General features: G+C 42.4%; 2 protein-coding genes and 1 long non-coding RNA gene across 4 annotated transcripts; 1 reads left to right on the forward strand and 2 right to left on the reverse strand.

Annotated features, from left to right (window-relative positions):
* Window positions 1-23,489: 23,489 nt before the first annotated feature.
* LOC106585588 (rho-related BTB domain-containing protein 2) lies at window positions 23,490-36,923 on the reverse strand. 2 transcript variants are annotated; one of them, XM_014171964.1, is made up of 11 exons: window positions 36,834-36,923; window positions 36,606-36,730; window positions 33,533-33,734; window positions 33,110-33,213; window positions 32,816-33,001; window positions 31,620-32,563; window positions 31,420-31,538; window positions 31,027-31,177; window positions 28,223-28,311; window positions 27,930-28,035; window positions 23,490-27,747 (listed from the first exon to the last, which is right to left on the reverse strand). In XM_014171964.1, the coding sequence occupies exons 2-11, from the start codon at window positions 36,668-36,670 to the stop codon at window positions 27,542-27,544; spliced, it is 2,172 nt and encodes a 723-aa protein (XP_014027439.1). In that variant the 5' UTR covers window positions 36,671-36,730; window positions 36,834-36,923; the 3' UTR covers window positions 23,490-27,541. The 2 variants fall into 2 exon arrangements, with proteins under 2 accessions (XP_014027439.1, XP_014027438.1); XM_014171963.1 differs by having other exon boundaries at window positions 36,606-36,917.
* A 1,663-nt stretch (window positions 36,924-38,586) lies between these two features.
* Window positions 38,587-48,200, forward strand: LOC106585586 (indoleamine 2,3-dioxygenase 2). The gene is made up of 10 exons (XM_014171962.3): window positions 38,587-38,759; window positions 39,316-39,411; window positions 39,813-39,932; window positions 45,437-45,555; window positions 45,669-45,683; window positions 45,867-45,966; window positions 46,205-46,322; window positions 46,420-46,471; window positions 47,130-47,278; window positions 47,559-48,200. Exons 1-10 carry the CDS (start codon window positions 38,667-38,669, stop codon window positions 47,921-47,923), a joined length of 1,227 nt encoding a protein of 408 aa, XP_014027437.1. The 5' UTR covers window positions 38,587-38,666; the 3' UTR covers window positions 47,924-48,200.
* On the reverse strand, window positions 39,633-47,297 carry LOC106585587 (uncharacterized). The gene is made up of 3 exons (XR_001323984.2): window positions 47,111-47,297; window positions 45,816-45,979; window positions 39,633-39,970 (listed from the first exon to the last, which is right to left on the reverse strand). It is a non-coding gene; the product is annotated as an uncharacterized LOC106585587 (long non-coding RNA).
* Window positions 48,201-72,089: the final 23,889 nt, after the last annotated feature.

Raw genomic sequence — 72,089 nt, forward strand, 5'->3', positions numbered from 1 at the left:
TCAGAGCGGCATTGGAGTAAGATACAGTGACATAGTATAGAATACAGTGAGATGAGAGATACAATATTTACACACAATTAAAGTGACCAGATACCGTAGAATAGTATAGAGTACAGTTAATACATATGAGATGAGTAATGCAAGATACGGCGACATTACTAGTGTTTCATTTCCTTAAAGTGGCCAGTGATTCCTAATCTATGTCTATAGGCAGCAACCTCTGATGTGCTGGAGGTGGCTGTTTAACAGTCAGTGGTGTAGTATAGAATACAATACAGTATATACATATGAAATGGGTGATGCAATATGTAAACACAATTTAAAAGTGACTAAGATACTGTAGAATAGTGTGGAGTGCAGTTTATACATATGAGAGGAGTAATGCTAGACACAGGAAATATTATTAAAGTGGCTAGTGATCCATTTCTAAAAGTGGCCAGTGATTCCTAATCTATGTCTATAGGCAGCCACATCTGATGTGCTAGTGATGGCTGTTTAGCAGTCTGATGGCCTTGAGACTGAAAAACAACTTCTGTCTCTCGGTCCCAGCTTTGATGCACCTGTACTGACCTCCCCTTCTGGATGATAGCAGGGTGAACAGACAGTGGCTCGGGTGGTTGATGTCATTGATGATCTTTTTGGCCTTTCTGTGGCATCGGGTGCTGTAGGTGTCCAGGAGGGCGGGAAGTTTGCCCCGGTAATGCGTTGGGCAGACCGCATCACCCCCTGGAAAGCTTTGCGGTTGTGGGCAGTGCAGTTGCCGTACCAGGCGGTGATACAGCCCGAGAGGATGCTCTCAATTGTGCATCTGTAAAAGTTTGTGAGGGTTTTAGGTGTTAAGACAAATTTCTTTAGCCTCCTGAGGTTGAAGAGGTGCTGTTGCGCCTTCTTCACCACAATGTCTGTGTGGGTGGACCATTTCAGTTTGTCAGTGATGTGTATGCCAAGGAACTTGAAGCTTTCCACCTTCTCCACTGCGGTTCCATCGTTGTGGATAAGGGGGTGCTCTCTCTGCCGTTTCCTGAAGTCCACGATCATCTCTTTAGTTTTGTTGACATTGAGTGAGAGGTTATTTTCCTGGCACCACACTCCCAGAGCCCTCACCTCCTCCCTGTAGGCTGTCTCATCGTTGTTGGTAATCAAGCCTACTACTGTTGTGTCGTCTGCAAACTTGATGATTGAGTTGGAGGCGTGTGGTCACACAGTCATGGGTGAACAGGGAGTACAGGAGGGGGCTGAATACACACCCTTGTGGGGCCCCAGTGTTGAGGATCAGCGAAGAGGTGTTGTTTCCTACATTCATCACCTGGGGGAGACCCGTCAGGAAGTCTAGGACCCAGTTGCACAGGGCGGGGTTTAAACCCATGACCTCGAGCTTGATGATGAGCTTGGAGGGTACTATGGTGTTGAACAGCATTCTTACATAGGGATGTCTCTTGTCCAGATGGGACAGGGCAGTGTGCAGTGTGTGGCGATTGCATAGTCTGTTGGTCTATTGGGGTGGTAAGCAAATTGATGTGGGTCTAGGGTGGCAGGTAAGGTGGAGGTGATATGATCATTGACTAGTATCCCAGAGCCGTTTGCTTTTCTAGTTAGAGCCTAATGTTAGCTAGCTAACATTGAACCTGGTTGGTTAGAAAACAGCATTGTTGGCGCTGTGTTCATTGTTTAACTAGCTAACGTTAGCTGCCTGGCTCATTAGCTAACGTTACATGTGTGATCTTACACTTTGTTTACCTATCTAGGTTCATTGTTTACCTTGCTAGCTACATGTCTTAAGCTAAAGTGTACTGTTAGCTAACTAACGTTAGCTGGCTGGCTCCCTAACTGACGTTATTATTCGTGTGTACAACACTCGTTGAATATGGCCGGAGTCAGTAAACATCTGCAAAAAAGCATAATGAAATTGTTGCCAGCAGAGCTGGTTAGGCTGTTTTCATGTTATCCATAGGTAAACAAATCATCGGCCAGAGCGTTAAGTGTGCGCTCCAAGAGCGGAACGAGATGGGTGGCTTAAGAGCTTAAGAGGGTGTGAATGATGCTGAATGGATGTAGACAAAGAAGAGCTCTTCACTAGATACCAAAACGTTCAAAGGCCATTTTCTCAAAAGTGAGTTTACAAGTTCATCAACTTTCAAAGCAGAATTACTTTCCAATTCTTCCACAAATGCAGTGTATGATATACCATTATTCAATTTAAAAAACACAATTTCAAATTTTGCTACATAAGACCGAATCCAGGTGGTGAGTCACATATGTAATAAAGGACCGATTTGTCTTGCGCATGCTGGGTAATGTATCATAAAGTGATATTTGGGTATTAAGTTTTTATGTGGGTACAACTGTTTGAAAAGTGTGTGATGTTCAAATATCAAACGCTTCATATATAGTCATGCCCTGGCTAAGAAAAGGGGGGAAGAAACAATGTTGATTATTTGCAGTAAGATTAGCAGGAAATTCCAGTTCTCATTTCCTGGTGGAACAACATCACCCAAAATAAAGGGAACGTTCTCACAAGAGTTTGAATAGAATTAAGTGCTATGCTATTTCCACTGTTCTCTAGGTTGACTTTAGTCTGCACTTCATGTACCCATAGTCAATCGAGTAGATTCTAGAGAGAAGTGCACGTTTCAAAATACAATTTTCAGAGACATTTTCAAACAATTTTAACTCAAACTGAGCCACCCCTTCAAGAATGTCATGCATTATGTCCACTGAAAAATGACATACACAGATGGGAGCTGTGGGTCTGATTGCAACTGATTCAAATGCATTTCAAATTGATATTTACCACACAAGACAATCTTAGGGTCATCCTCTCTGTAAACCATCTGAGCATTAGACTTTTCTGTCAAACAGAACCGGCAAAAGTAATGACCACTGAAGGACTCTGTGAAACCAACGACTGCATGCATTGCCCAAATGGTGTCTTGTTATTTGGCAGATAGAGTTTATGGTACTATCAGTTAAGTTGAAAAGGCAAATTTACACCATCACACTCCAGTTTTTTTAACATCATTAACCAAGGGCTCTAGAATGGCATCAAAGCCATATTTCTTTAGATCTTGATAATGAAATAATGATACACAATGAATATTCATCACAGCAGAGTTAAACTTGGGTGGCAAATAAATAGCGCCTATCTTGTGAACACCACGCTTGGATCCAAGCGGGTTGGCAGTTTCAAAGTCATCATAGAAATGCTTTTCAGATCCAATTGTACTATGTTTTGAGAACAAGGGATGAATCTTAAAGTCACTTCCATCACAAAAGTATTCATAAGTGTCTTCCACTGATGTATCCCTAGGTGCATTTTCCAATAATTTACAGATTTCAGAAATGCGACACCTGAATCTTAATGTTTCCAGTATAGGAATATATACAAAGTATCTTTCACTGGGACTTGACCATACATGCCTGTCTGTTTATTTCACCTGCTATCATTTTTTACAGCAGATGTAGAGGTGTTATCCATAGGCATAACTGACAGAACATCTTATTTAATTTGGGAGTGCAGCTCAGTAGTAAGCTCTTCTAAATCCCACACTGTTGTTGACAAAACTATTTGCAACACCACTAGCTTGCAACTTGGCAATGATGGAGGCACACATATCTTTAGCAAGACTGTCTATTCTTCTCAAAACAATCACTTTGAGTGTTATCAAGTGGGACACGAATGTCACCACCCATTTGTGGAGCTCCTGATTGGACTGGAGAATCAGCAACATGAGAGGGCCCTTCTAAGCTTAATGCATCAACTACTTGACCAATATCCTTATGAATACTATTCAAATGTTTTTTGATCCCTGAGTATGTTGAAAACTGCTGTCTACAACCATCTTGAGCACAGACAAATCTAAACTTGGTGGAGGGACAGAAGCTAGGTTCAATTCTAAAAATTAGCTATCAATGACTGGCTGTTTCTGTGCAACACTTGACAATAAAAGCACCGTGACATACATTTATTTAGTTAAGAAGTGTTGTCCTCAACTCTATCATGCTAGGGGCCTCTCTTGTTTTGCATACATCAATGTTGTAGATGGTTGTCTGCACAAATGTGTAAAAGTTGACAAGAGCATCATCATACGTCAGGATAAAGACAAAGTGGGCTTTGAACAGTTCATCAAACGCACACAGACCACTAGTTGCTTGGCAGGGAACAAGCCTCTTGTCCACCACGATGTAGTAGTTGTCAATCTTGCTCTGTCTTCTTCCGACGGCAAGGAGGAATGACTGTTGACCATGGCTCCCATCAAGATGGTCTTCAATGCTGCAGCATGACTGCAACACACAAAGGGTATTTTTAAGTCACTCTCCACATGTTAAGACAATGAAGAGATAACCCCAAAAAGAAATTACACAACAATTACTGAATAATCTTACCTTATGAAAGTGCACTAGTCAGCGTACGGGGAAACAGAGGATGAACAACAGAGGGGCTAATGATCTTGGAGCGGAGGGGAAAGGTCTTAGCTTCCGGGGGTGTAGCCGCGGCACTATAGCGGCGTGCCAGTGCCTCAGGCTTGACCTTCTTGGATACTGGTCGGTGCTGTGGAAACGAAGTGGCCCGGGCCTTACTGAACCCCTCCCGGAGGTCCTGGTACCCTGCAGAGCTAGCAGAGAGGACCGGGGCAATTTCCAAACCCCCAGGAAGACGACCCCGGTCAGGCAGAGCTGCGATGAGTGCAATGAGTGCGGCAGGACGGGCTCCAGCCCACGATGGCACCAGTAGCAGTCAATAGAGGGATTGTGGCACTGGAGCCAAGAGAATCCCAATACCATGGGAACCTGCGGAGACTCAACCAGCAGGAATTGGATAGTCTCACTGTGGTTCCCCGACACTCATAGTGTCGGGGAACCACAGTAACACCCATGGGCATGGAGAGGGGTTGAGTGGGATGCCCAGCTCGGACGCCAGGGTAGCGTCCATGAGACTCACATCGGTCCCCGAGTCGATGAGTACCTGGAGCGAGTAAGGGGAGAAGAACAATTCTCTTTGAGACCCACCAGTGTACTCACTCCAATGAATGAGCTGGGTCTCTTGAAGGGCCAGGTAAACACAAAATGAATGGCAGTACAGCAATACAGACAAATCTGGGTCTCAAGTCGGCGTACGCGTTCGGCTGGAGACAGCCTAGCCCTGCCGAGCTGCATTGGCTTGGGAAGACGTGAATCGGATACTCTCGGTGACGTAGACGCCGGGGACTTCTGGAGTTCCTAAGATGCATGGTGGGATCACTGAGTGAGCGATTGGGACCGCAATCAGACCTCTTCTCCCGCCTACATTCCCGTAGCCAACCATCAATTCGGATGGTTAAAGCAATGAGTGAGTCGAGATCCGTCGGTAGTTCTCGGGCTGCCAGCTCATCCTTTACCTCCCCCGATAATCCATGCAGGACCGTGTCAAACAGCGCTTCCGGGTTCCAGGTCCCCTCAGCTGCTAACGGGCGGAACTCCACCTCATAGTCTGCCACACTGAGGGTGTTCTGCCGAAGCTGGAGTATCTTCCTCTCCCGGACCTCTCTCCCGGACACCGGAGCCTCAAACTTTTCTCACCTCTGCCATTAATACCTCCAGAATGAGGCAGACAGCAGATTGTTGCTCCCACATCGCCATGGCCCAGGCGAGTGCCCTCCCGGACATCAGCATAATAATGTACACTATCTTCAAGTGGTCCGAGGGGAACGAAGAAGGCTGCAACTCGAAAACGAGGGAGCACTGGGAGAGAAAGGCCCAGCAGGTTCTGAAATCTCCATCGTAGCGCTCCAGGGGAGGTTAGTGGGGTTCCCGGGAAACCGGTGTGACAGCCGGGTTACTGAGGGGCTGGGAGGTTACCGTCGTGGTAGGCTGCCTAGTAGGCAACCCACGGAATTGCTCCCGCAATGCGTCCAAGGCTAGGTCGTGACATTTGGCCACGGCCTGGAACCCTTCCATCAGACCGCGAATAATCTCTTTGTGCCTACCAATGATGGCTCCTTGTGAGGAGATGGCGTTGCGGAGCTGATCCAAGTCTGCTGGGTCCATCATGGCCAGTTCATACTATCAGGAATCAAGTGCAGGCTGTGTGAAGTAACAATATTTATTGTAACAACAGGGGCAGGCAAACGACAGGTCAAGGCAGGCAGGGGTCGATAATCCAGAGTAGAGGCCAAGGTACAGGATGACATGCAAGCTCAGGGTCAGGTCAGGCAGAGGTCGGTAATCCAGAGGTGGAGGAAAGGTACAGGAAGGCAGGCAGGCTCAGGCAGAGTGCTCAGGTGGGCGGGTACAGGGTCAGGACAGGCAAGGGTCAAAAACCAGGAGGGCGAGAAAAAGAGAGACTGGAGAAAAACAGGAGCTGAGACAAAACGCTGGTAGGCTTGAACAAACAAGATGAACTGGCACAGACAGAAAACAAAGGTATAAATACCCAGAGGATAAGTGGGGAAGATGGGCGACACCTGTATAAGGACAGGTGAAACAGATCAGGGCGTGATAATATTAGCACAGAGAGTGTAAAAACAACTCTTAAATCAACAACTCTGAACACTAAAAATGTAACACCAAGAAAATGAACACTTGTTAACACTGGCCAATTTGCTGTGTGCCTTGCTCAGGGGCAGAACAGATTTTTACCTTGTCACCTCTGGGATTCAAATCCAGCAACCCTTCGGTTACTGGCCAAACGCTCTAACCACCAGGTACAGAACAGTAAATGGGTAAAACACAAAAGGAGAGTTAGATGTTCTCCCTGTTATTTAATCCCCTTCAATCTCAAAAAGAAACTGCAATAAAAACACTGAGTGAGGAACGGAAAACCTTAATTCGGAGGGCAGGTTCAAAATGATCCTCCCTGTGGCAGGACCCTGATTTAGTAAGTGTTGATATATAAAGCTCTGTCGAGAGGAAGACGCAGGGCAGAATGACAGATTTCACAATACTGAAAGTGTTATCAGACGAGCTGCAGGTTTATGGTTCAAGGGCTCGTCCATTCTTACAGAGCATGCTCTGCCTCTCCCCCTGCCTGACACACTGATAAAGACACAACAAATAAAGCTGCTCCACAAACAGCTCCATCCTGGCCTATCCCCACGGGGCCATATATCATCTGAACACTCTCCACCATTCATTTGAATAAAGCATATTTTACTAAATTCTAAGATAAGTAAATGAAAACGGAGAGATATGTGAGATCAGGCATAGCTGATAGATTAACGAACTGACACTGATCTAAAGGTCTGAACACCATTCAGAATACAATTAACCTCCAAAGCACCACAATCTTAACAGATGTGGCCTTTTCATCCTTGTTTGACTGTCATCAGTAACCTGTCTACCTCTGATGGACCCAGGCATGTTTGCCCCTGGGGAGTTGGTAGCTGCAGGCAGATAACATCTTATCCTGGATTTGCATAGATACATTTAAATAAATAATTCTGGGGCTAAGCAGAGGCCTGAGTCTTGACCTGATGTCTGCGCTGTTGCTATCTTATGGTCCACTCTGGCCATGAGCCATATTAACAATAGCTTTGTAAGCCCTTAGTTTTCTTATGTGGTTGATCCACAGCCAAGAGTCGACTACCTGAGAGCATATTGTACTAAACTGAAATTATGCCCAGTTTTCAGTCCCTACTCTGCACATGACAAACACCTGTCATTTTTTAAATGGTAGCAACCAAAAAAAGAAGTTTCAATGTGTTCACCACAAAGCTGCACAGATGCACAGGATCAGCCTAGCGGCAAATACAAGGAATCAGACGCTTGTGCACTGAAAGGGTTATATTCGCATCCAGCCTGAAAGACACTCCAACATACACAAATCCTGCTGAGCTGAGCAGAGATACCCTACATACTACCAGCCCTCCAAGGCACAATTAGGATTTCACGGGGGGAAAATCCACATTCCAACTCACAGAAAAAAGTCCTTTCTTCCTCTTCACTACAATATCAACTTTTTACTCAAGGAAGAACCTGAAGCACCACTCGATAGGATTTGGACAAAGAAATAAAAACAAAGCCAGAAATTTTGGGGGGGAATTTTCTAGCAAGGTATTCATGGTTGACTGAGGAAAAGAGGAAAGGCCTGTTTTCAAACCTTCCAGTTTCAATACATTTATCAAATTTGATACGATATGAAAAGAAGCAACGACTGGTGGTTTGTGTGAAGTGTCTGTGTGTAACTCAGCCATGTTGACAGAGATGAAGATCCTCTATGGATTGCTACAAACAGCAGTTCTTCAACCATCTCTCAGCCTCTTAGAGGAAGTACTAGAGTAAGAGGCAAACATTTTAACACTGCAAAGAGATGGCTGGCAATAGCTGTGGAGTAGTAGCTACAGTATGAACAGGAAAGCAATTGGAGGCAATAGGAAAACGTACAAAATTATTGAAAATAGGAACAGAGTTAAATGAAGAATGATATTTCTCATGATGTGAACACTGCATTATACTACGGTTATACGTTAATTAACTAAGGTTAGAACAAGTATTTTTCAGACACACTGGCAGTATCATCAGCTTAATTTTATATAGCCAATAAACCTAATGCAACCTAGAATATAAAAAGTAAATTGATGGAATTAAGAACGATCATTTCCTTTCAACAGCTTTACAAAAAAAGTATATGAAAACCACTGTAGGCATAATAGAAAGACAATTTATTTTTACAGATAAGAGCATGACACATAAAAAAAATCCTCATTACTATGAAGATCTCATTACTATGAAGATCTCAACATCTATTAGCTGTGAAGTGCAGGGGCGGACTGGCCATCTGGGAATTCGGGGCAAATACCAGATGGGCTGATCCATTTTTAGCCCAGTGGGCCTGTCTAACTTGTTTTAGTTTTTTTTGCGCAAAATTATCATTATCTGGTTAATAATCGGGGACTCAAGTAGCATGTTAGGGGACAAAGTGAAACTTTCATTCTGGTGTCATACTTTGTATAGAGAAGCTTCTCAGGAATACAGAACACTCAATTTAATGAGGATAAGACTTACCATTGCTGAGATGTCTCATTTTCTTAAAGTTCTTCAATTCAACATGTTTTGTCTCATATCTACACATAGAGTTGTCATATTGTTATGACATTTTCAGGCTGATGTAAAACAATGAGATGAATCAAATGAAAAATCTGATTATTAAATAAAAATGCGGTGTTATGCAAATTAAGTACTTCATATGCATATTGTTAACAAATCTTCATACTTTATGCAAAACTGAAAGTTTGTAACAATTGGTGAAATTAGAATACAACTTTATGCAAATGAGATACTCAATACATACACACCAAACACACACACACACACACACACACACACACACACACACACACACACACACACACACACAACCCCTGTCAAGTCCTGACCAGTAAAAGGGGTTATTTGTCATTGTAGTTTGGTCAGGGCGTGGCAGGGGGTGTTTGTTTTGTGTGTTTCTGTGTTTTTGGTTTATGTTTTATGTTATCTATTTCTATGTGTTTATCTAGTTTTCTATTTCTATGTTGGGTTTTTGGCAATGACCTCCAATTGGTTGTCGTTGTCTCTAATTGGAGGCCATATTTAGTTGGGTTTGTTTTCTCTTGTGTTTTTGTGGGTGGTTGTTTACAGTATAGTCTGTGCACCTTACTGGACTGTTTTCGTTGTCAGTTGATTTTGTTTAAGTGTTTTCTTTAATAAAGAAAGAAGATGAGCACTTTACCCGCTGCGTTTTGGTCCAATCCTTATGACGTCCTTGACAACCCCCACCAACACACACAGCACCCCCACCAACACACTGTGTGTGTCTGTGTTAGGATGTGTGTGTGTGTGTTAGCCTAACACAGACACACTCATTGCCTCAGCGAACAGCGTCAGGCACTCCCACACAGCTAGCAAGCTAGCACACGTCATGGAAATGGGGTGGCGAAACGTGAATATGGACCAACCCCTGACAACCCATACATGAAAACGTAGCCAAGGAGCTGCACTTTGTAACCTGCTATGTTTTTGTAGTGTCTCTGAAAATATCTGAATGACAGAAACTAAGGAAAAACTTTTTACCTTATATTTCAGTCAAAAGACATCCAGTGACTGTGAAACACCGTCAGGACATTCCCATATTTCTTGGCAATATAATGTCACATTGATCGTACCTTGATAGGTTGAGGAATACCCATGACAAAGAGCAAATATGAATCACATTTTATTTGTCACATGCGCCGAATACAACAGGTGTAGACTTTACAGTGAAATGCTTACAAGCCCTTAACCAACAATGCTTTAAGAAGTTACGAAAAAATAAGTGATAAGTAAAAAATAGAAAATAAAAGTAACAAATAATTAAACAGCAGCTGTAAAATAACAAGTTAGGCTATATACAGGGGGTACTGGTACAGAGTCAATGTGCGGGGGCACCGGTTAGTCGAGGTAATATGTACATGTACTGTAGGTAGAGTTAAAGTGACTATGCATAGATAATAAACAGAGAGAAGCAGCAGCGTAAAATAGGGATCTGTGTAGCCGTTTGATTAGCTGTTCAGGAGTCTTATAGCTTGGGGGTAGAAGCTGTGTAGAAGCCTTCTGGACTTAGACTTGGCGCTCTGGTACTGCTTGCCGTACAGTAGCAGAGAGAACAGTCTATGACTGGGGTGGCTAGAGTCTTTGACAATTTTTAGGGCCTTCCACTGACACCGCCTGGTATAGAGGTCTTGGATGGCAGGAGGCTTGGCTCCAGTGATGTACTGGGCCATTCGCACTACACTCTGTAGTGCCTTGCGGTCGGAGGCCAAGAAGTTGCCATACCAGGCAGTGATGCAACCAGTCAGGATGCTCTTGATGGTGCAGCTGTAGAACTTTTTTGAGGATCTGAGGACCCATGCCAAGTCTTTTCAGTCTCCTGAGGGGGAATGAGGGGGAATAGGCTTTGTCATGCTCTCTTCACGACTGTCTTAGTGTGTTTGGACCATGATAGTTTGTTGGTGATGTGGACACCAAGGAACTTGAAGCTCTCAACCTGCTCCACTTAAGCCCCATCGATGAGAATGGGGGCGTCCTCGATCCTCTTTTTTCTGGAGTCCACAATCATCTCCTTTGTCTTGATCATGTTGAGGGAAAGGTTGTCGTCCTGGCACCACAGGCCAGGTCTCTGACCTCCTCCCTATAGGCTGTCTCATCGTTGTCGGTGATCAGGCCTACCACCGTTGTGTCATCAGCAAACTTGATGATAGTGTTGGAGTTGTGCCTGGCCATGCAGTCCTGAGTGAACAGGGAGTACAGGAGGGGACTGGGCATGCACCCCTGAGGGGGCCCGGTGTTGAGGATCAGCGTGGCGGATATGTTGTTACCTACCCTTACCACCTGGGAGAGGCCCGTCAGGAAGTCCAGGATCCAGTTGCAGAGGGAGGTGTTTAGTCCCAGGGTCCTTAGCTTAGTGATGAGCTTTGAAGGGCACTATGGTGTTGAACGCTGAGCTGTAGTCAATGAATAGCATTCTCACATAGGTGTTCCTTTTGTCCAGGTGGGAAAGGGCAGTGTGGAGTGCAATAGAGATTGCATCATCTGTGGATCTGTTGGGGCGGTATGCAAATTGAAAATGGTGTTGATGTGAGGCGTGACCAGCCTTTCAAAGCACTTCATGGCTACAGATGTGAGTGCTACGGGTCGGTAGTCATTTAGGCAGGTTACCTTAGTGTTCTTGGGCACAGGGACTATGTTGGTCTGCTTGAAACATGTTGGTATTACAGACTCAGTCAGGGAGAGGATGAAAATGTCAGTGAAGACGATTGCCAGTTGGTCAGCGCATGCTCAGAGTACACATCCTGGCAATCCGTCTGGCCCCGCGGCCTTGTAAATGCTGACCTGTTTAAAGGTCTCACTCACATTGGCTACGGAGAGCGTTATCACACAGTCATCCGGAACAGCTGATGCTCTCATGCACGTTTCAGTTTTAGTTGCCTCAAAGCGAGAATAGTAGTAATTTAGCTAGTCTGGTAGGCTCGTGTCACTGGGCAGCTCGCGACTGTTCTTCCCTTAGTAGTCTGTAATAGTTTGCAAGAACACACTGATTTCACGTGTTTCACAAAAAAGGCTGTCCCACAGATTTGAACGTTCTTAGCATGGCACTTGTTTTACATTTGGGCTCATATCGCGCAAATATCATAACGTACAGTATTGGGATTTTTAGACCAACAAGCTCTCACTGCAGAACTAGACGTTTATCCACGTTTCTCAAAACATCAAATTTCAAAGTTACGGGTTAAGTTTAGGCACTCATTCCGAATGGTTAAGGTTTGGGATAGGGTTAATATCCACCACTGGGATCGGTCAAGTAACCTTGTATTCCAGAGTCATGGGATTGCGCCCATCGGCCATCACTGTACACAATGCCCCAGCAAAACCATGGTAATAGCGCTCACTGTTGCCCATAATGGCTGGTTTTTAAGGCATTTCCCGACGTCCTCAAGAAATGGATAGACGTCCAATGTGAGTGTGCTGTCATCAAGGCAAAGGGTGGCTACTTTGTTTAACACTTTTTTGGTTACTACATTATTCCATATGTGTTATTTCATAGTTTTGATGTCTTCACTATTATTCTACAATTTAGAAAATAGTAAAAATAAAGAAACATCCTTGAATGAGTAGGTGTTCTAAAACTTTTGACCGGTAGTGTATTTTATGGGAAAGCTCATTCAGTGCAGCTCAAAAGCTGAGTGCTTCAACCCTCCACCTCACAGTGTGGGTAGTTCTTGCAGAGCCACGTGCAGAAGCATACCGACTGAGTGCAATAGTTTGATTATCAACAAAGCAAGAAAAATGGACACACAGGAGTGACGGCCAAATCTCCACGGCTGAAAAAGTTGACTCCTGCCCACCTCTGTTTTATTTAAGAGCTGCATATGTCCACAATGCCTTCCAGGTCTCAATGCATTAAAGGGGATGATCTCGATACAGCTTTAGCCACTTCAGGGTAATGCAAATCACTTTAATATGTTAAGGAGATTAAACTGGATAAATGTCTAGATAATTTTTGGGGGAAAAGCCACATAAACCTCTAGTGTTTTAATTTAAGGAGGGGTGTGTGTGTGTGTGTGTGTGTGTGTGTCAGTTCAGACGATCAACAGAAACCCTCCAAAATCAAATGCGATTGGCTGAAGAAAATGAGGCTTATTCCAGATTTTGCATTTTAAGCTTCTTGGATATAAGACCATCCCACTTCTTTCTTATTATTTAAACACCAACCCTTAGGACAACAAAACACAGGTCACAATCTCATATCTCCGTTATGCTACTCTTGAATTAGATTTGGTTGTTTTGTCTTATTCTGCCTGTGCCAATACTGTATATGGTCTTAATTTTGATCATGAAATGTTGGTATTTTCTAAGGCTTCATAATCTATTGGTAAAAGTATGAGAGATAACTAAGTAGATATGGTGAAAATAATATGTAAATTATATCCCTAAGTAGTTCAAACTTTTAATAATACTATCAACAACCATTGTATTTCACACATTTTGTCATTGGTTGATTGGAATCCCTGGAAATTATTTTGGTTTATCAAAATCAAAATCATAATTTCCATTTATTTATTACTGAGATATATCAAATTACTTAATTCAATCAGGTATATTCCCAATGCAGGATTGCTTGTCAGTCCTTTTCTATCAGAGGAATTGTGAAACTGAGGGTGTCTGGCTGTCAGCTTGCCGTTCTGTTAAACACGAAAGCTGCACTAGAAATCATTGAGTGTGAAAATAAAAGGGAGAAATGGAACAAAATAATTTAAAGGGATTAACAAATCATTTGCATACCATTTTCACTGCTTCCAAACCACAGGATCAGAGGAATGACAAGGAAGTGATGGCTGCTCCGTCTTATCAGCAACTGCATTCTCTAGAGAGGAACAAAGCCAGCTCAGATCAATCAGAGTTTTCCTTTAAATCAGATATGGAATAGATATTTTTTTGATCAGTTTATTATCTATCAGAGCTACCTCTGATAGAAAGAGAAAGAGATGTTTTATTTCAATTAGGTAAATCGTCTTATTCTTCAAACTAAAATGTGCAGGTTGCCAAATTTGTGTTTACCCCATTTTCCTGACATCGTCTCCATCCAGAGTTAAGACAATAACACCACCAGGAGGGATGGAATGGGGACGGCATTATGGAGACTTTAGCATTAAGAGCAGCCCTGGAGCTATTCTTAAAGAAGGTGAATCAGAGGATTGGGACAGAACTGTAACTAAACCCAAAGCTGGACTATGGATGAGAAACATAATACAATTTGGGCAAAATACCACAGAGCCAAAGCTTCCTCGTAGGCTGTTAACTTTATAGTCTACGACTTCTTTAACTTTATCATCACTCAGAAACATTTGTGGCACACTAAAGTTTAAATCCAATAGTTCCGTCTCTATAGAGAAGAGATGAGGTGGCAAGACATAGGCAGGAACCTGCAGAGAAGAGTCTGAATAAAACAAGCATGATTTGAAATGCCAGTGTTGGATTTCATGGCACTGTTCAGTAAGGCCACAGACAACTAAACACAAAACACATTTCATGAGCCTACCTCCAGACTGAAAGTGAAAACATCCCACAGTACATCGTTAACATTATTGCTTATACTGAAGGTGGCTGAGGTTGCTCTTGTGGTCTATGCTACAGCATTAGTTGGTTTCTGTGCCCTCATATAAATAGAAATGTAATCTTGTATGTTTCTCCTAGCATCCACAGCAGCAAATGCACTTTCCTGCGCAGATGATGAATCTCTGGCTAAACTGGCAAGACGAAGCTGCCATTTGAATGATATTCCCAAAGACCACAGGTTGGGTAGTGACTGTCTTTTCATCTTCCTCTTGAGGTTGTCTTTGCTCTTGATTCTTTCTGTTTTACCCCACCAGAATGGAGCGAACTGGTCATTGTGAAACCGCATGACCAGGGTTCACTGATAGCAGCCGACAGACACATTTGGACAATAATCCAGGATTTACAACATGTTATGTATCAAGTATCACTTTCAGATGACTTTCCCCATAATACGTCTGTTTGCATACTAACCTGGCCTTAGCCATTCACACCACATTGGTACTCCCCTGCTCTGCCCTTACACACCACCCCCATAGGTGATAAAAACATCATTTCATGGTAATTGAAAGCATATTTTACTCATAGTCACTGTGTAATTCTACGCAAGAGAGGGAAGGAGAAAAAGAGAAAGAAAAAATAAGATAATGTCACGTCTACTCCTCTCTGGTGCTCGTTGTTGCCACCCCAGTTGTCTAATCATTACGCACACCTGCCACCATCGTTACGCATACCTGCGCCTCATGACACTCACCTGGACTCCATCACTTTCTTGATTACCTCCCCTATATCTGTCACTCCCCTTGGTTCTTTCCTCTGGTGTTATTGACTGTTTGGGTTTCATGTCTGTACGTTTTTCCTGTTTTGTACCATGGTCTATTTATTAAATTATTCACTCCCTGTACTTGCTTCCCGACTCCCAGTGTACACATTACAGAATAACACCTCCCCGAAGGGGAGCATCAGGGAGTGTGTTTTTGTTTCTGGTGACTTCGGGTCCAAATGCCGCAAATGCCGCTGCCAAATGCCGATGCCTCAGCTGGCTCGTAAAGTTTTCAGGACTCGGTTGGCTCGGTAGGCTCCCCATGCCTCAGGCGCCTCGTCAGGCTCCCATACCTCAGCCGGCTTTACAGGTTCCCGTGCCTTGGCCAAAGCAACCGTGGATGCCTCAGGTGGCTCATCAGGCTTCCATGCCTCAGCTGGCTTGACAGGTTCTCAAGACTCGGTGCCTCAGCGACCGGGCCGTTCATGGTCCTTGAGACAGTCTCTCTGATCGGCGTCCTGTGGCTGGAGCCGCGTGTCAAGGAGGGGGTACTGTCACGTCTATTCCCGCTCCTCTCTAGTGCTCGTTGTCGCCTGTTGTCTAATCATTACGTGCACCTGTGCCTCATGACACTCACTTTCTTGATTACCTCACCTATAATTATTTATTTATTTTTTACCTTTAACAAGGCAAGTCAGTTAAGAACTAATTCAAATATCTGTCACTCCTTTGGTTCTTTCCTCAGGTGTTATTGACTCTGTTTGGGTTTCATGTCTGTATGCTTTTCTTGTTTTGTACCATGTTCTATTTCTTTAAAATTATTCACTCCCTGTACTTGCTTCCAGACTCCCAGCGTACACGTTACAAATAAGGATAAGAATACTGCCAGTACTGTAGCAATAGGGAAAGTCATAATAATTGAGTGAGGGGTAGAGACAGAGGAATACAGAAACAGAGGTCAAGAGGGGTAAATGAGCAAGCTGGAACATCACCACAATGTGCACCTCAACCCAACACAGGGGTCCACTCAACCAGGGCAAACTTCATAGGTTAACACAGGCTGCTATGCTATCTGGGCTTTGCAGTATGGGGGTCTGTACAGCATTGTACACAACATGTAAATCATTCCTCTTTGTGTAAACGGAGAGGAACACCAACAGATTCGGGGATTCGACCCACTGGCCCAATGCTTTGGGTTACTGGTCCAATGCTCTTCACTAATCAGAGTCTAAGCTGGGGGGGGGGGGGTTCTACTAAGCTATATGAAATTGCTTTAAAAGGTCATACCAAGGATCATTTAGCTTTTGATTTTGAATTTTAAGACCCCTTGAAGTATCCCAAAAATATATATAAAAATGATTTTGGGTCTTACTGCTATTAGCCCATACAAGTGCATTGAATAACATATTCACTACATGGAACAAGAGTTTAAAAAAAATATCAAAAGTACATTTCTTCTGATGTGTCTCTCCTATATATGCTTTTTTTGAACGTGTATTTAACCCCATATTTTTTGGCAATAAACAGTCTCAATATATACTTCCATTCATTTTTTTCAACTGGTACCAGGGGACATTCAGACGAGTCTTGTGAGGCCTGTGGGTGTCCTAGAGCAAAACAACTGACATGTACATACATGTTCGTGAGAGTCACACCTTTGCACAGAGGGGTTACTGTGTAGCCCAAACGGTTCAGATGCTACAGACAGAAGTTGGCAGTTCGGCCGTACTGACTTCCGACAAGTCTCCTGACACTTGTGGAGGTAGTAGAGCAAAACGGAGATAATAGTAATAATAGTTTGCAAACCAAACCGTTCAGACGCTACAGACCATTTTGTGAGAAGACTGAATTTCGGGATGTCTCATGGTCTGACAAACATCTCTGTAGCTCTGTCACCTTTACGGAAGTGTGACATAGGCGGATGCGATGTATTGAGACGCATCCAATGCAAAACAAACTGATATCTCTAGTTTAAACTGACAGATTTTATGGGGATTTTTGTATTATGCTAATTCGATTTCAGAGGGGGCGCGGAAATCAACTACAGGTTTTTTTTTAACCTCTAGGCTATCTTGCCTCTCTCCATTTAACTGAATATGCATAATCAATCCATCGCTTCTAGTATCAGAGGTAATGCTTTACTCTTTAGAGCATTCCATGAATCATACAAGTTGTGTAAGAATGGGTGATGACTGAATAAAGTGGGTCACAGGTCAGCTTAACAGGGTTGTTATTATGACAACTGGAACATTAGCTACGGAAATAAACACCCTCAATCTTGGCTAAATGAGATGCTGTAATCCTACCAGCCAACTACACCCACTTGATGACACTAGACAGACATCACGTTTCATTTTCAGACCTTGGGTCTCATGTTATGATAACTAATGGTATTGTGAAGTATCCTCAGACATCTAAATATAAATTGCTGACTCTTCCACTGAATGAGGACGATCGCCTACAGAAATTCAAATCCACATCTCTGCGCTCTCACATCCCCAACAGGAAGACCTTTCAGGAATCCTGCATGGGTGGACGTGTAGGCTTTCCTGGGAATGACAGGGTCTGTTGGAGAGGAACCCCACCCTCGCGTTCTCCACCATGCCAAGGCTGGTGAGAGTGGGCAGCTAGCACTGAAACGGCAGCCTGCCGTGGGCACTGCCAGGCTTAATGCTGCCCTGTCGTCATCAGAGGCTTGCAGAAAAGAACACTGAAATTCACCAAAAAAAGAGGAGGGGGATCGTCAAATTTAAATCCTCTCTCAACGCCCCCACATGGTTTAGCAAAGCGTAAAAAATCATTCACACAGAGTGAGACAGAAAGAGAGAGAAAAAGATATTGAGAGAAATAGAGAGGAAACAGCTATTAGCAGCAGTAAGCAAGCTCAAGAGATCATAGTGAGGCAGTTCTAATCGCAGTAATGGTTTAAGCCCTCATACCCTCCACCAGATGTGGAAAAAAACATCTCCACAAAAACCAAAATCCCCATGCCTAAGACTGTGCCCTGTGGCTCTGGGCCCTTCTCAAAAGCCAAACTCCACAACTGACTTACATTTTAGAATACCAAGGAAGTGAAGAGTACTCCAGAGGCCAGATTTGCTTAGACAAAGCTGAAAAGATTGATTTACAATCTTACAGTTACTGTAAGTTGATGCACAACTGATACCGAAATGCAAAGCTCACAAGTTCAAGTAGTGTAGCTGCACAATAGACAACACACAGCCTAAACACTTCTTATTGATGGACGGTAGGTGAGCCAACAAATGTTTTCACTTTTTTTCACTTGAAATGTGATTTGCTTTGGTAGTGAAAAGTATGCAAATATTTACCATTAAAGCAGTAGATGGTGAATGTCATCCCCATAAATAACACTAAATGCAAAAAACATCTACATATTCTTGTGTGTGTTCAATGGCCCATGTTGTTATACAGACTATTCATGGAAGCATTCTGTTGAATAGATTTAAGCACACTATTCCCAAGGGGACCCTCTGTGATCCTAATATATTTCCCACGGGTTATCATTAAATGATAAACATAACTTCAATCACTCCCAAGGAGTTTGTCCATAGCCCACTCTTGACCCTCATTAACACTTCATGACATCAAAAAAGTTAAATATAAAGAAATGTGTAACAGCACGTAGGTTTTTAAATCTACCGCCAACTGAAACAAACTCCTAGTGCTATCAACAAGCATTTCACCTCATCATGTTATATCATTACCACTTCACATCCACATAATAGTTACTTATGGTGCTTTATGGCTCAATTAGTCATTTCAAAATGTATTGCAACAACATACGTACAGCCTCTCCAAATGGGAAACTAAATTCAAGTCATGTGGTGAATCATTACTTTGTAGTGTGGACAAAGAAATCTGTTGTTTCTGTGGGCCTTTGCTTTTGTTTTTGGTAATAAAAACCTATTTAGAGGCAGCGTTTGCTGGACTTCTGCCCATTCCGCTCCATTACAATTACTCAGCAGGCTAGCATCGGGGTAATGAAGAGGGTGTCACAGTGGGTGGACCTGACAGTGACTGACCGCTGCTCTGGAGCTCTGTTCTGTTCCTCAGCCACTGGCTCCTGCAGTGGGCCCTAATGGCACTGCTGGCAGCACTACAGTGACAGCAACAGACACGCTGTAGACTTACCTACCGCAGAACAAACACACGTGTACTGTACAGTAGTACACTACCTGTATGAAACCTCCTGCTCAAGCCTCACCTAGTACTGTATGTGTTTTTAAAAGTGTCAGGGAAAAAAGGAATTACATTTCAAAGCCCAGTAAATAAAGTTTGTATTGATTTGATCTAACATGTAATCTGTTTTGCTGTCTGCCACCGATTCTGGCAATAAAAGGGAATTATGTAAGACAGTATTATAGATAATACGACCATACATCAATTGGAGTTTGGCTGACATAAGGGCAATAGATCACTGCTTAGCTCTAGAATTTATAAACTACCTCCTAAATTGAGGTGGCTTTCAATTTTAGTTTTCGATTTAAAGACAGAATTTTGTGTGAGTTGATTTGTTTTCTCTTTAGTTTGTCTAAGGGGTGCTCTAGATCTCTCAAACTGAACCACACTTGCCATTGGGCCGATTCCAAAACGAATACATTGCTCAACAGTACACTTGCAGTGTTTCACACCTGTTCAGACCATTGTTTTTTATACAGTTACGGCAGGAAATCATCTGCCATACAGTTGGCTGTGACATTAGGAGCTATTGATACACTATATTTTGTTCCCTTTCACATCATATCTTCATCTTTGGTCATAATGCTGAATGCACGTGAATATGAGTAGAATAATGCATATCAAGGGATGTGCTGGTGGTGTCACCTTTTGCTAACATGATAAATGACAGTATGATTATTTCATAGTTTGCCACTATATCAAATTCAAAATAATTTAATTTCCACAGTGTATCTTGAAAATCTGCATTTTTGAACTGAGTCAAATTCATACTGATAATACAGTAATAAAATAATGTATACTGTTACATACAATGGTTTACAATTTGAAAGCATATTATACCGTATCTTAGTGATTTGGTGAAGCAGACTTTATATTCCACTGATTTTATTCCCAATAAAATAAAACATTCTTCTGTGATGTAATTACTGAATCATCTGCAGCTATCACAAAAAGATGAGTAATACAGTGATCATTTTCTTTACTTATGGTACTGTAGTGAGTAGAAACAACATATAACTGAAAACTGTGTTCAGTATAGTTCAACGATTTAGATTAAAACGTATTTAAAATCCTCCACATTTATTTGTCTGTATTTTAATTATGTACAGAACATGTCAAATCTATATAAAAATGTAAAAATTTGATTTCAAATCACAATGCAGGTCTGGCTAAGAAACATTTGGCTAAATTATAGGGTGCTTGCACCACCCTCTGGTAAACATTGGTTATAACAGCACTGACAACGGAGAAGAATGTGAAGGCTCAGAGAAGCACATAAACCAGAGTAAAAAACAGGTTATGGTGACAGAGGCTTAGTGCTGTGTCATTGATTGATTAGAGAGTTTGAATAATACATTTATTCTACACACTGAAGACACACAATTGCTCATAATCACTGCATTCAATGACTTAGGCGCAAACAATTATTTTAAATTGTTTTACTTAGATGTACATCTATGTGCTTTAGTACTCTCTAGTGTTTAAATAAAGAAGTTAATTGAATGGTATTTTTGAATCAGATACATTACAGATTCCTCACCTTTTTAGCGCTGGCTAGGCAGGTGTATCTATGGAGCACTCTGTTCTTTGCTGATCTTCTCTCTGATTTGATGATCCCCAGGGAATATCAGGCATTTGTTGATGTCTAGTTCTGGATCAGCCAACTCTACCCTCCCAATTAAAAAAAGGAGTTGGTTACTTACATCTCCCAATCTCATCCCTGATTAAGAAGAGAGTAGTGCAGGATTATATAAAAACAAATGTTTTTGTAAAGAGCAAAGCATTCTGAGATGAGATATTCCCCGAAAATATACAGTATTTACATCAGGGGTGTCAAACTGATTTTGTCCCAGGGCCACATTCGGTCTTCAAAGAGGTCCGGAGCCGCACTGAAAATGTGTCAAAATTGTCCAAATATACTATCCATTGTTTTTAGAAAGTGTATAAATGTAGTAGGTCCATTATCATTTCTACATGGTTTTGATTGGATTATAGTCATGTTAAAGTATATTTGGAAGGTTGTGGTGATTTCCACGTGGAGTGGAGAAATAACAACAAGTAGGGCACTGACATTATCCATTGGATAATTTGTAAAGTTAAACTTTTTTTTGTTGGTCTGTATTAAAAGAAAATATCCACTATATATACAAAAGTATGTGGACACACCTTCAAATTAGTGGATTCGGCTATATTTCAGCCACACTCATTGCTGACAGGTGTTTAAAATTGAGCACACAGCCATGCAATCTTCATAGACAAACATTGGCAGTAGAATGGCCCGTACTGAAGAGCTCATTGACTTTCAACGTGGCACCTTCATAGGATGCCACCTTTCCAACAAGTCAGTTCATCTAATTTCTGCCCTGCGAGAGCTGCCCCGGTCAACTGTAAGTGCTGTTATTGTGAAGTGGAAATGTCTAGGAGCAACAACGGCTCAGCCGTGAAGTGGTAGACCACACAAGCTCATAGAATGGGACCGGCAAGTGCTGAAGCGGGTACCACATAAAAATTGTCTTTTCTCAGTTGCAACACTCACTACCAAATTCCAAACTGCCTCTGGAAGCAACGTCAGCACAAGAACTGTTCGTCGGGACGTTCATGACAAGTTTCCATGGCCGAGTAGCAGCACACAAGCCTAAGATCAGCATGCGCAATGCCAAGCGTCGGCTGGAGTGGTGTAAAGCTTGCCGCCATTGGACTCTGGAGCAGGGGGAAACGCGTTTTCTAGAGTGATGAATCCCGCTTTACCATCTGGCAGTCCAACGGACAAATCTGGGTTTGGCAGATGCCAGGAGAACGCTACCTTCCCCAATGCGTAATGCCAACTGTAAAGTTTGGTGGAGGAGGAATAATGGTCTGGGGCTGTTTTTCATGTTTAGGGCTAGGCCCCTTAGTTCCAGTGAAGGAAAATGTTAACGCTACAGCATACAATGACATTCTAGACGATTCTGTGCTTTCAACTCTGTGGCAACAGTTTGGGGAAGGCCCTTTCCTGATTCAGCATGACAATTCCCCCATGCACAAAGCGAGGTCCATACAGAGAATGGTTTGTCGAGATCAGTGTGGAAGAACTTGACTGGCCTGCAGAGCCATGACCTCAACCCCATCGAACACTTTTGGGATGAATTGGAACGGCGACTGTGAGACAGGCCTAATCACCCAACATCAGTTCCCAACCTCACTAATGCGCTTGTGGCTGAATGGAAGCAAGTCCCCGCAGCAATGTTCCACCATCTAGTGGAAAGCCTTCCCAGAAGAGTGGAGGCTGTTATAGCAGCAAAGGGGGGGACCAACTCCACATTAATGCCCATGATTTTGGAATGAGATGTTCGACGAGCAGGAAAAGCTGTTCGGCTCAGCCAAAGTTCATTTATTATATTGCAACTGTCGAAGAGGAAGAACTTTGCAGGTGTTTCTGATGAAGAAACAATGCCATTCAAATAAAACCCAGCCCTGAAAAGTATTAGCAGGTCATATCATAGAGGAAACATACGGCATTGGCACGGAAAACCCCCAAGTTACCACTTCGGATTTCCAACTTCAACCCCAAATATATCATTCTTTGACTAAAACTATGACTTGACTTAAATCGTTGTGCAAAATCGTGGGTAAGCTATGGGCATCGTCTTTCAGCTGAAAGAAAGTACATTTCTGCTCTTGTGGGAGTTTAAAACTGCAAAATGATTAGAATGGCATTCAATTAGTAATAACATTTCAGAATTTTCTTTCTGCCCCATAACAACATTTTTAGAATTGCAGAAAATGAACTTTAAAAACATAAATTTTTCTATCTGCTGTCATGACAGGGGCCATTAAAATATTTGCAGAGGTGGGGCGCCCCCGAACCAAATCTCGCTTAAGTCCCCCAAAAATGCTAGAACCGGCCCTGCCTAGATGACTGGAGAAGTCAGATCATTAATCGACACCCTGTTTGGCGATTGGACCACTTTCTATAGAATCTGAGTCATACACAAAGACATCTGTGTGCAGGCTGCTACTTTATATTTATTACATAAACACTATTTACACATTTCAAGAACACATGCTACAGAACTCAAGATCTACAGCTCCTAACAAACAATACAAACATCTGTAACTCTCCAGAACAACAAAAATAAATACCTGTTGACGAGCAAAAATGTCAGACCAGGCTATAAACACTGAGAAAAGATTCAAGTTTTGAATTCAACCATTTCAATACAAGTTTTGTTTATAACTATGCAACTGATTGTGCAGCAGATTGGTGTCCTGGTACTGCTACAAGCTCCCTTTGGTTTGTGCTTCTCTGCAGCGGTGATATAGCACCTAAACACATGGAAAAGGGCTTTAAAAGTTCTGAGTTATAACTTTTCTTTCTATCTAGTCATAATATATTTGCAGGTAACACCTGAAGTTGCCTACTCATCTAAGAATATGAGCTGTGTACATGTCATACCCCCTTATACAATTCGATGAAAATCGAAGCTAAGGCTCTCAGTCTACATAATGCAATGTGCATTTATGGTTTAAACGACACTGGTATGCCTATGTCCTGCATAGTGTACAACATCAGCTAGTATCTATGCTGAAATATGTACAGCTAAAAGCTTGTATTATTTTCTCGGCCACATTATAACAGGCAGTTGTAAAATAATTGGCCATTATCTATGTTTTTGATTTATAATCCAACTTCTAATTCCCACACCAAGTCAATGCCATCCATTCTAATGATAATACTGATATTTCTCCATAGTGAAGTAAATGATCAGAAAACAAATTAGAATTGGTATTCTCTGCATTAATTTGATGGGGATGCGCTGACTTTTGTAATTGATGAATGTGTTTTCTAGAGTGGGCTTGTCATCGTGTTAGTCTATTGGTGTGGTGAAAAGTGGTTTACTACTAAACATTCCGTTCAGAGCATGAAAATATTAAACCAAAACACTGTCTAAACTAACAAAAGCACAGGCTCACGATGCTTTCAACTGTACACACATTAATGCCACAATCAGATATGTACACTTACACATAAACAAAGCCTTCAGTACCATGGTACATTGACACATCTTTAGTACACACAAACTAGTGACCACAGTAACAATATCTACATTCAATGTCTCTCACACACTATACATTAAGGCATGAGGTGTCTTCTTGGATGCAGTGCATTAGCAGAAGAGGGTTAATTGAGATATCAACTCAAATGCATTTCAACCACAGCATGTAAATGCGGATTGTCAAGTGGAATGGACAAAACAGGAAAAAAAGGAACAAAGGCCTGAATCAAAACATAAATCTTCTAAGGGTACATTTGATCAAATATATGATTAATACAATATTTCAAAGGTTCATTGATGCATTTACCAATTTGACAAAACACAACAAAACCATTTTACAGACCAACAATTCCAACACAATGAATAATTTCACTACTTGGTAAAAACAGAACATTGACGACAAACAAGCCTATATACTCGGATGTCCAGTGCAATACAGAATGATCCAAGTGATTAGGAGTTGGGATGGTATGCCAAGTGATTAATCCTTTTACAACATACATGTCAAACCTGCCTTTTTCAATTAGATTATAGCAACAAATCACATATGAACTTGATCTAAAAGTGTAAATCTACTGGCTTGTGCTCCTGCACTGCCATAATCTATACCTTAAATGACAGACTACACATCTATATGAGCCTTGTACATGCAGTCTATTGGTATAATTGAGCATTTAAACAACATTCTGAGATATCATGTTAGATTTGTAAGTGGATTCATGGCATTTAAATGACTGTAAAGCTCGTTTTAGTGATGTCATAAGGGATGTAGGCTATATTTTCTAAGTGCATGAAGGAGAACAATATCCTACAAGTAACTTACATTATCTTACAAAAAGCTATTATTTTATATATAGATATTTTTTTTTTACAAGTAAATTCTTGACAATAATGTATATTGGCTGGGAGGGTGCTCCATGTCATATTTTCCTTCTCAAGCCACAGAGCCACTTCTTTTGATCTGAAAGCAGTTTGCCTGCATACCATCCATACATGTAACCGGAGGTCAGCACAAGCATTGGAGAAATCTGAAGAAAAAAACTATCCATAAAACAAACAAAATCTGGTAGACTATCACACCTTACAATAACTTGCCCAAATAGCACAAAACAACATGGATTTTCAACTTCCTTGATAAGTTAGCAGCATTCATAATTATGTGTGTGAAACAGGTCAAGTTTTGTTATTATTTCTGGTCACCACCGGCATTTCATAGTAATTCCAGGGCACTGCAATGCGGACAACTTCATGTAAAGTGTTGCTAGAAATCGGTAATCCACTTTTGATATACACCTGCTGTAAATACTCACAATAATGAATGAGCACCATGCTTATAAATCAAAACAATACTGTGGGTTGTCGTTGGTGAAATGACAACAGGGATATAAACATCCTCTTCAGATATCTCTTCAACTTGTCTTGTAGTGCTGCTATTTCTCTCATCCTATGATCATCTCTCCAAGCCCATTTAGACTGTTTGAAGCTTGTCAGACACATGTGTGTCCAGTACTGTAATGGCCTCGGTGCTCTTCTCATCAGAATGCTGATACATACAGGTGGTGCTCTCCCCTCTCTTGAGGAGAGTCCAGTAGCAGGGTGTGAGGAGGAATTTATAGATGAATGATGAGACCCAGACACGAGACAGTCTCCTGTATGTGTACATCTGAAATAACCAATGACATGCAATCACAGGGATACCCTATAAGCATAATGTCAAACTTCTAAAAGGCAAGGTCACTGCCATTACAGACTGACAAGCCTAAAACACCACCGTCCAAGAGGGGAACTGCTGTACATGTGGGTTCTCCAAGTCCAAGAGTTGGCATATTGGTTTATGAAATACACCAGATCCATTGCTATAATGTGGAATGGTCCGGTTGATAGTGGCATTCACCATAAAGCTGTGGGGTTCAAGATACGTGGATAAATATATCAGACTCTCCTGATAAGGTACAATTGCCGATTTTAAGGAAAAGGAAACTTGGTAGTGCAAAGCTATTCCATTGTTGCAACACATAGTGGTGAGCTTTGCTTGTGTTTGTTGGCGTTTCAAAAGCAAATGCTGAACAATACTCTGTGATTCAGGTTCTTTTGCATCTTGTCAAAAGACGAATGTGGCCGTGTAAAAGAAAGCCCTTTTCTGACATGTAGCCACACGTCACAACACAGGGGTCGTGTATACACTCACATCAATGTCAGCTGTGCAAGTTGTACAGAAAAATGCAATATACAATAACTGTACAAAAGAGGACAGGAGTCAAATCTCCGCTGTTTTCATTTAAGTCGTAATTCTGTACAGACTTAGTGGTTTCCAGTAGGCAGATGATCTAAGGGGATGTCCTATATGACTTGAATAGATTAATCTTAATGCAGACCTAATGCATTTTGTTGATATTTCTGGTTGAGTGATTATAATTGTACTGTACACATCCTGGTTTGGTAGATTGTGCAAACACTTAAGGGCAAGAAAGTGTTATCACTGAGACTTGATTTCTGTGTTACTTTGCTGGTCATTGGTCTTTGCTATGTCTGTTGCAGCTGATAAGCACTTGGTTGTCAATTCAAGTCAGTCAATGGTTATCATGAGCTTAGGATCACAGTTCTTTACCTTGAAGCTAAGCCTCTTCCTAACTTGCTCAGTTCTCCCCCTGGTGGTGTATGCAGGAATATCAACAACATATTGAGCAGCCATCAGCACCATCTACCTTGCCTTGTTCATAAGGTTTAAGTCACTGATCTTTAAGGTTTGAGCTTCATTGTCTTTGCATGGATATGCTAACACAAAAAGAACGAGACTAATGTCGTTCATTATCCGATTTAGCTGACCCTGCAAACCTGGGGGAGTGTAGCTTGGCTGCAGATGCAAAACAGAAATGAGGGAGGGAAAGGTGAGGGCCTGAATGAGTGGGCCTAGTGTCTGGCCAACTGTGCTGATTCTCCACTTTCCCAAGTCATCTCTACAGATCCCCACAGAGGGCCTTGCCTGTAACCTGAGTGCCAATCAGACGACAGCATTGGAACCAGAAGAGGCGGAGTTGGCAGAGGGAGAAGAGGGAAAGTTCCAGAAGAGCCACTTGCGTTTACACTGCCTCCTCTGGTACAGGAAGTCCTCCTTGTCGCGCTCCTTCCTTGCTCTCTGGTAGTGGTCATCCTCCTTCAGGAACCACACTGGTGGCCAGCGGTGCTTCTCAAAGTAGTCCTGGTTGTCTGCAAGAGGCATGGCTCAACAGCTTTAGCAACATCAAATGCAGACAGATGTGCAGACACATATGCTTCATATAATGCTAACTTCTCTATAAATCCTGCATTGATGTAAAAGGGCGTTTCAAATGACAATTGTAGTTTCACGCACATACAGTTCTCTTTAGTTAGCATTTCACTTGCATCACCTGTAGACGTGGCCTTCATGTCTCGAGGAAACTTGCGGCACACACTATTATAGTTGGTGCAGATGTGGTGAAGGCACCAGCCAGTTAGCTGTTGGGCACAATGGAACTGCCAGAGAGACACAAGATATTATGGAAGACCTTATTCCACACGTGCTAACTTTTTACATTTAAAAGTGTAACACTTGTTAAAGAAATTAGCATTAGAAATAGAAACACTTGTGAGATTGGAGAAAAACTGTATAAAGAATAAATACACTCATGGAATTGCAATAGGAACAAGGCCTCCATCTTACCTGAGCCATCTCCAGGTATAACAGCACATCTCCGTCAATATCAGCCCCCATCATAGCAGCCTCCATCAGGACTGTCACTGTGTAGAGTTCTGAAACAGAGGCATAACATGCAGGGTATCACAAGAACAACAGAATAATAATTTGCAGTAATTCTGATAATTGTATTGTCAAGTTTTCTGATGATACTGCCATTCTTGTTTGATGTATAAACATGCTGATACTACTGTGTACAGGTCAGAAATTCAAAGGTTTGTCATGTGGTGTGATGAGCACCATCTCATCCTTAATGTAAAGAAAACAGAAAAGATAGTGTTTGACCCCAAATCTGTTGGTGACCATGTGCCTGTGGTTGTCCACAATGCCAACATAGCACAGGTTAGTTTGTACAGGTTACCTGGGTATACAGTGGGGCAAAAAAGTATTTAGTCAGCCACCAATTGTGCAAGTTCTCCCACTTAAAAAGATGAGAGAGGCCTGTAATTTTCATCCTAGGTACACTTCAACTATGACAGACAAAATGAGAATTTTATTTCCAGAAAATCACATTGTAGGATTTTTTATGAATTTATTTGCAAATTATGGTGGAAAATAAGTATTTGGTCAATAACAAAAGTTTATCTCTGTTATATACCCTTTGTTGGCAATGACACAGGTCAAATGTTTTCTGTAAGTCTTCACAAGGTTTTCACACACTGTTGCTGGTATTTTGGCCCATTCCTCCATGCAGATCTCCTCTAGAGCAGTGATGTTTTGGGGCTGTCGCTGGGCAACACGGACTTTCAACTCCCTCCAAAGATTTTCTATGGGGTTGAGATCTGGAGACTGGCTAGGCCACTCCAGGACCTTGAAATGCTTCTAACGAAGCCACTCCTTCGTTGCCCAGGCGGTGTGTTTGGGATCATTGTCATGCTGAAAGACCCAGCCACGTTTCATCTTCAATGCCCTTGCTGATGGAAGGAGGTTTTCACTCAAAATCTCACGATACATGGCCCCATTCATTGTTTCTTTTACACGGATCAGTCGTCCTGGTCCCTTTGCAGAAAAACATCCCCAAAGCATGATGTTTCCACCCACATGCTTCACAGTAGGTATGGTGTTCTTTGGATGCAACTCAGCATTCTTTGTCCTCCAAACACGACGAGTTGAGTTTTTACCAAAAAGTTATACTTTGGTTTCATCTGACCATATGACATTCTCCCAATCCTCTTCTGGATCATCCAAATGCTCTCTATCTAGCAAACTTCAGACGGGCCTGGACATGTACTGGCTTAAGCAGGGGGACACGTCTGGTACTGCAGGATTTGAGTCCCTGGCGGCGTAGTGTGTTACTGATGGTAGGCTTTGTTACTTTGGTCCCAGCTCTCTGCAGGTCATTCACTAGGACCCCCCGTGTGGTTCTGGGATTTTTGCTCACCGTGCTTATGATCATTTTGACCCCACGGGGTGAGATCTTGCGTGGAGCCCCAGATCGAGGGAGATTATCAGTGGTCTTGTATGTCTTCCATTTCCTAATAATTGCTCCCACAGTTGATTTCTTCAAACCAAGCTGCTTACCTATTGCAGATTCAGTCTTCCCAGCCTGGTGCAGGTCTACAATTTTGTTTCTGGTGTCCTTTGACAGCTCTTTGGTCTTGGCCATAGTGGAGTTTGGAGTGTGACTGTTTGAGGTTGTGGACAGGTGTCTTTTATACTGATAACAAGTTCAAACAGGTGCCATTAATACAGGTAACAAGTGGAGGACAGAGGAGCCTCTTAAAGAAGAAGTTACAGGTCTGTGAGAGCCAGAAATCTTACTTGTGACAGAAATCATGCTGTGACCAAATACTTATTTTCCACCATAATTTGCAAATAAATTCATTAAAAATCCTACAATGTGATTTTCCAGATTTTTTTTTCTCATTTTGTCTGTCATAGTTGAAGTGTACCTAGGATGAAAATTACAGGCCTCTCATCTTTTTAAGTGGGAGAACTTGTACAATTGGTGGCTGACTAAATACTTTTTTGCCCCACTGTATATATGGACAATGTGCTGAGCTGGAAGGTCCAAGTAAAGAGTGTCTGCTCCAGAGTCCAACAACACCTCTACTTCCTATGGCTTTTTGGAGTTGGCCAGAAAATAATTATCCTGATCTACCATGCGGTCATAGAGATATTCAACTGAAATCTCAAACTGCCCACCTGATACAAACTGCCATGAAGGTCATGGGTGTGAGGCAGCATAATTTCTGATCCCTCCCATGTACTTCACTCTGAGGATCAACTCCTCCCCTCAGGCAGACGCTATAGGGTCCCTACTTGTAAGCTGAACAAATATAAGCACTCCTTCCTTCCCATGTCCATCAAATACCTAAACAGCAATACTGTAAGTCAACCTGAGCTATGTTAGTACACCACTGACAGAATATAAGGGAATGTGCAACGTATTATGTATTTGGCTATATGAGAAGTGTACAACGTGTATAATAAGAGTAACATGTAGTGTATATATTATGTTGAGTGTGTCATGTACAGAGTCTATTTTGTTTACAGCAGTAATGTGTCTAAGACCATTTTTCCTTCTGGGACATTGAAGATCATCCTATCCTATAAAATCCAGTCTGTCACTGCGCACATTGCCAAATCTAACTTGCAACATAATTATTAAAGGAACAGAAACAACTCTCTCAACACACATATTAGCCTAATAGACACTGTGAAGAGAAGGAAAAAGAGAGGGAAGTGTGTGTTAAACTATAAGTGTGCATGTCTTGTGTTGCACAGATGTGGCTTTGTGTATGAGGGTGTGCTCAAAAACAAGTAGATACCTGTTAGTGCAACTAGGTGTGGGAGGCAAAGACGGTTGGCAAGAACAATGAGCTCCATGGCATCCAGGTCAGTGCGGGAACAGAAGCGCCCAGTGTACAGGTACTCCAGCACAGCCCTCATACAGCTGCGAGTCGTGTTAGGAAACAGCACCTGAGACAAAAGGCACAGATCGACATCATTCTTCCCGTTCCGATTCACTAGTGTATTCTACTGTGATCTTGTGTGTTTGGTTATTTAGGTTGGTTATTCAGGCTGGTTATTCAGGCTGGTTATTCAGGCTGGTTATTTAGGTGACTTGCAGAAGGTCTTGTTATTGTGCACAAGACCAATTAAAATGTAATATAGTGGTACACTCTCTAACTCCAGTGAGAGGGTGTAAAGAATTGACTTACTTCTTTGGTGCAGCTCTCCACAAAGGGCCCCCCAAACATAGCTGCCATCCAGTCACAGCTGGAGATGAGCAGGGGCTTATGGGCCATGATCGTTCCATCATCCAGCTTGAACACTACATCTGGAACACAAAGTTAAATCATACTGCATCCAAGGAGAAACACAGTGTACAAAATCCCACAGTATTATGATGTGCGCTCACCAGAAAAGGTTCCTTTGGCCAGGCACTCTTTGACTCTGTTGGTGCGCCGTACATGAAAGGCTTTGGTGATTTCCTGGTTCATGAAGGCCTCGTTGTTAAGGATGTTGGCCACCATCATGCGCAGGTCAAAGACCTCCAGCAGCTCAGCAATGTGTGCGATGTGCATTAGCTCCTTCTCGTGCTCGTCCAGCTGACCAGTGTACAGGTAGCGTAGCACAGCGCGGAAGGGCCCCAGCTGCATGGACTGGTCCATGTGCACCACGGTCATAGGCCTGGGGCTGTAGGTCACTGGGTCATCCACCAGCTCCTCCTGGATGCTGACAAAAGCCCTGCTCCAGGTAGATAGCAGTCTGCCCCTCCGGCCCCCTTCAGAGTCCCTCAGGGTGCCGTCACTGGTGCAGGCCCGCAGGTTGGCCCTGTCACCTTCGTCAGGGCTCTCACACACATCGAAGCTGGCAGCACGCATCAGCATCTCACGGCCAGACAGAGCAGTGGCGCGCGCGGGCCGCTCAGTCTCCTCAGACCGGGCGTCCAGGATGAAGAGGTCATAGAACTTGGAGGAGGACGTGGCCAAGTAGATCTTGTGGGCGAAGATTCTCTGCTTCTCCTGTAGGACCAGGATGACATCGGAACACAGGGGGTCCTCTAGAAGACGGCCAGGATGCTCCTCAGTGGTGGTGGGGGGAGGTGGCACAGTGATGATGGGTGGTGGGGGTTTGGGAGGAAGGAAGGGGGCCTGGAGGAGGGACCGCTGCACGTTGCGCAGGTGTGACTTCCAGAACTGCAGGTGGCGTCGTGAGATTAGGGCGGCCCGGATGGCGTTATCAAATACGTCCTTTACTCCAAACTGAGCCACAACGCTGGTCTCATAGTACGGCACTCCCAGCTCTTTGGCCACCTCACGGCCCCTCTCTGGAGGCAGAATCTCATTGTATTTAATGGGTCTGGAAGATATGACCATAAATGAGGCCAAAAAGAGGCCAAAGGTTAAGTGAGTTTACGGAGTAAATTAACATGATTCAGAGCAGCATGAGGATAAATGACATTGTATATTGTTTACAAATCTTAGTACAAAGTGGTACCTACATTTCTAATGGTGACACAGTGAATCTATCAATCACAGGCTATCAACTTTAACTTGAGATGAAAAGCACTGCTTTAGATTGAAAGCACTGGACTTAGTAGTTGTAGGGCACCTTGCTAGTGGCCGTCGTGCCCTGTTGACTGCCTCCAGGTCAGCGTAGCGCAGGTCCAGCTGGCAGCCCACCAGGATGACTGGAGCCCGGGGGCAGAAGTGTTTGATCTCAGGGTACCACATGGTCTTCACATGGTACAAGGAGTTGGGGTTGGCGATGGAGAAACACAGAACCACCACATCGGACCTGCAATGACGAGTGGGGTTAGGGAAGGGACAGAAAGGAAAGGTCCACTTACTTTACTCTGCAACGGTACCATGACTTGCATGAGTAAACAAGGTCAGCTGATCTCACCTTCCATACGCAAAGCGTCGGTCCTTGTGATGGTCCCCGAACGTGTCCCAGAGCCGCAGCGACACACTGACGTCATCCACCACATCCCTAGATCGCTCCAGAACCTGACCAGAGAGAGATATCTATCACATGCATGGATATTACCAACAACTGCAGGGTTGCCCACCAGCCTAATGTGCTAAGCCCAAGATAAACATTGTGTGTTGCAGGTTTGTTAATGTGCAACAACCGTTTACCCAACTGTAGCACTTAAAACAGAGGATTTCAGTATTGTTTTCCTTCACAGTCAAGTTGCTGGTGGACCAAACAGTTCATTTCATTTCAAACCCCATGCAGTCCATTACCTAAAACGTAGCCACAATAGAGAAAACAGACAAACAGATAAAGCTTTTCATTAATTAACAGGCAAACTCCACCACTCACCTCCTGGCAAACTCTGTACTGGTCTATGGCCCAGACAGTGGGTACATGTGTAGCAAGCAATTGGTACTGAGTGAGTGTGGCATTACAGGCCCGGGCACAGATAAGGCGGGTCTTCCCAACAGCGTTGTCCCCTACCACCACACACTTGATAGTCTCAACGTTTGGCCTCTCATAGTCCATGTCAGAATCCATCAACTGGGGCCTGTCAGGGCAGAGGAAAGCAGAGTTTGATAAAATAGATCAAATATCACAGAGGTACTGAGGAGCTTGTTAAAAACATTGCACCTCATCAGGTATCAATACTGCAATCAAATCATATTTTATTTCTCACATACTTTGTAAACAACAGGTGTAGACTAACAGTGAACTGCTTACTTACGGGCCCTTCCCAACAATGCAGAGAGAAAGAAAATAGAGAAATAACAGAACACGTAACAAAACACATAATTTACATTTTAGTCATTTAGCAGACGCTCTTATCCAGAGCGACTTACAGTAGTGAATGCATACATTTCATACAATTTCATACATTTTTTTTCTGTGCTGGCCCCCCGTGGGAATCGAACCCACAACCCTGGTGTTGCAAACACCATGCTCTACCAACTGAGCTACACGGGGTACCAGTACCGAGTCGATGTGCAGGGGTACGAGGTAATTGAGGTAGATATATGCATATAACTAGGAATATTGTGACAGATAATAAACAGTAGCAGCAGCATATGTGATGAGTCAAAAAAGTTAGTGCAAATACTATTTAGCAGTCTATTTAGCAGTCTATCTAGCAGTCTATTTAGCAGTCTATCTAGCAGTCTATCTAGCAGTCTATCTAGCAGTCTTATGGCTTGGGGCTAGAAGATGTTCAATGTCCTGTTGGTTCTAGACTTGGTGTATCAGGACCGCTTGCCATTCGGTAGCAGAGAAAACAGTCTATGACTTGGGTGGCTGTAGTCGTTGAACATTTTTATGGCCTTCCTCTTACACTGTCTGGTATAGAGGTCCTGGATGGCAGGGAGCTCGGCCCCAGTGATGTGGCTGCATGGCTGAGTGCCGTGCCAATTCAGAAGGTCCCTGACGTTCCTTACTCTTTCATTTGAAGAGACACGCTGGGGATTTCAGAGTTCTGGAAGTGAAGTAGGATGTGTTCCTAAAAATAAGCACAGACTCTGCTAACTTAATTTGTCTAGCATCTGGGTTATACTCAGGCTGTACCCGTGTCTTGTCATTTTGTGTTTCCCTGTGTTTTATGCAGACTTAAATACTAAGTTATAGTGAAAGGAGAGGACATTCCATTTCCCAGAACAATGTGTTATAGGATCACAACCTCTCTCCAACATAAGCCACATTCAACATAACAAAATATAATATGATTCACATTGTTACCCAGAGATACATCTTGGATCAAATTAAACAGACCACAGGGAGTCCCATTATGCAAGGATGCAGCTGAAATCACAGTTCTGTATAAAGCACTTGCAACCAAAACAAATCTTTCAATAAATTCAGCCATGGTCTAACCAATAGGCCTGGCAATGTCAAACAACAGTGTTCTTTTGGACAAAAATACTCACACTGACATCTGTCGCTTGATGAATTTATACAATCAATCATATAAGCATTATTTGATCAAGAACCCCTCCTTGGCAGTGTCTTAGCAAGCCCCCCCCCCCCCCAAAAAAAAGTAGATCAGTCTAGGATTCAAGAAAATTGTAGTGAACATAATTAGTTCAGACAGACAGACGGAAACCCTCTATCCACGTCTAGAAAAATAGTGGTTACCCAGTTTCCAAGGGAACCAGATTTGCTTCTGTGTCATACCCTGGTACCACACATGCAATGGGCCATAGATTGACTGATTATATACCTATCAAAAACTCGGTATACTGTAACAGCGGTATGGCAACTGAATGACCTTTACAAAGTAGACTGACAGCCACGCGCAAAAACGTAAACAATGTGGCCAGACTGGACCACGAGGGGAAAAAAATGTCATAGCATATCAAGCCAGCAACTACACCGCCGTAGCTTTATTCGTTAATAAAATGTCCATTCCCAGTATCCAGACAACCTCCGCAACTATGAGTTGCAACAATGTCACCGTCTTTGACAACGAGGGCGCGAAACATGATGACGTTGTGTTTCGACGAAATTCGAGTGTCCACTCTGCATGGCTGTACCGTCGGCTGGTTATGCTTGGTCTCTGTGGGCTCCAATATAGGCTATTAGATCGTCTCACAATGTAGTTAGTAGGCTATCTGCTGCACGCCAATTCATAGAAAATACCTTCAATATTATGTTCTTGAATGGAAGAAGGCTGCGAACTTGAACGGCGGCGGAAACTGAATTCTGGGGCCGGATTGCCAACCTACTCCTCAATGCCATTTTCTCTCGTTGGTAATGTTGGCTATTTGGCAACAGTCTGCGCTTAACAAATAGCCACGTCATCAATCATAATTCAGCAAGAACTCAACCGAGGCACTTTAGCTGCAGTTCAGACCTCTGTCTAATGCCGGGGTGATGCAACCAAATACTGTCTGTCATACCATCGCCTATACAACAAGTCTAGCACTATCTTGTGTGCAAAGAAGAATTCCATAGTTATTTCGTTAAATTATGGACGTATGGATTCTCATGAGCCTATGGCCCCTTTTAGTTAGGCAGCTTTAGATGCAAACTAGACTGATATAACTAGTAAGTTTGATATATCATAGCCTAAAAAACGAATTATTTCAGAGGATTCCATTAGATAACTTGGCCATACAGACGATATGATAGCCTCTTTATAATATAACTATACTATAGGCTATATCCGCTCCAAGAACTGACCATACATGCAGGTCAGCAAATTATAAAGGGTTTAGCTAATAACATTCACCCAGCTTGCTACAAAAGCTATTTCCATCAAGCCGAGTCACTGGGCATTCAGCGCCACGATTACGTAACACCCAGAGGTTCCTTCCTTGTGCCATTTTGTGTTATTGAGGTGCATGCCAAAATGTTAGATTAGTATAGGCTATTATAGGTTACTAACCCAAAAGCCTATCCCGTTGCGCATTTGGCCAACATTTCTCCTTACCTCAACATAAGGAAATGGTGCATCGGATTGACCGATGTTTGAGACTGAGAAGAAGAGTGCTCCATCGGATGCGGCTAGCACCCTACCGTAGCCTGGGTTGAACGTCATTTTCGCAGCAAGGATAACTATAGGGAATTAAATATATTAAATATAGGGGATTAAATAGCGGCCACGCCGCTAAAGTCACCAGAAAAGAATACTTGGTAAAAATAATAAGGATATCATCACCGTGTGCCTGAGGACACTGGTGGTCTACATGAGTCCGTCTTCACCGTCAACCGCAGGCCACGCCGCGTCAAAGAACCAGCTCCAGTCACCTACGTAATTTATTATAGAGGCACGCGCACCAATAAAAACCCCATTCATTACAAAACAGCGTTCCACTGCAAATCTCCCGCAAATCCCATTCAATCCAAATGTAGGCAATTTAGCTGCTGTATCTTCTGGTTCAGATTCTACTGTAAATACTTTTAGTCTCAGCTCGGCTACTATACAGATCATTATTAAGGTTAATGTCTAAACTCCAAATATTATGTCTGAGATAAGCAATAAACTATATATATATATATATATATATATATCTTAAAATCGTAGGCTATTGCAAACATAATGGGATGTGATCTGAGTGGACTTTAAAGTTGCCATGATGTGGTACTGTGAGTCAATATGGTCCTGGTCCTGAAATTGTAATAAGATTTTATGATCCCTCAATGGGGTTGTTTTTTCCCCTCTCAAGTATTCTGTTCACAAAACATAAAACCTTCCAAAAATAAATAAAATATTTGCATGACTATAGGTCAATTTAACCATGTCTCATGGATTGATCTCATTTGACAAAGTTCTAACCTAACTCAAAGCATCGCCTGTGTAAACAAGATTGTATACACTTTAAAACATTTTAAACACCCACAGGCATCATAAATACTGTTTGAAAATTATTTTAAGCTCCTTACCCGTTCTCTTGTGGGCTGGCCAAACACTGCACCTTAGTTTGTTTAAGAAAGAATGGTCACTCATCCTTCCACTTTCAATATTCCACCCCCTCCCTTTCCTTTTTTGCCTGCCTCTCTCTCTCTCTCTCTCTCTCTCTCTCTCTCTCTCTCTCTCTCTCTCTCTCTCTCTCTCTCTCTCTCTCTCTCTCTCTCTCTCTCTCTCACACACACACACAAAGTCACATGTTTTGGTATATTTTAACTTTGTTGAGAGAACAGGAAGATTAAATTACATTTGACCTTTAGAGTTGAAAGTGTCTATGAACATACCCAGAGCAGTAATATCCACAGTGTTAAATGTCCTTGTGTGGAAAGAAAAGCCAGAGTAGGCTTACTGGATACACCAAAATGGTATAATTGTGTAATGACAGTTAGTAATGTATTTTCTATAGATTGAAAAATTGTCCTGACACAATGTTTTTAGATAACAATAATGTGCCAGAGGCTGCATCGCACCCATATCGGTGCACACTCTCATCTTACAGTAAACAGCTATTGTTAACAGTAAGCCGCTTTGGGAAGGACTAATTAGTTATTGACTTTCAATAAACGCATGCGTGTTTTTGGCTACAGTAACCCTAATCAAGACATTGCTTGAGACAATGACATTGCATATGTTAACTGACATATGTGAATAAGTACCAAAATGTGTCCACCATGTTATTTTAACCATTGTAATGTGTTATCTATTCCACAAGATGAGGCTGCTGCATTACTATTTTCTTCACGTCTATGTAAGCTGCTATTTTGTCATCACTGGTAATCACAATGCGATATGGATTGAACATAACATTTCTCGCATAGACATGTTTATAGATTGATACCAGTACAGGTCAAACTAGATCACAAGGCCAAAAGCATGTCTCGACCCTAGAACTACTAACTCATAATGATATGAGACCATTGTGCAATAGTGTGGCTAAAGGTAAAGATAAAAGTTGTGTAAGCAGATTTTTGTTGACACGGTTTACAAGTGAACTCTGTGCTGGGGTCCAGAAAGTTTGAGGTCTGGCTGAACTCTCACTTTGCATACTTACCAGATCATTCAAACTGCCCTCTTTCAGCCCCCATGGCCACTACTATCACAGACTCACAGAAGCCTTTCTCTTTGGACCCCTACCATGTCTCTGAGGAATTTGGCTTCATCCTCCCTTCACCCCTGGTAGGTATTTCAATAGATACCAATTGCATTTGTAATTGGTGTCAGTCAATAGTTGGTATTTGCTGAATCTCATTAGGTCTGCTGCTCCTGCTTATAGTCATTCGTTTTTGTTTGTTGAATGAAAGTAAGGGTAAAGTAAGTAGCATTGATTAATTTTAATATGTGGTTGGCAGGTTATAACTTTCTTAGCCTCACACAGTGACATTCATTTCCCAGAGACCCCAAATCAAGCTGTGTTTTTTTGTGTTGGTAGTTTGGTATTGGTATTTTTTGTCTCTCCAACCCTGTTCCTGGAGAGTTATCCATCTCTAGGTTTTTCACTCCAACCCCAGTTGTTACTAATCTGATTCTGCATATCAACCAGTTACTGTAATCATTAGAATCAGCTGGCTAGATTAGGGTTGGAGTGAAAACCTACAGGACTGTAGCTCTCCAGGAACAGGGTTGGAGAGCCCTGCTCTAGACTGCATTGGCGTTTGAATTTGGAATGCAGATGAGAGCATTCCAATCCAGGACAATACCTTGACACTTTTCAATATGACTCAATACCCTAAAGGCAGAGTTGCCGCCATACTACCAGCCCTGGATGGACATTGCCCAGCATGTTACAGAGCTCATTTACTCTCACATGCTGCGCTCCCACATTCTCAAGGTAAAGCTGTCTATACTGTAAAACTCAGCTGATCAGTAAGTAACAAGGGGTGAAATAGGGGGGAATGGAATTCTACCACCTGGTTGAATTCTACCAACTTGGTTTGGAAGACGTTAAACAGTGGAAATTAAATAGATTTATAAGTTTAACAGCTTTTGCTGACAGTTCCACACTGTTAATAACAATGTGTCATGTGTGAAGAGATGATGACAAAACATACATCTGATTTGATTATGAAGATCATTCATTTTATTGATTCATTACATAGCCTGAAGCATTTAAATATCTAACAAAGTAAAATGGGTAATGTGTAATATTTCAAGCATAGTGTATTAATAATGACTAACATTTGTACGTGATAGACTGTAGTGTCACCTCCATTTTTATACCGACTCCCTCAGATGCCCCTGCTGAACACCCAATTCCTGGAGAGCCACAGAGAGCTGCGTCTGGCCCACTTGGCCCTGAGTGTGATGACCATGGGTTACGTGTGGCAGGAGGGAGAGGATGACACAGTCAAGGTTTTTCACCAACCCTTCTTATTAAGAATATTCTGGACCTGGAGTGGGAAGAGAGACACATGTAACCGTTAGATTATTTTGGAAAAAAAGGTTTTCTTCTGAAATCACAGCAGGTGAAAAAATAGCTGATCATATTTTCTGACTATAAATCAAAGGTCAAAATATTCAGCCACTCTGGCACCTTCAGGTTTGAGATCAAATCCTCAAATAAAATAAATGTTTCTAGGTCACATGCACCGAATACAACAGGTGTTGACTACAGTGAAATGCTTACTCAAGAGCCCATTCCCAACAGTGCAGAGTTAAAAAGTAAGAGAAATATTTGCTAAATAAAAAAGGAAATAGTAACACAATAAATAACAATATCGAGGCTATAGACAAGGAGTACCAGTACCAAGTCAATGTGCAGGGGAATGAGGTAGTTGATGTAATACAGTATGTACATGTGGGTAGGGTCATAGTGACTAGGCAATCAGGATATACAGTATATTCGGAAAGTATTCAGACCCCTTTCCTTCTTACACATTTTGCTACGTTGCAGCCTTATTCTAAAATGGATTAAATGAAAAAATATATTCTCAATCTACGCACAATACCATGTAATGACAAAGTGAAAACAGATTTTTAGAAACTTTTGCAAATGTATTAAAAATAAAAAACAGAAATACGTTATTTACATACATCTTCAGACCCTTTGCTATGACATTTACATTTTAGTCATTTAGCAGACGCTCTTATCCAGAGCGACTTACAGTAGTGAATGCATACATTTCATACATTTTTTTTTTTTTTCTGTGCTGGCCCCCCGTGGGAATCGAACCCACAACCCTGGCGTTGCAAACACCATGCTCTACCAACTGAGCTACAGGGAAGACGATGAGACTTGAAATTGAGCTCAGGTGCATCCTGTTTCCATTGATCATCCTTGAGATGTTTCTACAACTTGACTGTAGTCCACTGGTGGTCAATTCAATTGATTGGACAAGATTTGGAAAGGCACACACCTGTTTATGTAAGGTCCCACAGTTGACAGCGCATGTCAGAGCAAACACAAAGCCATGAGGTTGATGGAATTGTCCTTAGAGCTCCGAGACAGGATTGTGTCGAGGCACAGATCAGGGGAAGGATACCAAAACATTTCTGCAGCATTGAAGGTCCCCAAGAACACAATGGCCTCCATTCTTAAATGGAAGAAGTTTGGAACCACCAAGACTCTTCCTAGAGCTGTCTGCTGGGCCAAACTGAGCAATCAGGGGAGAAGGGCCTTGGTCCGGAAGGTGACCAAGAACCCGATGGTCACTCTGACAGAGCTCCAGAGTTCCACTGTGGAGATGGGAGAACCTTCCAGAAGGACAACCATCTCATGCAGCAGTCCACCAATTAGGCCTTTATGGTAAATTGGCCAGACGGAAAAGGCACCTGACAGCCCACTTGGAGTTTGCCAAAAGGCACCTAAAGGACTCTCAGACCATGAGAAACAAGATTCTCTGGTCTGATGAAACCAAGATTGAACTCTTTGGCCTGAATGCCAAGGGGCACATCTGGAGGAAACCTGGCACCATCCCTACGGTGAAGCATGGTAGTGACAGCATCATGCTGTGGGGATGTTTTTCAGAGGCAGGGAAAGTGAGACTAGTCCGGCTCGAAGGAAAGATTAACGGAGCAAAGTACTGAGAGATCCTTGATGAAAACCTGATCCAGAGTGCTCAGCACCTCAGACTGGGGCGAAGGTTTACCTTCCAACAGGACAACGACCCTAAGCACACAGCCAAGACAATGATGGAGTATCTTCGAGACAGGTCTCTGAATGTCCTTGAGTGGCCCAGCCAGATCCCGGACTTGAATCTGATCAAACATCTCTGGACAAAACTGAAAATAGCTGTGGAGCGACGCTCCCCATTCAACCTGACAGAGCTTGAGAGCATCTGCAGAGAATAATGGGATCTGAATACTTTCCGAATGCACTGTATAATAAACAGTAGCAGCAGAATATGTGAAATGTGAAAGTGTGTCTACGCGTGAGTGTGAGTGTGTGTATGTGTGTGTATGTGTGTGTGTGGCGTCAATATGCGTGCGTGTGTGTTTTGTGTGTGTGAGCGTATGTAGTGTGTGTGTGAGTTGGAATGTCAGTGTAGTAGAGTCTAGGGAATGTGTGTGTGTGTGTGTGTGTGTGTGTGTGTGTGTGTGTGTGTGTGTGTGTGTGTGTGTGTGTGTGTGTGTGTGTGTGTGTGTGTGTGTGTGTGTGTGTGTGTGTGTGTGCAGTGTGTGTGAGTGAGTGTGTGGGTAGAGTCTAGTGAGTGTGTGTGTATAGTGTGTGTGAGTGTGTGGGTAGAGTCTTGTGAGTGTGTGTGTGTGTGTGTGTGTGTGTGTGTGTGTGTGTGTGTGTGTGTGTGTGTGTGTGTGTGTGTGTGTGTGTGTGTGTGTGTGTGTGTGTGTGTGTGTGTGTGTGTGTGTGTGTGCAGTGTGTGGGTAGAGTCTTGTGAGTGTGTATGTGTGTAGTGTGTGTGGGTAGAGTCTAGTGAGTGAGTGTGTGTGTGTGTGTGTGTGTGTGTGTGTGTGTGTGTGTGTGTGTGTGTGTGTGTGTGTGTGTGTGTGTGTGTGTGTGTGTGTGTGTGTGCAGTGTGTGTGAGTGTGTGGGTAGAGTCTAGTGAGTGTGTAGTGTGTGTGCGAGTGTGTGGGTAGAGTCTAGTGAGTGTGTATGTGTGTAGTGTGTGTGGGTAGAGTCTAGTGAGTGTGTGCGTGTGTGTTTTGTGTGTGTGAGCGTATGTAGTGTGTGTGTGAGTTGGAGTGTCAGTGTAGTATGTGTGAGGGTGTTGGTAGAGTCTAGGGAATGTGTGTGTGTGTGTGTGTGTGTGTGTGTGTGTGTGTGTGTGTGTGTGTGTGTGTGTGTGTGTGTGTGTGTGTGTGTGTGTGTTGTGAGTGTGTGTGTGGGTAGAGTCTTGTGTGTGTGTGTGTGTGTGTGTGTGCAGTGTGTGTGTGTGTGTGTGTGTGTGGTGTGTGTGTGTGTGTGTGTGTGTGTGTGTGTGTGTGTGTGTGTGTGTGTGTGTGTGTGTGTGTGTGTGTGTGTGTGTGTGTGTGCAGTGTGTGTGAGTGTGTGGGTAGAGTCTAGTGAGTGTGTAGTGTGTGTGCGAGTGTGTGGGTAGAGTCTAGTGAGTGTTTGTGTATAGTGTGTGTGAGTGTGTGGGTAGAGTCTAGTGAGCATGTTTTGTGTGTGTGAGCGTATGTACAGTAGTGTGTGTTTGTCTGGGTAGAGTCTAGTGAGTGTGCATAGAGCATTTGCAAGTAAGGCAGTGCAAAACGATAAAGGAATATATAATAAAGGGGGTCAATGTAAATAGTCTGGGTAGACGCTGGGCATAGAAGCTGTTCAGGTGCCATTTGGTTACAGACTTGGCACTCCAGTACCGCCTGGTACAGAGGTCCTGGATTGCAGGGAGTTTGGCCCCAGTGATGTACTACCCTCTGTAGCACCTTGCGGTCAGATGCCAAGCAGTTGCCATACCAAGCGGTGATGCAGCCAGTCAAGATGCTCTCAATGGTGCAGCTGTAGAACATTTTGAGCATCTGAGGGCCAATGCCAAATCTTTGCAGTCTCCTGAGGGGGAAGAGACGTTGTCATACCCTCTTCACAACTGTGTTGGCGTATTTGTACCATGATAGGTCCTTAGTGATGTGGACACCGAGGAACTTGAATCTATCGACCCGCTCTACTACAGCCCCGTTGAATGTAAATAGGGGCGTGTCCGGCCTTCCGTTTCCTGTAGTCCTCGATAAGCTCCTTTATTTTTCTGACATTGAGGGAGATGATGTTGTCCTTGCACCACACTGCCAGGTCTCTGACCTCCTCCCTAAAGGCTGTCTCATCGTTGTCAGTGATCAGACCTTCAAAATCCCAATCCAATCAAATCAAATTGTATTTGTCACATGCGCCGAATACAACAGGTGTAGACCTTACAGTGAAATGTTTACTTACTTGCAGTTTTAGGAAGAGATAAGAATAACACATAATTAAAGTGCAGCAGTAAATAACAATAGCAGGGCTATATACAGGGGGTACCGGTACAGAGTCAATGTGCGGGGGCACCGGTGTTGAGGTAATCAAGGTAATATGTACATGTAGGTAGTGTTATTAAAATGACTATGCATAGATAATAACAGAGAGTAGCAGCAGCGTAGGGTGGCAATGCAAATAGTCTGGGAAGCCATTTGATTAGATGTTCAGGAGTCTTATGGCTTGGGGGTAGAAGCTGTTTAATAGCCTCTTGGACATAGACTTGGCACTCCGGTACCGCTTGCCGTGCAGTAGCAGAGAGAACAGTCTATGACTAGGGTGGCGGGAGTCTTTGACAATTGTTAGGGCCTCCCTCTGACAACGCCTGGTATAAAGGTCCTGGATGGCAGGAAGCTTGGCCCCGGTGATGTACTGGGCTGTACGCACTACCCTCTGTAGTGCCTTGCGGTCAGAGATCGAGCAGTTGCCATACCAGGCAGTGATGCAACCCATCAGGATGCTCTCGATGGTGCAGCTGTAAAACCTTTGAGTAGCTGAAGACCCATGCCAAATCTTTTCAGTCTCCAGAGGGGCAATAGTTTTGTCATGCCCTCTTCATGACTGTCTTGGTGTGCTTGGACCATGTTAGTTTGTTGGTGATGTGGACGCCAAGGAACTTGAAGCTCTCAACCTGCTCCACTGCAGCCCCGTCGAGGATAATGGGTGCGTGCTCAGTCCTCCTTTTCCTGTAGTTCACAATCATCTCCTTTGTCTTGAACACGTTGAGGGAAAAGTTTTTGTCCTGGCACCACACGGTCAGGTCTCTGACCACCTCCCTATAGGCTGTCTCATCGTTGTCGTTGATCAGGCCTGCCACTGTTGTGTCATCGGCAAACTTAATGATGGTGTTGGAGTCGTGTGTGGAATCTACAAAGACAGCTTGTTGGAATCATCTTGTTGGAATCACAACACAACCACCGTTGTGTTGTTGGCAAACTTAATGATTATGTTGGAGTCGTGCGTGGCCACGCAGTCATGGGTGAACAGGGAGAACAGGAGGGGACTGAGCATGTTCCCTGAGGGGCCCCCGTGTTGAGGGTCAGCGTGGCGGATGTGTTGTTGCCTACCCTCACCACCTGGGAGTGGTCTATCAGGAAGTCTAGGATCCCGTCCCAGGGTCCTTAGCTTAGTGATGAGCTTGGAGGGCACTATGTTGTTGAACGCTGAGCTGTAGTCAATGAACAGCATTCTCACATAGGTGTTCCTTTTGTACAGGTGGGAAAGGGCCGTGTGGATTGCAATAGAGATTGCGTCATCTGTGGATCTGTGCGAATTGGTGATGGTAGCAGGTATATGAAGAGCAACAGATCATTACTAGATCCATGCACATTAGGGACTTACTGTATGTACATTGGCTATCTGTAAACATAACCCCAGTCATCATATAATGCACTGAATATCAGCTGTTATATAACAGCAAGTCCCTCTGATATGAACTCTTATCTCCCATAAGATGCTTCCCCGCAACCTGGCCATTCCATACTGTGAGGTGTCTCAGCGCCTAGGACTTCCTCCCATCCTTACCCATGCAGACGCAGTACTGGCTAACTGGAAGAAGAGGGATCCACAGGGGTAAGATTAGAATACTCACGGGTCTCCTGTTATACAATTCTACTTTTGTCTGTCAGTGATATTTAAGGAAAATGTGTTTATTTTTCATGTCACCACCTCATCTTCCATACCAGACTGTTTGACATGGAGTAAGTATCGTCTTGAATAACTGATTCCAACAAGCTGTCTTTGTAGATTCTACACATTCCAATAGTCTTTGCTTGTTAGCTAATGCAATTTGAAAATCTCATAAATAGTTTGCTGGAACTTTGACTTCTTACCAGCTGTCATTGTGGCCTTGGTGATAGTTGTTGTTTTCATCGCTTTCCCAGGAACTTGGAGCTGCTTGTCACGCTGCCTGGTGGGGACAGTGTGAGAGGGTTCTTCATGGTCACTCTGCTAGTGGAGCTGGCTGCAGTGCCAGCCATTAAGGTGAAGGCCTCTCCTGAAACACACAAAGAGCTGTATAATGTGCAGTTGGTCACACATGTATTGCACATTCTGAGAAGGACAGGCATGAGACCGTCAGAGGAAACAGTGGTCTTTTAGTTGTGACTAGTAAAGACAAAATAGACAAGACACACAAATAAAAATACTACAGTAGATCACATAACTGAGCAGATAATATCCATAGTACTATGTTGATTTCTGATGCTTTGTTGTGTTTCAGAGTATTCCTTTGGTTATTAATGGGGTCCAGTGCGGTGATGTTGAGACTGTAACCAGAGCACTAGAAGAATTCAGCCAGGCAATGCAGGGCATGACAGATGCACTTAAACTGATGCATGGTACTACAGCTGAAACAGATGAGATGTTTTACTGCATTGACATTCAGTCCAGTTCACCTGCATTCTCAGCATATAGATGTCTCTTATGTTGTTCCAGTGTATGTCAAACCAGAAGTCTTCTATGGCATTATGAGGATCTATCTGTCTGGGTAGGTACTGAATACCCCTAGGGCTAGACGACATAAAATTAGTTTTTATGTCTGACAAAAGTTAGACGCATATAATATACATGTAATTTATGACTATATACTGAGAATACCAAACATTAGGAACACCTTCCTAATATAGAGTTTCCCTCAGAACAGCCTCGATTTGTCTGGGCATGGACTCTATAAGGTGTCGAAAGCATTCCACAGGGAAGCTGGCGCATGTTGACTCCAATGCTTCCCATAGTAGTGTCAAGATGGTTGGATGTGCTTTGGGTGGTGGACCATTCTTGATACACACGGGAAACTGTTGAGCGTGAAAAACCCAGCAGCATTTCAGTTCTTGACACAAGCCAGTGTGCCTGGCAGCTACTACGATACCCTGTTCAAAGGCACTTACATCTTTTGTCTTGCCCATTCATCCTCTGAATGTCACACATACACAATCCATGTCTCATTTGTCTCAAGGCTTAGATATCCTTCTTTAACCTGTCACCTCCCCTTCATCTACACTGATTGAAGTGGATTTAACACGTGACATCAATGAGGGATCAGAGCTTTCACCTGGATTCACCTGGTTAGTCTATGTCATGGAAAGAACAGGTGTTCTTAATGTTTTTGTATACTCAGTGTATTATATACCTGTATGTGTGTTGGTCAGGTGGAAAGACAACTCCTCCATGCCAGCTGGGTTGGTGTATGAGGGCGTCCAGGCAGAGCCTATGGAGTATTCTGGTGGGAGTGCTGCCCAGAGCAGTCTCCTGCACTGCTTTGATGAGCTGCTGGGTGTCAAACATGAAGCAAAGAGTGGTAAGAAAGCAAAGGTCCAGAAGAGTCAGTGCATAGAAAAAATATTACCACACAAAAATCCATTAATGGCTGCATTAACATACTTTTTAAAAGGCCTTTTCTTATGTAATAAGGAAATGTTCACTTAGAACCACAAAGAGTTGTAACATGTCCCGTGTTATACAGACGTCTCCAAAATGTTTTGGCATGGCATTTTATTCTACATAGACATATTTTTTATACTTAGGTATCCTAAAGACGTCATTTCCAGTGAGGGTGAATGTGCTATCTACTTGTACAGGTGCCTTTCTGACCCGTATGAGGAACTACATGCCCCCTTCCCACAAGCGTCTGATCCAGGACATCTCTCTGCAGCCCTCCCTGCGAGGCTTTGTCCAGCAGCAGGCCTGTGGGGGGCTGACCGAATCCTTCCAGCTCTGTGTGACCAAGCTGCTTGCCCTCCGCAGCTACCACATCAACGTGGTCAGCCGCTTTATCACTGTGCCCGCTGCCCGTGCCCGACAGCTCCGAAACCAGGGGAACATTTCCCAGGAGGAGACTGTCAGCAGGGCGCCCACGGCACTGGAGGAGACGGGCACCGGAGGCTCAGGCATCATGAGCTTCCTAAAGACTGTAAGGGACCGCACACGGGACGTCTCAATTTAAACCATCAGTGTTGGATTCCATTAAATGCAACCACTAATTTCTTAATTTAATCTAAAATAGAATGCAAAATATGTATCAGATGACTAGTCCAGACCGACTGTGCTCATATCACAATCCCCAATTCCTGCATGAGAGTGAGAAAACTCTCATGCAAGAAATCTCGCACTTACAGTGCATTCGGAAAATATTCAGACACCTTGACTTTTTCTACATTTTGTTATGTTTAAGTATTATTCTAGAATTGATTAAATAATAAAAAACTGAAATATTACATTTACGTAAGTATTCAGACCCTTGTTTAAGCACATTTGGCAGTGATAACAGCATTGAGTCTTCTTGGGTATGACACTACAAGATTGGCACACCTGTATTTGGGGAGTTTCTCCCATTCCTCTCTGCAGATCCTCTCAAGCTCTGTCAGGTTGGATGGGAGCGTTGCTGCACAGCTATTTTCAGGTCTCTCCAGAAATGTTAGCTCGGGTTCACTCAAGGACGTTCAGAGACTTTTCCCGAAGCCACTTCTGCATTGTCTTGGCTGTGTGCTTAGGGTCGTTGTCCTGTTGGAAGGTGAACCTTCACCCCAGTTTGAGGTCTTAAGCGCTCTGGAGCAGGTTGTCATCAAGGATCTCTTTATACTTTGCTCTGTTCATCTTTGCCTCAAGCCTGACTAGTCTCACAGTTCCTGCCGCTGAAAAACATCCCCACAGCATGATGCTGCCACCACCATGCTTCACCGTAGGGATGGTGCCAGGTTTCCTCCAGATGTGACTCTTGGCATTCAGGCCAAAGAGTTCAATCTTGGTTTCATCAGACCAGATGCCTTTTGGCAAACTCCAAGCGTGCTGTCAGGTGTATTTTACTGAGGAGTGTCTTCCGTCTGGCCACTCTACCATAAAGGCCTGATTGGTGGAGTTCTGCAGAGATAGTTGTCCTTCTGGAGGGTTCTCCCATCTCCACAGTGGAACTATCTGGAGTTCTGTCAGAGTGACCATTGGGTTCTTGGTCACCTCCCTGACCAAGGCCCTTCTTCTCCGATTGCTCAGTATGGCCCGGCGGCCAGCTCTGGGAAGAGTCTTGGTGGTTCCAAACCTCTTCCTTTTAAGAATGATGGAGGCTACTGTGTTCTTGGGGACCTTCAATGACGCAGAAATGTTTTGGTACCCTTCAGATCTGTGCATCAACACAATCCTGTCTCGGAGCTCAACCGACAATTCCTTCGACCACGTCCTGTTTGGGAGTTTTTGCAAAATAAGTAATTTGAAGGTCCCTGCAATTGATCATCATAACTAACATAAAAAAAGTTACAATGAAACTTCCACTGTCAGCAAAGAGCAGGTGTCCTAAGGTCTGCAGTACCCAGAGACACCAGAGTAGGGCACTGAAGTGACAGCATGCCGAGAGAGAGAGGAGAGAGAGAGGAGAGAGAGAGAGAGAGAGCGAGAGAGAGAGAGACCACTTGCTATGTACATCAGATAACTGAGGAAATGGACAGTCCACACCTTCCATCATTATTATTAGTATGGTCCTGTTGAGGCACGTGTTCTGGCTTATGTTTTCATCTTCTGTTTGACGATAATGGGATGGACGAAAGCATCACACCAAATTCCATCAGAGACATGCCATTTAAGCAAGGAGTGTAAAGTGTTTAGGAACAACAGGCTTATTCTTAAAATGTCTGTAGTCATTGTGTATACAATTTATTTCCAAGTAGGGCACTAACATTTTTAGCACAGTGGATATAAACTGCCATTGTCAGTCCTCTATATAAAGGTGTGTTATCTCCATCAGGGAGTTATTTCAGAACACAATGCAGTGGAGTGAAGCTCCATCAGTTACCAGAGATATTCCTTCACTCCTCCAGACCAGCGCTCCTCCTGCCCACATACGCCCCTCACATGCCCCAGCTGTCACTTCCTGGAGTGATAGAGCATGGAATACCCAAAGAAATAAAGAGCTAGATTGTGCCATGAATGGCCTCTGTGCCATGGCATTATCTTCACATTTCCTGGCTCGCCTCCATTGGCGTTTCATTACAATAACTGTCATGCACCATCAGATAAAGCTGGTGATGTGTGTCAATCTGCCATGGAAATCCAATTCCACAAACCTGACCGATCTATCTTACCCTCCCTCTTCTCCCACATACTGAATAGGGAGGACATGCAAAAACAAGAGATTGTCATTGAGGGGAAATTGATATCAGGCGTATGTCCCAAAAGCCATGGTTTTATGGGCTGTATACTAGTTATTTTTCACTAAACAAGCAAACAGAGAAGGAAAGAGCTCCTTTACTTACTCACACATACCTCTTTTACAATCGGAGAAACTGAGTAGTAAACATGACAGGAAGGGAGGGACGGTCAGACAGACAGACATACAGGAGAGTAGAGTAGAGTAGAGAATAAGAAGGGAGGGAGAGCATTGGGTGGCGAAAAAGAAAATACTGCACTCACATGTCGCAGTGATCTGATTAGAGCCCTCTTCTGCAGCCAAAGCAAATAATCCCTTCCTTATTACCTCAGCGTGGAGGAGTCCCTGACAACCCTCCAGTAAACATTGGCCATCTCTAAGGATCTGTTCATTGTGTGTCCGGGCCTGTTGGGCCTGTCTGTCACGTGGGAGAGGGTTCAGTGGATCTTACAACAGTGTCCGGTTTCGGGGGACGTGATATACAAACACAAACACACACAAAAACATACACACACCCTTCATTCTTTCATATGTTGTTCATTCAAGGTGAGTCCATTGTATTGCCTATGTTGTTATAAAACATTTGTGATCACAATGGAAAAACTACATGGTGAAACCCCACTATGGCCATGGAAATCAACCTAGAGCTGGGGGATTCATTGGTCTCTGTCCTCACTCCTGTAACAGCTGTCAAACCTCCATAAGATAATGTCAATTTAGTAATATTGCTGTTAATGATTTTATTGCACTGTATTAAACAACCTGGAAACTTGAATATCACAATCAGTTATATTACAAACAAGGAGACAAAACTGCTTTTATGATTCACCTTTGGAGTTGATGAAAGGTTTCCAAGATATTTTTTCCAGTTGTTATAAAATGAGCCATCGTTGGAAGAGAGAAGAATAAATGTAATTCAAGGCGCCTCCCCTCACGAGGTTAGTAGGAGCCTGAGCACGTCAGGGCCTTTTGTCTTAAAGGTTAACAGAGCCACGATCAGAGTGACGAGCATAGCGGCTCACACTGACACCACTAGAGAGTGACTCACTGGCCAGGTGTGGAACAGAAACAGTGGCAATGATTTGATTCGATTTATTAGGATCCCTATTAGCCAACGCCAATGGCGACAGTTAGTCTTACTTGGGCCCAATATATAAGGAACAATATATTACAGACAAAATACTTCACCATTTCCATACATTTAAAAACATTAACATGTAGTTTGTGTGTGGATCTATCAGGTACATGTCAGTACATACATGTCAGTACATACACACAACAAGTAGGTCACGTGCCATGAGGTGTTGCGTTATTTGTTTTTTTTAAACCAATGGGTCACACACACTCACACATCCGCACGTCCTCACACATGTGCACAGTCAAACACACACACACACACACACACACACACACACACACACACACACACACACACACACACACACACACACACACACACACACACACACACACACACACACACACACACACACACACACACACACACACACACACACACACACACACACACACACACAGTCATAACACCCGTGACTACCCGCATGTTCCTGTGTCTGGCCTGTGGCCAGAGATTCCCCTGTGCACCACCACACGTCCCACTGCTGGCTGTCCACCTCCCTCCTGCTCCACTGATTGACTTCCTCTTCCACTAAAGGTTGTCTCTAATGTCACCTTCCCTGATGGCGCCCACACAATCATGTTATCAACAGCTTCTCATCCGTGTTTTTAACAAACTTACAGGAAGCTCTCGGGGGCTCTCCAGCATGGAGAGGGAATGTCCATCTATCCATCAATCTCTCTTTCTCTCGCTCTCACTCTCTCTGACACACACCCCCACCCCACACGCCTACGAGTACTGTACATGCAGATACACTAAAAGATACAGAGCTTGATATGGAGAGAATGACTGAGAGTTAAAGTAGAAACTGAGCAGATTACACAGCAGGTAATTGAACATAAACACCAATCAACTATGTATGAGGGTGATGAATTTGCAAACACTCAGGAACCATTAGGCTGTGTTCACACATCTGCCTGTTCAAAACCCAGCTAAGAGCAGTCCTGTTGAGCCTGTGCTTCAGTTGAGTGACAGCTGTTTGGATCTGTGGCCCTTTAACACAAGGCTTTAAGAATACACTACATGACCAAAAGTATGTGGACACCTGCTCGTCGAACATCTCATTCCAAAATCATGGGCATTAGTATGGAGTTGGTCCCCCCTTTGCTGCTATAACATCCTCCACTCTTCTGGGAAGGCTTTCCAGTAGATGTTGGAACATTGCTGTGGGGACTTGCTTTCATTCAGACACAAGAGCTTTAGTGAGGTCAGGCACTGATGGGGTTGAGGTCAGGGCTCTGTGCAGGCCAGTCAAGTTCTTCCACACCGATCTCGACAAACCATTTCTGTATGGAGCTCGCTTTGTGCACGGGGGCATTATCATGCTGAAACAGGAAAGAGCCTTCCCCAAACTGTTGCCACAAAGTTGGAAGCAAAGAATCATCTAGAATGTTATTGTACTGTATGCTGTAGTGTTAAGATTTCCCTTCATTCCCTAGACCATTATTCCTCCTCCACCAAACTTTGCAGTTGGCGCTATGCATTGGGGCAGGTAGTGTTCTCCTGACATTCGCCAATTTCAGATTCGTCCGTCGGACTGCCAGATGGTGAAGCGTGACTCATCACTCCAGAGAACGCGTTTCCACTGCTCCAGAGTCCAATGGCGTCAAGCTTTACACCACTCCAGCCGTTGCTTGGCATTGTGCATGGTGATCTTAAGCTTATGTGCGGTGGCTTGGCCATGGAAACCCATTTCATGAAGCTCCCGACAAACAGTTATTGTGCTGACATTGCTTCCAAAGACAGTTTGGAGTGTTGCAACCGATGACAGATGTTTTTTAAGTGCTACGCTCTTCAGCACTCGGCGGTACCATTCTGTGAGCTTGTGTGTCTTACCACTTCGTGGCTGATCCGTTGTTGCTCCTAGACCTTTCCACTTCACAATAACAGCACTTACAGTTGAACGGGCAGCTCTAGCAGGGCAGAAATTTGATGAACTGACTTGTGACAATCTATGACGGTGCCACATGGAAAGTCACTGAGCTCTTCAGGAAAGCCATTCTACTGCCAATGTTTGTTTTTGGAGATTGCATGGCTGTGTACTCGATTTTATACACCTGTCAGCAACGGTGTATAAAATTTGAAGGGGTGTCCAAATACTTTTGTATATATAGTGTACGTCCCTGTGCATATTGGGGCTGATTCCGACCCGAGTTAAGTGTTCGTAAATGGAGCGTAATTCCCTTTTTGTGAACTGTTCTCTCTATGCGTATTCTGACCTTGAACTTAATTACGAATGAGAATAGCATACTATTCGCCCACTATTCATCTGGGATGGAGATCTAAGAAATAAAGTGGCGGAGGTGTGTGGTTCCCTGTGGCTCAGTTGGTGGAGCATGGTGTTTGCAATGCCAGGGTTGTGGGTTTGATTCCCAAGGGGGGCCAGTACAAAAATAAAAAAAAAATTTACAAAAAATGCGTGAAATTAAATGTATGAAATGTATGCATTCACTACTGTAAGTCGCTCTGGATAAGAGCGTCTGCTAAATGACTAAAATGTAAATGTGTGTCAAGGTCAGCCATATTCTAACCTTGACTTAATTCCCTCATAATTACACCACCTTTATGTGCGAGAAACCTTGAATAAGGTCGAGCGAACCTACCGGTTCCATGTGGAAAATGAATCTACTTCATTTTTCCTGATAGAAATAACAGCATTCTACATGCACTGTAATTTATAAATATATAAGAGCTATTGATAAGAGCTAGGTGAATGAGTAATCCGTTTGGAAACAGGGATTGTAAATACACAATTGTTTTTATGAGCCCTGGAGGCGAATGTGAAACCAGTCATACGGAAACAAACGGAAAATCATATCAGCATGACAGGTATTACGGCCCCTTTTCCACAGTGAAGCAGGCTATAATTAGCTGTGCAGTTATTCAGAATTTTTATTGTGTGCCCTCAAAATTATGAGACACAAGTTATAGGGCTGAACCTGCCGAGTTGATGTATGAGTTGATCTATGTTTTAATTATATGCCCAGGCTTTTCTCTATTTTATTTTACAATTTGTAACATGCTAAATATTAGCTACTATCCAGAGCCACCGTCAGTAATAGGCACATACATTTATAACTCTCACTTCAGTGTTAGTTTTCTTCCAATTGTAGCATACATTTAGCCTCATTCCATTCCATTCCATTCCGTTTACTTTTCATTCCTCTGTCACGTCTGTGTGGATGATCCTGAGGGTTGCTAGCTTTAGTCGATTATATTAGGCTAACATTGGGACTTGTAGTCTATTTGAATCATTATGGAACTCAGACCACACATAACCGTTACAGTGCCTTCAGAAAGTATTCACACCCCTTGACTTTTCCACATGTTGTTGTAGTACAGCCTGAATTTAAAATGTATTAAATGTAGGTTTTGCGTCACTTCCATACACACAATACCCCATAATGTCAAAGTCAAATTATTTATTTTCAAATGATTACAAATTCATAAAAAATGAAAAGCTAAAATGTCTTAAGTCAATAAGTATGCTACCCTTTTGTTATGGCAAGCCTAATAATAACTTCAGGAGTAAACATTTGCTTAACAAGTCACATAATAAGTTCACTCTGTGGACTCACTCTGTGTGCAATAATAGTGTGTAACAGGATTTTACAATGACTACCTCAGCTTTGTACCCCACACATACAATTATCTGTAAGGTCCCTCAGTTGAGCAGTGAATTTCAAACAAAGATTCAACCACAAGACCAAGAAGGTTTTCCAATGCCTCGCAAAGCAGGGCACCTATTGGTAGATGGGTAAAAATGGATAATGCAGACATGGAATGTCCCTTTGAGGTTATTAATTACACTTTGGGTGGTGTATTAATACACCCAGTCACCAGAACGATACATAAGGTAAGTCTACATGACAACCACTGAGAAGTGCATAAGAAGGGCATGTGTAGGAAAGGCATACATTTCTTAAATCGGAATTGGCCCCATAGAGCATAATGCTTATTGCTCTGATCAGGCATCCTACAGTAACATTGCATTACGCATGTCAATTCCTTAAACCTCCAGCAAGTAATATTGTATAGGAAAAACTATACGGATCTACAAACAACTGAAAAAGCAGCTGAGTGTAGTATATTACCTTGATGATACATGATAATGGCGAAAAGTGTGATAATAAACCCTATGACAGGAGAAGGATGGAGAGGTTCTAACTCCAGACAGAGAAAAGACACATGGTGGTGCACACACAGTCAAGAACATTGTGTACTGTAGGACACACTGTACAGTTAGCTTTTCTGCGTGGGATAAACCTCATTAATCCATAGTGATGTTTTATTTATGTAAGGGATGGGTTCTTTGGAGTGGAGCTTCCCTGGGAAAACATTCCTCTTCCTCCCAGGGGATTGGGACTAGTCCGCCGTGCCACGACAGAATCAGGATGGGGGGGGGGGGGGGGGCAGCACACACCAGGACAACCAGGACACGAGGGTGTAAGAGAAGTGCACTTCAGGTACACTGTAGCCCTGGAGACCCAGAGGAGAAGACCACATCTGTTGATGCACTCTTATCCAACTCCATAAGTATCCTCGCATTCAAAGAGCACATTCATGAGTACAGTGTGATAATAGTAGCTTGATACTTGGTACATTGGTTAGACAAGGCCAAGCTTTGTAAACACACATAGCTCAAGTATAGCTGAAGTCGCTCCTCTGTGGTTGTATGTATTGTGCTACCACCGCTATATTTGATGTATGTCGTACTAGTAGGTCTCTGCTCTTCCTTCAGAGGCCCCCTGGACAATTCCTAAGGTCATGGAAACACATATTTACAGAGAACTCTAAGTTATTACAACATGTTCTGCCAAATCATGTCCGCCACTCAGGCCAAACACAACCAAAATAAAACTCAAAACTCAAATATTATGCCATGCAATATACAAGTCCCTGAATTTGGAAACCAAATATTGTGACTTACTACAGTGATATAAGCATATTACAAAATCGTAAAAAAAAATATTAAGCAAATTATTTGCAGAAGAGAACATGAGAGATCCAACTGAAATATTGGTTCAAGACTGAAGTTATTTCTTCAACTAGCCACCCACGATGTACTCTTCATGTACAGTATTTAGTATATTTTAAAATCATGTACTGGATACCTAAATGATATGCCCTGAGAAAAAAATGTGGTATATGCTTAAAAGGAGACATGGAAAAGGAGGATCTCTTTTTAACCTGCTGTGCAGTGGGATAAGTCAGGGTCACACAGAGAGATTCTTGGTTGTCTTAAAAAAATCTACTTTGAAGCAAAAGTATACACCGCACACACATGGTTATGGGCTTAAAAAAACAAGACACCTGTACCAGGTCAGATAAAACGTATTCAATTTTGAGTTATCATCCCAATATTACACTGTATGTACATCACAGAAGACTGAAATATAACAAAACTGTTTGACATAGAAACACCAAGTTTTTTATCAGAAAAATAAATAAATATCTTTATTAAATATTAATAACATTCTACCCATGAGGCCAAATAGGTCATTGACTGCAGGAAAGGGGTACAGAATAAATATTCAGTGTTTAACTAAAGGATCATACCCTTTTTTTCAATTTTCACCTAAAATGACATACCCAAATCTAACTGCCTGTAGCTCAGGACCTGAAGCAAGGATATGCATATTCTTGATACCATTTGAAATTAAACACTTAGAATTTTGTGGAAATGTGAAATTAATGTAGGAGAATATAACACATTAGATCTGGTAAAAGATAATACATGAAAAAAACATGTGTTTTATTTATTTTTTATTCCATCATCTTTGAAATGCATGAGAAAGGCCGTTAAATGACTTAGGAGTCTAGGCGCAATTTAGATTTTGGCCACTAGATGACAGCAGTGTATATGCACCGTTTTAGACTGATCCAAAGAACTATTACTTTACTGTTCAAAATGTTGTATCAAGTCTGCCCAAATGTGCCTAATTGGTTTATTGATACATTTTCAAGTACATAAACGTGCACTCCTCAAACAATAGCATGGCATTCTTTCACTGTAATAGCTACTGTAAATTGGACAGTGCAGTTAGATTAACAAGAATTTAAGCTTTCTGCCCATATAAGACATGTCTATGTCCTGGGAAAGTTTCTTGTTACTTACAACGTCATGATAATCACATTAGCGCACATTAGCTCAACCGTCCCGCGGGGGGGACACTGATCCCGTAGAGGATTTATTAATCAAATTTGAGAATTTATGTAAGAATATATGTTATGTGTCCTTACACCTATAGACTGGCAGTTCTGCCCTGAACATTCTCCTAAATTGTTGTAAATGGAGCAGAGATGAGATGTTAGCAGAAGAATCACATGCAAGTAAATTTGGGAACACCTGGGTGTTTTTACTCATATAACGATAACCCCAAGCAAAAAAACTGCGATTGATTTTTTAAGTGCACATTTGATTATGATTTGGGGAATGATGCCCATCAATGAAGCAGAGTGAGTTCTCACAATGATGTCCACAAAACAGTTTTATTCAATTTAATAAATTCTAATGTTTATAGTATGTACAGAAACGGAACCCTCATTTAATCACCAAAGGAACTCACTCACTATTAAATATTCCTTCAAGTAAAGCTACCTTAATTTATAGCTTCCAGGGTTTTAGTCTGGCCCTCCACAGACTGTATACCACACCACACCACTCTGCCTGCCTGATATTCTGCAGCCGACACTTTCATGTTTATTGTTCTTATATTAATGAGACAATTTTCCAAAAATAATTGCCTAAAGGGATCTTCCATTGTCCAGTAATATCAAGACAGTGTGTCTAGCCAGACCTAACAGACAGATTTAAATGGCCTAATGGTCAAAATAGTAGACAAATTACCATGCTTGGTATTTGAAACTCCCCCTCTCTCTCTTGCTCTCTTTCTCTCTCTCTCTCTCTCTCTCTCTTTCTCTCACTCTACAACTCTCTCTCTCTCCCTCTCTCTCTCTCTCTCTCTCTCTCTCTCTCCTCTCTCTCTCACACACACACACACAAATACAAACACAAACACACACACACTACACAGCAGGGGCCAGGATCTTCACTTTCTAACTCCAGTCTTCAAGCAAAAAGGTCTATAAAATGTAATTACCCAGAACAGAGTCTTGTAACACGGCAGTGTACTGTGACCTGTATGCAACTTTATAATTTTTGTTACATCATAAATCCAACACTCAACTAGCTCTCCCAAATTCCGTTTATTCACTATGAGGGACAAATCAGTTTCCGACAACTTCTATAATTTAGTCCAATGTAAAAAAAAAAATTGTCAAGGTGTATCGTAGGATTAACAAAACAACAGGAGTAAAAATAGCAGTAATGACAGAACAATTTGGATCCATTTACAGCACATGGCCTTCACATAACTAGGTAGTTTACCAAGTAGTAGCAGCATGAAAGGCAGACGCTCTTTCATTGAGATGATTATGATAAAGTACATTGTCCTGCTGAGAGGGATGCTGGCTCTAATAAGCACCCCAGCTACACTATCATGGATTCTCAAGACAGTGGATCATTGTAAATACGTGTTTGTGGGAGTATTAGGCAGCTATCCTTTCATAGAGTAGATTGAAGAGTACATTTTACAGTAAATGTAAGGTTCCCAGGTACTGGAGTATCAAACATGAATACCATTGCTTGTAGAGAATTGCACTGGTCTGGTAAACATGACTAAGCACATTAAATTCCCTTGTGTTCTAGCTCCCTGACGTTTTAGTGTATACAGCAATGTGATTTTCTTGTAATTTTGCTACTTTCGAAGGAAGCGGGACAGTTAAGGTCAAACAGGTCAAACCCATTTCTAAATGCCTTCTTAGGTAATAAGTGCTTAGGCCTCATGCTGAATTTCTATGTAGCATGCTGGGTGCCATTCAAAATCACTGGGACACAAATGGATTTGACGGCTATGCTTATTCTCATTGTGAATAAAATAACAAGTCTCTCACTGCATTCTGTGTTGCTAATATATGGTTCAAATAAAGATTCTTGAGAGGAGTTCTGGGGACAAAAGGGATAAAACAGCAATCATTAGCAAAGTGGTTGGGGGTAGAGTTGTTTTTTATGGCACGGGTGAGGGGCAAGGCCTTTTTATCTTAATAGGCAGGATGCTACATACGGCTGTGTGCCAACACTGCCCAGGCTGCTGTTTTCCCACCCCTCACCCGCTGCTCTGGCACCAAGCAGGCCCGGGAGAAATTGCCCGTCATGCAGTAGCTCAGCAGCAGCTTGAAGTAGACAGTCTCACGCTTGTTTCATTAATAGAGAGGGTCGGAGGCCGGCATGTTCCAAGGAAGGCACTCCTGTTGTGTCTTCGGCTTCAAGCTAAAGAGCTGGATGTTAATTAGAGGGTTGAAAATATCATTTAGGTGGAAATTGTCTAACTAGATGCAGCACGAGTGGCCACTGTGGAGCCTCAGAGGATGCTCCCCTCACAGGCTTCTTTGTTTGATCTGCCAATTGGGATTAGTGACAGAATTAAAGTATACAGCTGAAACCCACATGAATCTACATCTCAACCTGGAAATCTAATTTGGCTAATTCCTGCAATTTCTGAGATGTTTTGGAAATATGACACCTACAATGACAGAAGCCATTTAAAAAAAGATCTGTTTTTATTGAACCTTTATTTAACTAGGCAAGTCAGTTAAGAACAAATTCTTATTTACAATGACGGCATACCCCGGCCAAACCAAACCCTAACCTGAGAGACGCTGGGCCAATTGCGCGCCACCCTATGGGACTCCCAATCACGGCTGGTTGTGATACAGCCTGGAATCAAACCAAGGTCTGTTGTGACACCTCTAACACTGAGATGCAGTGCCTTAGACCACTGCACCAGTTGGGAGCCATTAAAGGTGGAATGGAAAAAAACATCATGGGTTTTATTTCACAGGGAATTAAACGTACAGGTACCACGTTACACATGGACTTTGTGCATTTATGCCAGACAACTAATGCACATTTGAATGCATATTTTCTAAGTTACATGCTGCAGGAGCCAATGAAAGGCCAAGGCCTCGTGTTCATTCTGAGATTCAGTGAATGTAATGCGGTTGATATCAAGATAAAGAGGTTATTAAACCTCTCAGGGGAAAATAGTGCAGGTAAAGCGTCTGCAGCTCTGTGGGAGCTGATGCCATTTTTCCTGTGGAAAGGAAAATAGAGCAGCCCCTCTGTCCTCCACCGCTGGTGGGAACGTCTGTCAGCGAGGCACAGCCGGGTCACATTAACAACCAGTTTTCCCACAATCTGGCCTTTATTAGTGCTGCTAATAGCAACCCTAGAATCAGGTAGATCTGAACTGCCCCACAGAGAGAACACTGAAAACTACTTCAATTCATTGGAACTAAAAATATCTCTCCCCCGCGCTAGACATGCCAAAAGTAGCTTTTAATTCCTCGGCTACCACAAATTATATTGTTAATTTGGGCTACATAGTGTCTAGTCATATATTTGATGGATGGTATTACTTAGGAAGGCCTTTGCGAGTAAGGCTTGCCAGAAAAAAGAGAAGAAACTGTTGAGGACATCTGCAGGTCTGTGTTAAATAAGTTTATGTTCTTATTGTAGTTGACCTAGCCTTCACTATCAAAAATCATTCATATTCAGAAATATCAGAAGAAGTATTCAGAAATATCTGAAGTGTACTGAAGTTAGCAACGGTCATCAAAATTGTTAAAAGGTTTTTAAAAACAATTCTCATAAACGCAACAGTTGGACAATGGACTAAGATTTTGACTGGCTTAAACCACATAAAACATTTTACTGGCATGGACAAATAATACATGGAGTTCAGGGATTTGGGTGGAAATTCAGGTATTCAATTTATTGTCAAATGTCACTTTCTTTTTCTTAGAATGTATTTACAGATATGAAGAAAGAAACATAAAGGGGTGGAACAGGGCTGAAACCACCAAAAAATGAGCTATGTCTAGGTCTACCTGCACTCACCTGGCTGTCTAGACTGCCTCATTAATAAATACTGTTCTTGTCACGTTCTGTTGCATAATTCAAGTGTGTCAATATCAAGATATCATGGGATAAAAAAATCAACAAACTTGGCTCTAGATTACACCTACTGTATCTAAACATACTTTACATTGTTTGCGAGATCAGACATAATATCACTATAATCCAAGTATTCATTTTCGGAAGTTTATTTTATTTCAGCTCTGTATTAAATTATTACTTTTTTAAATTCCACAAAAAATGAACACCCATCAAAATAAAGTTATCTTTCATCTCTTTCTTGTGACGTAAGTGTCGATACGATGCGTTGAATCCCCGACAAAGCTTCGGCGTTCTTATCGATGCAACAGAAATACATTATATTCCATTAAGGCCATTTCAGCCATTACCGGGGTGTGTTTGACAAGTCATTACAAACATTTCCGCGGACGTAACGTTAACGGGGGGACTACAGGCACAAACAAGAGTATGAAAGACTTGCCGGAGTAAAATGAAAGTAATCAATCCAGCAAGATTTAAGTGACAAGGGGATTTTGCACCATTCAAACACAGGAAATAGATGTCTGTAAAAGACAGATCCTCAAATGAGTGGGGTATGCGCGTTGCTACTGAAGTTACATGGCCTTCGAATACAAATAAATAGATAAATACCTTTGTGTGTGCTCAAGCTCCCTGAACAAACAATGGACACATCTCAGTCTCCTGTTTGTGTTGTCTATTATATTTAGCTCATGGATTGATCAAATGTAGTTTAGTCTCACATAATTTACTCAATATATACAGTATAATGAGTAAATTATGTGTGGCTTTGCACAGCGTTAGAGTGGCTGCCAATATCTAAGAATTATTTGTTTGGCAGATGTGAGCTTCTTTGAATAAGAACATGTATCGTTAAACACACCTTGCCAAACATCCTCACTCATGACTCCTAGGAAGTCAACCATCCATGTGGCCTTCCACCACATCCGCCACCGTAATACAAAATGAGAGATGTTTGTTGAGTCACAAAGGATGAAAGGAACCACAGGGAAGTATGGCATCTTTCCCATTTACAAATTACTCATCATAGTTTTATCAGAAGCAATGTTTGACTAAAATAAAGTACAATAATCCCCTATCATTTCCTGTTTTAACCTTGCCTAGAGCCTATAATGTGTTTAATAACAGTGGTCGTCAGACAGAACATGTGCTCTCCTATACAGAACGCTTGCCAGATGATACTAGCAAGGCTATTGTTTTCTCTGGTCCTCTGACACATTGGTTACTCACTCCAAACCTTCTACTGAGACGTGGTGTCAAAGGAACATTTGTAATTACTTTTCTACCAGTTTCATACACTGCCAAACAAACACAACTCATCATTCATTACTGTGAGTATCTTTACGCAAAGAAACTTCAAAATGGCCAAACTTCCGCTACCTGTATACTTGATAAGCCAGCAGTTGCAACATATGGCTCCTATATTGCAACTCCACAATATCACCACAATCACATGTTCACACCACTCCACTGCTCCATGATCTACTTAAGGAAATCCTGAACCCCCAATGCTGTCTATAGATAGACTGGCCATGAGCCACCAGGGACCCTGACTGTTCTAGATACAGTGTAATTGTCCTGTTTTCAGCACTAAGTAAACAGGGGCTAAATCTAATGTTATCTTCATGAAGATTGTGTTTCCAGCAAGTGGAGTGCAGATAGCAGCTGCATGTCCTGGGGAGAGTGGAGACAGCCTTTGGAATGCTAATAGCCTCTGATGGGTCCAAATATGAGCAGGTGAGGATTGAGCTGCTTCCAAACACATGGGGACCCATTTAGTGAAGTTTGAAGGGGAAAGGAGATTTAAAACAGACAAGGGGGGTTGGCCATTTAAACTGTGCAGTACAATCAATATTCAATCAGGAGGGCAGAGAAGCCTCTTACAAGAGAGAATAAATATGCGTGTGAACAGAAAGTAAGTATGTGGAGGAGGAAACACAAGGGAAAACAATGCAGCAACAGCAACAGGCAGGGAAATGAAGTCAAGTGAAAAGGAAGTTCAGCAGATTCCTGTGCAAGCTGTAGATGATTAGCGTTGATGACTCTGAGTGCTCCAGAGGGCAGGTGTTCACAGGGCTAGTTTCTTGCTATTAGCTCAGCTATCTAAATATTAAGTGTACACAATGCAGTTTCTGCTGTGAATGATTCCCAAAAAGAAGCAGCAGGGAGGCTTGATAAGCAAGGAGGCCTAGGAGGCTGCACATACTGTAGTCATGAGTCAGAAAACATAACAGCGTGAGCTCACAGTTCAAATACATTCAGACACACAAAGCTAATGTTCAGAGTTCAAGGCTAATATTCCAATCCACTCTACCTTGATATTGCCGCACATTGCACATCGCTTATTACAAGCATGGGTAGGTCACTCAGGTTAATCAGGCAAATGTGACCTTTTTAATCAAAACATATACTGTACGAGTATTAAATAATTCAAATATGTTATTCAGTTCAAGTATTTGTTTTTGTGGCAGAAAAAATACTTATTCAATTTGAGTATATAAAACTCAGCTTTCTCAAACCTATGATTTTCCAGAGAACACACATACACTTTATGAGACACAGGAAATTAAATTACAGTGGTCCTTATATTTACAACCATCACTGAGAGAAGATAATAATGTAGCAATTTTATACACCAAAAACTTTGCTTTCCAGTAATAACCTTTGGATCAGACCATTCTGATTGGGAACAGAAAATTAATTCCAGGTTTTCGCATCCTTTAAAGGGAACATGTTAAAGGAAAACAATTATATTGTTAACTGAAGAAATAATGTCCTGCTTTTAAATCAAAAGAATTACAGACCTTAAATTAAAGACCTAAACAATTGAGAACCTTTCTTGCCCGACAGAAATCAATCAACGAATAAATCAAATGTATTTATAAAGCCCTTTTTCAATCAGCAATTGTCACAAAGTGCTTATACTGTACAGAAACCCAGCCTAAAACCCCAAGTCAAATCAAATCAGATTTTATTGGTCACATACACATGGTTAGCAGATGTTAATGCGAGTGTAGAAGAATTATTGTGCTTCAGGTTCCGACAGAGCAGTAATATCTAACAAGTAATCTAACAATTCCATAACAACTACCTAATACACACAAATCTAAGGGATGGAATAAGAATATGTACATATACATATATGGATGAGCGACGACTGAGCAGCATAGGCAAGATGCAATAGATGGTATAGAATACAGTATATACATATGAGATGAGTAATGCAAGATATGTAAACATTGTTAAAGTGACTAGTGATCCATTTATTAAAGTGGCCAATGATTTTGAGTCTTTATGTAGGCAGCACCCTCTCTGTGTCAGTGACCCCAAAGAGCAAAGACCCCAAAGAGCAAGCAATGCAGATGTAGAAGCACAGTGGAAGGAAAAATTCCCTAGAAAGGCAGGAACCTAGGAAGAAACTTAGAGAGGAACCAGGCTCTTCTGGCTGTGCTGGGTGAAGATTACAAGGGTACATGGCCATTAAGTTCTTCAAGATATTCAAACGTTTATTGGTGACCAGCAGGGTAAAATAATAATCACAGTGGTTATAGAGGATGCAAACAGGTCAGCACTTCGAAGGGGGAGAGGGAGAGAGAGACGGTCGAAACAGCGGGTCTGGGACAAGATAGCATGTCCCGTGAACAGGTCAGGGTTCCATAGCCGCAGGCAGAACAGCAGAAACTGGATCAGCAACACGGCCAGGTGGACTGGGGATAGGAACACCCAGGAGTCGTCAGGTTAGGTAGTCCTGAGGCATGGTCGTAGGACTTATGTCCTCCGGGAGGAGAGAGAGACGGGGTGGGGAGGTCACTTGTCAGCTCTGAAGTTAGTTTTGAAGTACAGTAAAACATTATAGCATAGAGCAAATAAAATCTGTCTCTAAAATGTAACACATTTTCACCCAAGGCAACTAACCATTTGAATTAAAACACATCACAATGAGCTTAGTGGTCTGCAAATAAAGGCAAAATCCCAGAAAATAGTTAAATGAGAGTTTATGTTGGGAAATTCAACCCACCATATATCAAAGTGTGACTCAAACTCGTCGGCACAATGGCAGCGGTACGGGTGCTCACAGGTGGCCCCTTTCAAGTTAGCAAACATCCTCTATAAAAGTGCAGAGCTGACAAGTGACTTTGTATTGAATCATCCTTACCAGACAAGGGCCCCATATGCACCAAAAAACCAACCCTACCCAAATTCTCATCTGCCCACTCCAAACCCCTATAACAAGCTTAGTAACTGCTTGGGTTGGCTAAACGTCTACAAGTAACTCACCATGGAATGAGGCCAGGGCAAGTTTTTCAAGAGGAGTAGCAGTACAATAGAATGTGGGTTTAGGGTTTGGGAAAAGGGGTAGAGTTAAGGCCGTGGCTAGGGATAGTAGGGTTTAACAGGTAGGTGCTTGGGAGCTGTTCTTGAGCAAACACAGTGGGAGAAGAATGTCAGTGAAAAGAAAATTAGTGATATTTCTCTCCAAACAGACTGGTTATCGTCCCAGACACAACAAGCTTCCCAGAACAGAGGTGTTTACAAGCTCATGATTTTCTTAATGGAAAATATTTGCCCCAAATATAGTCCCCGCCAGTGCAGGGGTCTGTTTCTGCAAGCACATTAGCTTTTCCACATAAAAACACTGTCTCAAAATTGTGCCGTTTTCAATTAAAACTTCCTTTAGCTATTGTGTCCTTTATCACTGCTAGTGCCAGCAGCAGCAAACCAGTATAATGCAGTAGCGAAATGAAGTAAGTTATGTAAGTAAGTTATTCCAGGAACAGTTTTTGTTCTGTAAAAATAAAATAAAAACTCAACATTTCATGAAACATGTTTAAAAAGTACATGAATACAAAATCTAGTATATTAATTAATTGTTTCGAGTAAAAAAAAAGATTGCACCAATTAAGGATAGTTTTCTTTTATTTCTGTTCCAAACTTTACTATTTTCATTGCTTCATTTTATGAAGCTTTTACAGCAGTGGTATTTTTAAAACTAAGCACAGTGACAACAGGGTTTAGGGTGTTATTTACACTTTCAGTAAGACTGTGGCCTTCTTACGGGATCAACAGACTCCAGTCCAAATGGTCTCTCTCCTTTTCTCTATGAAAGCTGCCATCAAAGAGGCCACCACTAAAGTGAAAGCCAAGCTGAAATAGCTCTACCATTCATCTGAATGTCTGGGCTAGTGATGAAAGACATATAGCTATAAACACCCATTCCCTACCGCTGCTCAACAATATACAGTAATCTGCCGTCTGAAAGAATTCACATTTCGCTGAGAAATCTAAAGTAAAACCCCAAATTACAGGAAATTAAGTTCTATGTGAAATTAAATTTCCTAACTAATTAAGTGGCTTTAATCTTTCCTTTTGTAGGCCTATATGCCAGGCTATTTCCTGCTTTCCTCGGATAGAGATCTTATAGGCTTGGCTTTACTTAACACACTAGGATCTGCAAGCTCTTGGATTGTAATACTCATTGAAGCAAAGAGTATGATCTAGGGTTATTGAACCCTAAACATAGTGATATGCCAAACCCTAGCTTCTTGTCCACACCCCGGCTCAACACTAAAACTAGCCTTAAAACCTTTACGGGATCGGTGTCCCCGCCACGGGACGGTTGAGCTAACTTGCACTAATGTGATTAGCATAACGTTTTAAGTAACAAGAACATTTCCCAGGACATAGACATATCTGATATCTGCAGAAAGCTTAAATTCTTGTTAATCTAACTGCACTGTCTAATTTATAGTAGCTATTACAGTGAAATAATACCATGCTATTGTTTGAGGAGAGTGCAGAGTTATGTATCAATAAACCAATTAGGCACATTTGGGCAGACTTGATGCAACATTTTGAACAGTAATGCAGTGGTTCATTGGATCAGTCTAAAACGTTGCACATACACTGCTGCCATCTAGTGGCCAAAACCAAAATTGTGCCTAAACCGCAGTAATACAATTTTGCCTTTCTCTTGCATTCCAGACGCATGTTTTTTTCATTGTATTATCTTTTACCAGATCTAATGTGTTATATTCTCCTACATTAATTTCCCATTTCCACAAACTTCAAAGTGTTTCCTTTCAAAAGGTATCAAGAATATGCATATTCCATGCTTCAGGTCCTGAGCTACAGGCAGTTAGATTTGGGTGTGTCATTTTATTTGAAAAAAAGGGTCTGATCCTTAAGAGGTCCTAACACTAATCCTAACCCTAATGTCCACATGCTAGCTCAACCCTAACCCTAGCCATAATCCTAATCCTAACCATAATTCTTGACTGGAGATATCAGCAGTGAATTAATTCACATGTAGTGGGCTCAAAGTTTCATGACAGAGGACAGAATACTGGCGTACCACAACCCGCAGCCCCCGTAAGGCGGAGGTTGCAGAAAGTTAGCCCCCCCCCCCAAAAAAAACTGCCACTGGTAGCAGCATGCATAACTAGAGGTGAGCTAGAGGTGAGAAATCCACCACTGCTGGTGACCGCAAACACCCCTCTGTCAGGGCTCCACAGGGGTCCAATGAGGACACTCTAATGAGCAAGCGATACATTCCCTTCAGTTTAGAAACCCGTACTTCAGTGCTACTTTTCATGCAAGCAATACTTGGTCATCTGTCATCCGGAACAGGGATGCAAACAAGCTCGCTAACAAATACCAAGACGGTAACGCCACGTGAATGACTGCTTCTTCACAAGCTAATATCAGAGAGATTAATTCAGATATGAAGCTACACTATGTAGACCATACTGGGCCATGTTGGAGTAAGCCAATGTTGTGAGCCAGACACTACAGCAACTCAAACGAGTGAGCGTTTCAACAATCATAGAAGCAAGTTGGTGTCAATTTTGAACCAGAGGGTGTGTGAGGTTGTAGTAGGAGCATAGAAAAAAGGTACCAGATAATACTGCAGGTTGGGGATATGTGGCCATCCAATCCTGATGAACACAGTTGGTGAGAGATGCTCTTATTGATTACAATAGGAGCAATCTATTTTACAATGTGATTCACTCTTGTCAGATGTGCAGTTAGCCAGCAATGTAAAAGGGAAGATTATCCATTTCATTGTGAGGTCAACTCATCATGCCACCACACCCAACACCCTTAGGGGGCACGATCTGTGGGAGCAAGACTCCCATCCAACAGGGAGAGGGCAACAAGTGTGGGCTCGCTGTGTGTGTCTAGATGTCTATTTAAAGATGCGGTCAACAGTCAAACGCTCTCAGATACATGATCAAGGCTGTTGGGAGGGCAGTGATTGAAGTCAGTGCAAAACCACTCACACCTGAATTTTACAGCTGACAATTAATGCATCATAGCCCCAGTACTTTCAAAAGCCTTTCTCACAGGGAGGCCGAAATCTAAAACGTCTTTAGGAATTTGACATGCGAAACTGCCAAGAATTCTCACATGAAGGATTATAACAATCCCTCTTGTTTCCCTTTTTAGCATCAGTCACTGTGAGTGTTCTATGTGGTTTATGTTGCATACTTATTCAAACCCACAAGACCAAAGTGCTACAAAGGAGTCGTAAAGACAGAACTCATTTATTTGACTTTGACATACACATACAAGCCACACCAAAATATATTTGGACTTACTCCACCTTTCTCATCAACTGAATAAAGACACTTTTTATGTGGATTGGGAGTTTTGGCTGAAAGGCCTCAGGAGCAGATTAGTTTCCATAGCAAGTACAAAGTTTAAGAGGATCTGCCTTTGAGTCATTAGTTTCACATTCTATATGTGACCAGTCACTGAGACTGGTTCACTAACATGCCTGGTCTCACAGAGCATCAAAGCTAATAACACTCTACCTGTAGGAACTACTACGAGTCAATGACGTGTCAGAAGTCAATGATGTGTTTGTTCCATCATCGTTGATGACAACAAATAGATCTCATCTCATCTATTGACGGTGAATAGAAATGATGTGTCATTGTCATCCACTGGAAAACACCATCAGTTCCCAACACATCTCAGTGTAATTGTAGAGCTGAGATGAGAAATAAAAGGAAAATTAAATATTTTGGAGCTTGTGAGTCCCAAAGCGTTCTCACACTTTTTGTATCCCCTTTTAATTAATTTGTCTAATTGCCCCTGTGTGCACTAAATCACATGTAATATCTGCTCTAAACAGAGCGAGACAAAAGAGGACCCCAGCCTGCAAAGTTTCCACCTGAGAAGGACTTGTGCCGTTTTGTTCAGGGCATGATGGATCTGTGGAAAATGTATGGCCAATTCTCCCTGATTGTCAGGTCTGGAGCTACAGCAGCCTATAATTGGAAGTTCTAAATGTCTTTCCTGTCACTAGGGTAGACATCACTAAATAGATGCTAAGGAAACCTCCCAATACTGCCTGTAGCTGCACAGACAGCAACCTTTGTCACAGACCAATTCATGAGAGAGGGAATGTTTCCAGTATATTGTACCCTGACTATTAGGGGGCACTATGAGGAACCATGATGCAAATATCCAGTCTGATATAACCACTGGATAGATAAACAAAAAAGAATTCATTATAGAAAGCATCTCCTCTTTTTGGGTTGACACAGGCACAAACATCTTACAGGTCTAATGCAGCTGTTTTTATCTGAATATCAAATCATTTCTGGGTAACAATGGAGAACCTTACTGTGATGTTTTCAATTAAAATGGTCAAAAAGAAACAAAAATAGCTTCTTAGCAAAGAGCAATTACTCAAGCAAGAATTTTGCAATGACTGTCTGCGAGTGGTCTGAGTGGGGAGAGGAAAACTGAACTAGCTGTTATTGGCAGAGAGGTTTGGAACTGTCTTTCTTATTGGTCTATTAACTAATTTACCAGGCAGGCCAAAACTCCCTCCAAAACAGGCTGAAATTTCAAACAGTCTTTTCAAACAGCTCTTACACTAAAATGACATTATCATCATTGTAAAGAACAGGAAGTCACACACTGTTTATGCAGGTCAAACAGACTGAGTGCTCACATTCCAAAATATACAAATTTCATCTCACATGACCATAACGCACATGACTCACAGTAAGGTGTGTAAACAATTCAATTCACGTTTGTGCATAGTCACTCATAATTAATCACAGATGTACATATGGTCATAAACTATTATATACGTACAAATTGATCCAAGTTAAAACCTAAGGAACAGTAAAACAATATTACTTTGAAAACTGTTGAAATACCTACCCATATGACCATTACACACAGGACGCACTGTGGCCGTAGATATAATTCCAATGACCTATTTAAAAAACAACTTGCTTACCTCTAATAATTTGATATTAATGAGATGGGCACATGTAGTAGTTACAGAACAAATATACTGTATACATACACTGAGTGTCGTCCCCCCCTGCTTTGCCCGAAGAACAGCCTCAATTTGTCAGGGCATGGACTCTACAAGGTGTCGAAAGCGTTCCCAGGGATGCTGGTCCAACTTGACGCCAATGCTTCCCACAGTTGTGTCAAATTGGCTGGATGTCCTCTGGTTTGTTGACCATTCTTGATACACATACAGGAAACTGCTGAGCATGAAAAACACAGCAGCGTTGCAGTTCTTGACACACTCAAACCGGTGCACCTGGCACCTACTACCATACCCCGTTCAAAGGCACTTAAATCGTTTGTCTTGCCCATTCACCCTCTGAATGTCTCACTTGTCTTAAGGCTTAAACATCCTTCTTTAACCTGTCATGGAAAGAGCAGGTGTTCATAACGTTTTGTACACTCAGTGTATGTACAAAATGACCAAGTGGAGACCTTGATGGCAAGACAAATAAACGTAACATATTCATGTAAGAAATGGTATGATATAAAATTCTTGGTTCAGACCTATAGAAGACATGGTAGACAAATGGTGAATACAGTACAATTCTCTTCTCAGTAATAGATGATCAGTATCTCTCCCCTCCTAGGAGCTGTAACATGTTCGATACCAATGTATCTCAAAGAGCTGATGTTGTGACAACCCTCCACAGGGTATTGTACTTATGTTCTGCTATCCTTATTTTCAGATATCATTTTGTTTTTCCTGCATAGCATAGACCACAAATACACTTTTTTTTTTGTAGAACATGTAATGATACCCTTAATCTTAATGGCCTTGCCCTATTACTGAGAAGAGATTGAACATTGTGCATTTGTTTGTAAAGTTACACTTGGTACATTGGCCACATCTGTAATTACCTTCCGGCACATTGTCTAGGAAGGTGCTACTGTACGTGGCACCGGTGGAAGATCAGACCTCACCACCATTTGACTGATGTTGGGGGTGTGTCTGAAGACTACCCGCAGGGGTTCTTTAAACATTTTTTTTCAGTTGTGGGTCAGTGGTCAAGATGTGCCAGTGTTTTTTAATGATATGGTCGAACTGTTTGCCAAGTGGGGAGTATTGAAGGAAGCATTGGACTTCCCGTGTGTCATACAGCCATTCCTCTGGGTAACCCTGCTGTCTGAAGCATTCATCCGGACAGTGTGCTTGTTTGTCATAGTCATTCTGTGTGCTACAGATCCATTACTATAATTTTTACAATTTCAAAGTATTATTCCAACCTCATACACAGTACCAGTCAAAAGTTTGGACACACCTACTCATTCCAGGGTTTTTCTGAATTTGTACTATTTTCTACATTGGATAATAATAGTGAAGACATCAAAACTATGAAATAACACATATGGAATAATGTAGTAACCAAACAAGTGTTAAACAAATCAAAATATATTCATGCCTTCATGACAGCTTTGCACACTCTTGGCATTCTCTCAACCAGCTTCAGGAGGTAGTCACCTTGAAAGCATTTAAATTAACAGGTGTGCCTCCTTAAAAG

Source organism: Salmo salar, chromosome 24 (assembly GCF_965601325.2).
Source record: "Salmo salar chromosome 24, fSalSal1, whole genome shotgun sequence".
Taxonomy (NCBI): Eukaryota; Metazoa; Chordata; class Actinopteri; order Salmoniformes; family Salmonidae; genus Salmo; species Salmo salar.

Coding starts and splice junctions, on each gene's coding strand:
- LOC106585588 (XM_014171964.1), bottom strand. CDS start 36,670: ATGGAGCACTCTTCTTCTCAGTCTCAAACATCGGTCAATCCGATGCAC. Junction 33,002..33,109: donor CGACGCTTTGCGTATGGAAG/GTGAGATCAGCT, acceptor TCGTCATTGCAG/GTCCGATGTGGTGGTTCTGT. Junction 32,564..32,815: donor GCACGACGGCCACTAGCAAG/GTGCCCTACAAC, acceptor CATATCTTCCAG/ACCCATTAAATACAATGAGA.
- LOC106585586 (XM_014171962.3), top strand. CDS start 38,667: ATGGCCACTACTATCACAGACTCACAGAAGCCTTTCTCTTTGGACCCC. Junction 46,472..47,129: donor ATGAGGATCTATCTGTCTGG/GTAGGTACTGAA, acceptor TGTGTTGGTCAG/GTGGAAAGACAACTCCTCCA. Junction 47,279..47,558: donor CAAACATGAAGCAAAGAGTG/GTAAGAAAGCAA, acceptor CTACTTGTACAG/GTGCCTTTCTGACCCGTATG.